Consider the following 72,089-nt stretch of genomic DNA (forward strand, 5'->3'; position numbering starts at 1 on the left):
TTAAATAATAAAGTTATCTATTGACTCACAAAGGGAAAAACCAGAGCATGGAGAAAGGGTAAGATGTCATTGTAGTAATGTATGCAAGGGAGTAGTGATTAAACCTAGGCTAGTGACATTGCAAATAGAGAAAAACACATATAGAAAAAAATGTATTTTGGCACTAGCATCAACAGGACTTGTTAAAGGGTTGTTTTTAGGAAACGAGGAATACAAATAATCATGGATGACCTCCCCAAAACTGTAGGAAGGTTTTGGTTTAAAAAATTAAGATGATGCCATTTACTGAAATGGGAGTAGCTGGTTTGGGCATCGGTGGAAAACAAGGATTTCAGTTCCTGATATGTTAAAGTGTAAAAGAACTGTTTTTCTTTGATGAGGATATGCCAATTACATAGTTTTATATATGAGTGTGTCTCAGTGGAGAAATCAAGGCTGAAGATATGGTTTGCGAGACATCAACATGTAATTGGGTTTTAAATAAATGAAATGAGATGAAGTAATCCATGGAGAGATTGTAGATAAAGAGTTAAGGAGAGCCTGGGATAGAGCTCATGCACTTCAAAGTTTGGAGGTTGACTAGAAGAGCTTGGGACGAGATCAGGGAAAATTGGCCAGAAAGGCAGATGGGAAATGGAGGATGGAGAGTTACAGTAACAAAAAGAGGAATTGTTTCCAGAGGGGTATTAACACTGTGGAATCCTGATGAGAGTTTGAGTAGGGAGTGAAAGATATGTATATAATCAAAGAATAATTTAATCATGTTTTATATTTAAGACAGATATGTTCTAATATCTATGCTTTGAAGATAATATTTCATGAATGATGAATCATAATTAAGCAGAATGTCATTTATATGTCCATATATTTCAGAGAAAAATAAATAAATAAATAAAGTAAGCAGAATATTTTACCAAAGTAATGATTCTAATTCAGCTAACTCTCAGGCACTATACGGCTCTATCCAATAAAAAGAATTGAAAATATTCCCATATTTACTTGCAGTTCTCAAAGAACATTAATGGAGATCTATGCCACAGTTCATAGCCTCATTTCTCTTAAGTGCCTTTCCTTTTCTCCTTTAATTCTCTCAAATTTGTAGAAGAGAGAGGGGAGAGGGGAAGAATGAATGTGTGTGTATACACGTGTGTGTCTGTTTGTCTCTAATATTTTTCCCACATCTCTTGCAGATACCCATCTCTTTTGCTTCTCTTTTATTCCACCTTCCCCCATGTCTTACCACACTGCCATCTCCCCATGGTTGCTGAGATTTTTGGTCCTAGTACCAGCCATTGGAGACCATTCTTGGAGGATTAAAAGACCCAATTATTTCTCTGGACTCCTCCTGGAGGGAAATGCAAGAAGTTCCTTGGAAAGTGTGTATTCTTCTTTCACTCTGATTGATGTTTCCTTGTAGAGAAACCCAGATGAATCAAATTATCTTTCTTCTTAAATCTAATTTTCTAGCCCTGTTGGATGAGAGAGTTTAGGGTTCAGATGACTTCTCTTTTTGGGGGAATATTCATTTTAAATAAATTTTCCTACTCATTAATTCCAAAAGTCAAAATGCCAAATTTTAGAGGACTGAAAACATTCACTGAATTTGTGAAATAGTTTTTCATTCCAGTGATTGAATCTTGCTTTTCTTTTGTTGCTGCTTTGGAGAAGGTTAATGTGCTTCCCATAATGTCATCACCCTGTTGAAATCCATCTGTCCCGTAGCTCGGCAGTGGCGCAGCCCTTTCAATTTCTGCAGGGAAATAAAAATATACAGCTCTTCAACAAGTATATGAAAAACAAAAAGAAAAAACCCATAAAGAAGAGACAGAGCAGATACCCTTGCCCTAAAGGTGTAATGTGAAACTAATGTTCTGTTAAACCTGTTGAGCATTACTCAGATTTCTTCATGAGTACATTCACACCTGGGGGAAAAAAAATGACCACTGTCATACTATGGAAAGAAACAACAGAAATTACTAGAGGAAGAAAAGTAGATAGGCTCCATTTTCTGGTTTCAGTTGGAAATTTAACTTGAATCTTTTTGTTAGAGCTAAAATATGCTTATACTGTACATTTTTAAGAGTTCTCTCAATGGGAGAAACATAGCAATTCCTGAATATAACTCACTGTGCTTGTGCCTTCCAAACATTTTCTTTCATTTTTCAGGGCAGGTTTGAAACAGAAGAAAAAGGAAAGATAGGAGTCGCGGCTCATTCACTCACTTCCTATAATGTTTAAATGCTGAGGTGTCCTAAAACTTCTGATATTCTTTGGAAGCTAAGCTGAAGAATTTTTTTTTATTTATTCTGGTCCAGTGCAAATATTTGTCCATTGAGCAATATACGGCACATTAGAATCATAAATCCACCATCTGCTTAAAATGAGCCAACACCCACCTGTAAGGAGACGGTTACAGGCTGGTATCCTGTTCCTCTAGTGCTTAAGTGAAGGCCACTGACGCTGTGGGGCCCTGCTTTGTTTGAGCTGCCCTGTGCTAAGATTGCCTGATAAAATTCCAAAAGGGTGTGTACGTTTGCTGCAACCCACAAAGATTACTTTCAGGTTCCCTTGGAGAAATCTTTTCACAGTAATGGGGGCAGAAAGAGGCCAAAATGCCATCAGCTTTGGATATGTGGGTTCATTTGTGGATTCTCTGCTCTGATGTTCTAGTGCAAGGAATGAAATGAATGAATAGATCATTTGGCATTCTGCGGTTATGTCAACAGGCATGACTGCTGTCACATTAACTGAGCAAGAAAGGGATCTTCATCACCTTACTCCTAGCAAGTACTGAAAGCAGGGTAGAAAAAAAGACACTCTGCTCATAGTACTTTATCTTTTACTTTTTATTGATTTATTTAATTTATTTTTTGAGATGGACCCTTACTCTGTCTCCCAGGCTGGAGTGCAGTGGCGTGATCTCGGCTCACTGCAACCTCTGCTCGCCCGGTCTCAAGCCATCCTCACGCTAGTTTATCTTTTAAATGACCGTAAGTCCCCATTTTAAACTGACAGACATTCAACTGATACTATACCTTAGAATTCTCCCTGAAATATTTGTTCTTGCCACTCAACAGGAAGCATATAGAATCTGGAAAATGAATTTGTAGTGGGGGCTTGTTCTCTGAAGTAGCTATTATCGCTTTTAAAAGAAGCCCTCCTGGCTGGGCGTGGTGGCTCATGCCTGTAATCCTAGCACTTTGGGAGGCAGAGGCGGGAGGATGACTTGAGCCCAGAAGTTTGAGACCAGCCTGGGCAACATAGCGAGACCCTGTCTGTACAAAAATATAAAAAATTGTATACGCATGGTGCTATGCACCTGTGGTCCCAGCTGCTAGGGAGGCTGAGGTGGGAGGGTGGCTTGAGCCTGAGAGGTTGAGGCTGCAGTGAACTGTGATTGTGCCACTGCACTACAGTCTGGGTGACAGTGAGACCTTGTCTCTAAAAAAAAAAAAAAAAAAAAAAAAAAGCTCTTTAGAGGATAAAAGTTTCAGATTCACCGTAACACATCAAGTGTTCCCCTGAAGGGCTTGCCTCTGAGATTATTCTTTGGGAAAACCCTAATACAAAATGAAGGCAAAAAATCCACTAGTTATTGTATTTTAGATTTTGAAAGTTGGTTGTCTAAGACTCCTGGGTGATTTAGACAAATTTCTACATGTTATTTGCCAAATCTAGGTATGAAAGCAAATCAAGCAAAACCTGTTCGTTTGAGGTATAGTGCTTTACTCTGCAATTTTTTATTATTTTAGATTCAGGGGGTACATGTGCAGATTTGCTACATGGGTACATTGCATGATGCAGAGGTTTGGGCTTTTAATGATCCCATCATTCAAGTAGCAAACATAGTACCCCATAGACAGCTTTTCAATCCTTGCCTCTCTTACCTTTTGGAGTCCTCAGCGTCTATTGTTCCCATCTTTAAATCCATGTGTACCCAATATTTAGCTCCCACTTATAAGTGAGAACACGCAATATTTGGTTTTCTGTTTCTGTATAAATTTGCTCAGGATGACAGACTCTAGTTGCATCTGTGTTGCTACAAAGGACATGATTTGTTCTTTTTTATGGTTGTGTAGTATTCTATGGTGTGTATGTACCACATTTTCTTTACTCAATCCACTGTTAATGAGCACCTGGATTGATTCCATGTCTTTGCTATTGTGAATAGTGCTGTGATGAACATATGAGTGCAGATGTCTTTTTGGTAGTAGATTTATTTTCCTACGAGTATATACCCAGTAATAGGATTTGCTGGGTCACAAGGTAATTCCATTTTTAGTTCTTTAAGAAATCTCCAAACTGCTTTCCACAGTAGCTGAACTCATTTGCGTTCCCACCAACAGTGTATAAACTGTCCCTTTTTTCCAAAGCTTCAGCCACATCTGTCATTTTTTGACTTTTTAAAAATAGCCATTCTGACTGGTGTGAGATGGTAATCTCATTGTGGTTATGACTTGCATCTCTCTTATGATTCGTGATATTGAATATTTTTTCATATTTTTGCTGGCCACTTGTATGTCTTCTTTTGAGGAGTGTTTGTTCTGTTCATTTCCTTTGCCCATTTTGTAATGGAGTTTTTTTTTTTTTCTTTCTGGTGTGATGGTTAATTCTGCAAAAGGCATTTTGTTTAACAGGCAGCATGGACTTCATACACATACGTTATCAGTGCCTTGAAAACCAAAGAATTTTAAAAGTTAGCAGTAGCTTCTAGTTTCTGCATGTACAAAAAAATACATATTTATTTATTTATTTATTTGAGACAGAGTCTTGCTCTGCAGCCTGGGCTGGAATGCAGCGGTGTGATCTCGGCTCACAGCAAACCCTGCCTCCCGGGTTCAACCGATTCTCGTTCCTCAGCCTCCTGAGTAGCTGGGACTACAGGTCACTGTAGGCCCTGAGTCTGGGCTGGCCACATCCTCCACAGGCCAAGAGCTGGTCTGTGAGGAAGGGTGCTTGTTGGTTGAAAAGGGTGGTAGAGTCCTTTGGTTCTGGTGTTAGCAGTGCAGTGTCTCGAAGGTGGCTCATTTTAATTCCATATAGATCTTCATGCCCCGTGAGTAGGCATGAAGCCTCTTCTTTGCCAGAATTGAACCATAACTTTTAACCTCTCTCAGGGCCAGCTATCCTTAGCATTGGTAATGATATGTTGATGTCTTCATTTGCTGTATGTGAATCCATTACTGTTATAGTTTTAGAATAGGCATAATTCTCAATGTCCTTGGTGGAGATTTTGAGGGAAATGCCCTTCGGGTCATCCTTCTCTTTCTCTGGATTGTTGTATCTCTGAAGGAGAGAGAGAGCTATTTGTCCTTCTGTTCTGGAGAACTGAAAGTGGCCACAAAGTTCACTGTGAGTCAGCCCAGAGCCAAGGATTTCATGGAATTGGTGTTGCCTTCTGCCACTTCATCCAGACAGCTTGCTGTCCACATACCAGTTAATCTAATTTTATTTTGTATCTTACAGTTATGTTGTATTTGAGTTTGGCCACACCTAACAGATCATTGAATAGGAAAAGATGCTGCTCCTGTCTGTGCAGGCCTCTTCCGAGTTCTACCTGGCTGTCAATCCGCAGAGTCCTATTGGAGCACACAAATGATGACAGAATTGCACATGTGTGATGCTAGTGGAAGGACTTTCCCTGGTACTAGGCCGTTTTTGCAGGACTTTATCTGGGTTAAAAGCTGTGGCACTTCTCCTTTCTGTTAGTGTTTTCTTCTTCCAGGGCTAAGCGCACAGTCAGGCATTGCTGGCCCTGACGACTTCGGAGCTGATCCTGCTGAAGGGCCGCACTCACCTAGGCCACTGCGGGGGATCCAGGGGCACGCTGAGGGGTCGGGGAACGGGGATCCCTCACCTCCAGCCTGGTGCCCCCACTGAGGGAGGAGTCGGGGTGCTGATGAGGCGGGAGGCAGCTGGAGATGGGAGGGAGGCTGCCGGGTCTGCTCAGAGAGAGAATAAGGCCCTAGATATGGAGAACGAGGAACCGGGGTGGGGGGCTGGGGGGTTTCGGGGGAGGTGGCAGCAGGGCTGGCCCTGAGGGGCGGGAAAGGTCCTCAGATGACCCTTGCGGGCGCGCACCTCCAACGTCAAATCCCGGTGGCTTCAGCCTCGCGCCCTGAGTGGGGTCTGTGGCTGCGGAGGGCACGGGCTCCACTCAAGCGTCCTCACCGGCTTCCGCGGCTCTCCTCACAGAGCCTCCTGCTGGGGCACATCTTAAAGCAAATCCCAGCCCCGAAGGAACCTAGGCGGTCGGGTCTGTGGTGGCGGAAGGCGCGGCTGCCGTGCTCAGGTGGGCACAGCTCCCCGTGTGGGCAGCTGCCTCCTGCGGGGGCCTGTGTGTCGCCGTGCCCTGCATGGCGGGGTGGAAGCGGTTACAGCGGCGACCGCCCTTTGTTTTTTTTCTTGTTGATTTGCTTAAGTTCCTTGTAGATCGTGTATCTCAGTCCTTTGTTGGACACATAGTGCGCAAATATTTTCTCCCATTCTGTAGGTTGTTTTCAACTCTGTTGATAATTTCTTTTGTTTTGCAGAGATCTTTAAGTCTCATTTTTAATTTTATTGTATTTGCTTTTGGGGTCTTTATCATAAATTCTTACTTTTTTTTTTTTTTTTTTTTTTGCTAGCAGAATTCTGTCATTAGGATTAGTAAGATTCTTAAGTGTTCCATACAGGTAATAAAATCAGAAGAGTATGACCTTAATATGGTACAATATCCAGGTTTTGGTAGATAGAAGTGATTTTAGAGCGTACTAGTCCGCTTTCACACTGCTATAAAGAACTACCTGAGACTGGGTAATTTATGAAGAAAAGAAGTTTAATTGACTCACAGTTCCACAGGCTTATCAGGAGGCATGACTGGGAGGCCTCGGGAAACTGACAATCATGCCAGAAGGCAAAGGGGAAGCAGGCACCTTTTTTTCACATGGTGGCACAGTGCGTGAAAGGGGAAGTGGCACACACTTTTAAACCATCAGATCTGGTGAGAGCTCACTATCTGGAGAACAGCATGGGGGAAATCTGAGCCCCCATAATCCAATAACCTCCCACCAGGCTCCTCCTTCAACAAGTGGGGATTACAATTCCACATGAGACTTGGGTGGGACACAGAGCCAAACTGTATCGTAGAGGTACTTGAAAGCCTCACTTACTCCTTTCATCACTTACTGTTGGGGCCTGGAACTTCTCAAGTTTTGATTTCCTCAGCTTTCCACTGTTAAATATGTAAATACAGGTGGAAATACTGTTAATTGCAAATACCTTACAGAAGATATTTGCTACTTTAATCAAGAATGATTTCTAAGGGGAATCTAGACAAAGGGCAGATAAGGTTTTGAAAGATATTGGGGTGGTGGGGGGTGGTGGGCAGGAGGCTTGAGGAAAAGCAAAAGAGACTGAGGAGAGCAAAAGATCCCAAAGTAAGAGTTTACCTAGAGCAAGTGTGGAGGGGAGGGAGTTGAGTAGTGAGTGATGTTAAGAGGGCAATGAATGACTAGGGAAGAGGTCTGAAAGAAAGTTAAGAATGCCGCCAAAGATCACCTGTCTTCTTAAAAATTTTTTTATGGGTCAGATTGCATAGCATTATAGAGTAAGAACACTGGGGCATTTAGATCAGGGATTTTTAAATGAGGGTGCATGTGTACATGATATTAAAACAATACTACCTTGTCCCTCCCCTCCTGGCCCCCAAGTCTCTCAGTTTGAACATCACAGCTACACTGATCCACCAAAAACTGACAGAACCTTGTCCTTTGGTTTGTTGGGCGGCAGAGTGGAAACTCGGGGCTGGGGAAAGAAGGATTGCCTATGATTTTGCTATAAAACATAATTAAAATCGATGTTAACTGCCTTTCTTTAATAAAGGATATACTCTAAGGGTTTTCAGTCATTGTGAGAGATAGGAGTAGCTGGATTTCCTAGGCCGACTAAGAATTCCTAAACCTAGCTGGGGAAGGTGACTGCACCCACCTTTAATCACGGGGCTTGTAACTCAGCTCACACCTGACCAATCAGGTAGTAAAAAGAAAGCTCATTAAAATACCAATTAGGCTAAAAGCAGGAGGTAAAGAAATAATCAAATCATCTATCACCTGAGAGCACAGGGGGAGGGACAGTGATCAGGATATAAACCCAGGCATTCGAGCAGGGAGTGGCAACCCCCTTTGGGTCCCCTCCCGTTGTATGGGAGCTCTGTTTTCAGTCTATTAAATCTTGCAACTGCATACTCTTCTGGTCAGTGTTTGTTCCGGCTCGAGCTGAGCTTTCACTCATAGTCCACCACTGTTGAACGCTGCTGCCGCAGACCTGCCGTTGACTTTCACCCCTCCAGATCCGGCAGGGTGTCTGCTGCGCTTCTGCTCCATCAAGTCACCCATTGCCACTTCTGATCTGGCTAGAGGTTCGCCATTGTTCCTGAGTAGCTAAGTGCCTGGGTTCGTCCTAATTGAGCTGAACACTGGTCACTGGGTTCCATGGTTCACTTCCATGACCCACGGCTTCTAATAGAGCTATAACACTCACTGCACGGCCCAAGGTTCTATTCCTTGGAATCCATGAGGCCAAGAACCCCAGATCAAAGAACAAAAGGCTTGCCGCCATCTTGGGAGCAGCCCACCCCATCTTGGGAGCTCTAAGAACAAAGACCCGTTGGTAACAATTGCACAGTGTCAATTTTGATTGTCTTCTGTTTTTCACAGTATGTAAAATAAAGCAGAATAGTATTAACTCAGGAGCCAGACTTGCTGGGTTTGAGCCCTGGCTCCACTCATTAGCTGTGCAACGTTTTTACCAAGTTATTGAAAATCTTCAGTCCATAGCTAACTCCTTAGTAAAATGAGTATAACAGTATTTCACATTGATAGTAAGATATTAATCAGATAATCCATGAAAAGACCTCAGCACAGTGACTGGAACATAGAAAAGGTTCAATATATGTTGGCTTTAATAAAAACAGAAATACCAAATATAGTAATTAGCTCTTTGTTTTTTGAGATGGAGTTTTGCTCTGTTGCCCAGGCTGGAGTGCAGTATGGTGATCTCAGCACTCTGCAAGCTCTGCCTCTCTCGTTCAAACGATTCTCATGCCTCAGCCTCCCGAGTAGCTGGGACTACAGGTGCATGCCACCACGCCTGGCTAATTTTTTTTTGTATTTTTAGTAGAGATGGGGTTTTGCCATGTTGGCCAGGCTAGTCTCAAACTCCTGACCTCAAGTAATCCACCCACCTCAGCCTCCCAAAGTGGTGGGATTACAGGCGTGGGCCACTGCGGCTGATGGTAATGAGCTCTTTCTCTGAGAATGACTGTTGCTTTTGGATTAAAACTACAGCATTGACTTTAGGTATTTCTAGACTTGATTAACTTAAACAATGACATAAAACTCTTTGGTACAGAAATAATACTTAATAGGGCAGAAGTTTGTTTGGAGGATAGAACAAAAACCTGACAAACTTATTGTGAGAAATGATTCTTCCATTCTAGCATAGCTCCTTTTGAAGTGTGTGATAGGAAGTTTTGGTGTTTCCCCACCCATCATGGAAATCATGTAAATTGGAGAGGCAAGGAAAAAGCATCTGTATTGGTTTGCTAGAGCTGTCATAAAAAGCACCACACATTGAGTGGCTTAAACAATCAATTTATTGTCTCACAGATCTGGAGGGTAGAGATCTGAGATCAAGGTGTTGGCAGGGTTGGTTCCTTCCGAGTGCTGTGAAGGAGAATCTTTTCCGTGCCTGTCATCCAGTGTGTTTGCTGACAACCTTGAGCATTCCTTGGCTTCTGCTGCATGATCACACTCTGCTTCCTGCTCACATGGCATTCCTTCTGTATGCATGTCTCTATATCCAAATTTCTTCTTTATATAAGGAACCCAGTCATATTGGGTTAGGGGCCCATTCTACTCCAGTATGACCTCATCTAATAACATTTTCCTTTAGAAAATGTAATTGACACATAATAATCATACATGTCTATGGGGTACATAATGTTATGACACCTATAATGTATAGTGATTAGATCAGGGTAATTCACATATCGATCATCTCAAACATTTATCATTCCTTGTATTGGGAACATTCAATATCTTCTAGCTATTTGAAACTGTATATTGTTGGTTACTATAGTCATCCTACGGTACTATAGGACACTAAACCTTATTCCCATTTTTAATGACCTTATTTCCAAATAGGAAATACCTCCATTCTGAGGTACTGGGGGATAGGACTTCAACCTATAATTTTTTTTTTGTGGAAGGGACACAATTCAACCTGTTACTGTATCCTATCCTGGAAAGTAACTATGATATACTTCTAGAAGTTTCAGTAATCACTACTTAGCAAAAATCTAGTTGCATTCCAGTGAATTCATTCCAGAAAAGTTGTTCAGAAACTGAATCACTGCTAACACCAGGGGAGCCAAGTGTTTAATGGCCTCCTATTGTGGGTGCTCTCCACAATTCTGTTGCCCTCCTAACACTCACACAACTTATTTTGTCAGATTGTGTGTGGGCGTGGGTGTGTGAAAGAGAAGGGGGCTGGGGACAGGGACTTTCTGCTCCCAAGGACTTTCCATTTAGTGAAAAAGACAGATGTTGCGCAAAAAACAAATTTTAAAAGAAGAAAAGAATGCTTATCTTTCTTTACTCAGTAAGGAGGTTCATGAATATACATATTGCATATAATTGCTTTTTAAGAAGTACTACTTGTAAACTCAAGTAATCTATATGTGTGTATGAAATCAATGGGTTTAAAAAGTACGCTTCCCTGAGGCTTGGCCTACTCTTATTAACTCTAATCTAAAAGTCTGAAAGATCCTACCTAGAAAACTTTGTATACTTATGTATTGTAAGATTATACCAATGAACAATAATTTCTTCATCCCCTATAATATACCTGATTTTCTATTTTATCATGTTGTTTTCCATGATGGTGAAATACATTCTCCTTTCATTCAGGATTCATGGGCACTGCATCTTGTGTAAAGCCTGATGGTTCTACTAGAAGGTTGAGCTGTTTCTCTACTGATTTCACATTATTTTATTAGCTTATTTAGTAAGGAGTTATTTCCCACCAGTGATATATCTTACCACTAGACTGTGAATTTCTTTTATCCTCTATCTTTGGATCCACAATATCAAAGTTAGTATCTGGCAGAGTGAAAATTAATCATTGAATAATTGGGAAAGATTAACTGCTAGAAAATAATTTAGGTTTTATTTTGATCTCAGAAATTGAGAGCTTGATCTGAATAGAAATGTTGCTATTTTAGGAAAACAAATGGGAAGGAGGACAAGGAAGAGGTGAAGGATCTAGTGCAGTAATTCTAAACTAGTATTGACAATATTAGCAAAAATACAGGTCACCCAGTTTACTTTAAAATATCACATAAATAACAAATACAGTTTAGTATGTTTCAAATATTAAACAGGATATGCTTATATTTTGAAAATGTTATTTATCCCTTATTTAAATTTAACTGAATGTCCTGTACTTTATGTGGCAACGCTGGACTTTATCTAATTAATCCCTTTTGAATGTATAACTTTTTTGACTGTTATCTCTTTGAAATGCAAATGAAAACTCTGAAAGCCTGCATTAAAACGCTTTGCACATAGAATTGTGCATACTATTTCCAGTAGTTGATGTTGGTAACTTTTTTAAAATGTTGGCTGTGTTAGGGAAGGAATAATTTCTTAGAGGTTATAAGGGTAAAAACAAATGGAAGTAAAATTATACACATACACACACACCTATATGTATACACACACGCACACACACACATTCACTAAGCATAGTCCTACATTTCCAAAGTAGGGGTAACCTAAGAAGGAATGGAATCCAAACAATTAATTTTATGAGAAGATGTGGGGTAGAAATATCAACTACAATATAGAAAGGGGTTTTTTTTTTTTTTAAACACATTGAGGTCTCACTATGTTGCCCAAGCCAGAGTACAGTGGCTATTCATAGACTTGATCATAGCTCATTGCAGCCTCAAACCCTTGGGCTAAAGTAATCCTCCTGCCTCAGCCTCCCCAGTAGCACATGCCACTGCACCCAGAGAGGATTATAGAGTTTGTTAAAGTGGGTAGAGAAGGAAAACTAAATTGGTTACAAGATTACAATGACTGAAACTGATTATCAAATATTTATATGTAAAATATGTGCATATTAAATGTTGGCATACATATAATTATATGCATAATAAAATTATATTTATAACAAAATAGAAATATATGCATATTAAAATATAAAGGCATATACATTTTCATTACGAAGAACAATTTATCATTTAGTAACATTTTTATGCTAACTGAAGAAAGATAAGTGAATGTTCAATGTTATTTATTAATTCTTAAAAAAACTAAATTGTCAGCTGATCTCTTTTATAGTCCACTGCAAATAACTGCTAACATGTTGTTCCTCTGAACTATTTATGCAACCATGGAATCAGCTATATTTCTTTAGTCTTCATATGTTAAACTATTAAATCAGAGAATGCCAGTGCATTCTGATCTCTTAGCATGCATTAAAATAAAAGCTCTAGACTTTTATCTAAAAAATCAAAATAGGCTGTAATATAAAACTTAAAATAGGATATTTAATATTCTTTTGTAAATAAATAGGATACATGGGTCTCCAGTACTGATAATCATGTAACCTATTTATATCCAAATAGATCAATTTACTACAAGCTTGCTTAAAATTAACAGAATAGTGATCAAATAAGACCCAAAGGAAACCTTTTTTTCTCTGACTCATCAAATGTTGAAATTACAGGTGTCTATATCATAGACATTGCATATCTATCTCATATAAAAGTGTTGTTTTATATCACAAAGCAATTCAAATTTTGCTAAATGCAATAAAATCCTATGAGTTAGGAAAATTTTTGCCCATCTAAAACATTTTCTTTTTTTTTTTTTGAGATGGAGTTTCACTCTTGTTGCCCAGGCTGGAGTGCAATGGAATGATCTTGGCTCACTGAAACCTCCACCTCCCAGGTTCAAGTGATTCTCCTGCCTCAGCCTCCTGAGTAGCTGGGATTACAGGTGCTCACCACCATGCCTGGCTAATTTTTGTATTTTTAATAGAGATGGGGTTTCACCATGTTGACCAGGCTAGTCTCGAACTCCTGACCTCAGGTGATCCTCCCATCTCAGCCTCCCAAAGTGCTGGGATTACAGGTATGAGCCACCGCACCCAGCCTCTAAAATATTTTCTACCTTCTGATAATTACTCCCAGCTGATTTTAGGATTTCTATTAGCAGGATTTTTTCTTCTTGTTGCTGTTATTTAAATCAACAGAAGACATGGTATTAACTCTCTGGAGGCTTCCTGTAAAGAACTGAGTTGATCATTTCAGAATAAATATAATCATTTCCTACTAGTTAATTGGAGAAATTCTTCATTTTTCCTGAAGTAGTTACACTTTTCTTAAAATTATTAAAAGTTTTAAAGTATCTACCCAATAATTAAGAAAAACATGTAGCTGGATGCAGTGGCTCAGGCCTGTAATCCCAACACTTTGGGAGGCTGAGGTGGTAGATCACCTGAGGTCAGGAGTTCGAGACCAGCCTGGCGAACATGGTGAAACCCTGTCTCTATTAAAAATACAAAAATTAGCCAGGTGTGGTGGTACACACCTGTAATCCCAGCTACTTGGGAGGCTGAGGGAGGAGAATCGCTTGAACGGGTAGCAGCGGGGACGTGGAGGTTGCAGCGAGCCAAGAGTGCGCCACTGCACTCCAGCCTGAGCAACAGAGCAAAAATTTGTCTCGAATAAATAAATAAATGTAGTTGAATTTTTAAAATATAATTAGGTTTTAAATGTCTATCTTAGTGTAAAGTAAGAAAAGAAGTAAGTGGTTAGTGCTGGAATACGTAGCTAAAAGTTAAAATCACAAGTGGACAGAGATTTATCCACTTGTTTTGGTAACATGGAGATCATTTATGACCTGGGTTAGCAGGTATGGTACAGGGGAGGAGACAGAATTAAAATTAGGTTAGTTGGTGGTTAGACCAGGAACAGTGGCTCAGGCCTATAATCTCAGCACTCTGGCAGGCCAAGGTTGGAGGATTGCTTGAGCCCAGGAGTTCGAGACCAGCCTGGGCAACATGGTGAGACTGCATCTCAAAAAAAAAAATTAGAAAATTAAAAATAAAATTAGATTAGTTGATGGAGTGAAGGAGAGGTGAAGAAATAGAGACAAACAGTATAGGCACCTCTTATTTAGGTCTTCTTGTCTCCACTATAACTCTTGGCAGGCTTTCTTTGCTACTGATGAGGCAGAAATAAAACTATATTGTCAGTCTCAGATTTAAAAAACATTTATTTTAATAAGACCATTGCAAACACATTAAAAAAACTAAATAGTAATATTACAAAATCTATATACTTGCACATTTAGTATTTGTCAATGTGCCAGAGGTTTTCTTCATGAAATTTGACTTCTTTGAAGTGAAGGCTTTTTTCCATCATCTCTCATAGCTCTGATTGAATAAGTCTTAATGCTTTCTTCATGTTTTCTATCACTGAAATAAGAGTTAATATATATTATGCTATTAATAAATGAAAGTACAAATGCTATGATCTACTAACTCTAGAACCTGAAATTGGCCCATTTAAATTAATAGCTTTGAACATGGGAATTTGTCTGTGACATTAAAGAATATGCTAAAAGTGTACATGTAAATTTAGGGATTAGACCATTGAGAGCTGGTTGGTCAACTTTATGTTGAACAATTTCATCAGAGGGGTTTTGAGGAGTCCCTCTTTTTTTTAAATGGATCACTTTGTATTAGTATTGCTAGATCTTACAGGCACAGTTGTCTTATTAAATATAGTTGATAATGAATGTTGTAAAAAATAGAGTTGGCCAGGCATGGTAGGTCATGCTTGTAATCCCAGCATTTTGGGAGGCTGAGGTGGGAGGATCACTTGAGGCCAGGAGTTTGAGACCAGCCTGGGCCACATACCAAGACCCTGTCTCTACAAAAGAAAAAAAAAAGGATTAAAGTCCTAGGTAAGACTGTACCTCCTTGCTTATAGGCATTAAAGAAAGACGAAATGATTTTACTATCATTTGATGAAATCACATGAGATCTTTGATACTAGGAGAATGGACTGTCTCAAGTTTGTGTCATTTTAATGTGTACTATATTCTTTTTAGTGAGCTCAGAATTTAGTAATCCTAAAATCCCTTAGACATCCCTGTTAAAATAGATTCTGAGGTACCCCCAAAATTCTGATTTTGGTGGGAGCTAGAAGTTGGCATTTAAACACCACCACTAGCCTCAGTGACTGGTGTGTAGAAGCACTGATGTAGGGCATCACTAGCCCTTAACAAATAGTCAGGGGTCAGCTATGACCACTGTTTGAGATCATTTGTGAATACTTACATAGGGGTACATCCCGAGGCTCATATGTGTACAGTCTGTTAGAGTATCTTCCAGCTATATCAGCTCTAACTGTTAAAGAAGGGTCTGTCAAGAAAAAAACCAAGTCACGAAAGTATAATTTAGCATGTTCTTTTCTTTACTCTTGTAAAAATTTTATTATTGTTTGATATTTGGGGGTTATGTGTACAAGTTTGTTACACAGATATATTGTGTGATGCTGAAGTTTGGGCTTCAGCTGAACCCAACACCCTAATAGTGAACATAGTACACAACAGTTACTTTTTCATCCTTTGGCTCCCTCGCTCCTTCCCCCGTTTTGGAGTTCCTATTGTCTATTTTTCCTCTCTTTATGTCCATGTGTAACCAGTGTTTAGCTCATATTCATATGTGTGAACATTCACTATTTGGTTTTCTGTTTCTGTGTTAATTTGCTTAGGATAATGGCCTCTGGCTACATCCATAAAATGTTCTTAAAATCATTTTTGTTTCTTAATCTAAAACAAATGTCAAGCCAATTTATAAGCAAAATTAGTTTTCATACATGTGAGTTCATGAATTAACCTGAATTCTCCTTTTAGTGTGTCATAGGTCTCTGTCAATCTAGTCTGGGCCACTGTGTTGAAAGTACATTGGGATATAGATTTAATAGCATACATGCTTTGAAAAAATATTTAAAATTTTCAAATTACAGATACAGTGGATTTTGATTGTAGAACTAACAAGAGCTGATATTATTGGATTAGAAATGACTTCTCTTTCAAAAGAATAGTACTTGAACTAGCATTTAAAAATAAAAGCAAGAATGCTGATTTCTACTAATTTTGTAGATCTGATGAAATGAGATCACATACATACCTACAAACATGATTCTAGGCACATATTGCCCATCAGGTGATAAATTCTTATCAGTGGTTTCATGCTAGCAGGAGAAGAAAAAAAAAAGAATGTTATTGGATTCATTTGTTTTTGATAGTTTCAAGATGATTTTGTGTGACTGTCAGTAAATTCTCTTTTGGCCTTTTATAATTCCATATAACTTTCTGTATTAACCAACATTTAGCTCTTTGTGCTTTAAAAATAGAAAAAAAGGAGGCTGGGCATGGTGGCTCATGCCTGTAATCCCAGCACTTTGGGAGGCTGAGGCGGGTGGATCACCTGAGGTCAGGAGTTTGAGACCAGCCTAACCAACAAGGTGAAACCCCGTCTCTACTAAAAATACAAAAATTAGCTGGGCATGGTGGCAGGTGCCTGTAGTCCCAGCTACTTGGGAGGCTGAGACAGGAGAATTGCTTGAACCAGGGAGGCTGAGGTTGCTGTGAGCCCAGATTACGCCACTGCACTCCAGCCTGGGTGACAGAGTGAGACTCCGTCTAAAAAAAAAAAATAGGAAAAAAGGGATTCAAATTTTCCATGAAATTATAGTATTAAGAAAACATCATAAAGTTTATGTACCATAAGGTTTAGCATGATGAACTTATTCTGAGCCATTTCTTGTATTTCTTCATTTTGGGCAAATACTTTCTTTAGTGCTATAGGGGAAAACAAAATTGCCAGTTAGTTTTAAGGATCAAGAGACCTTTAATGTAACATAGCAAAATAAAGCTAATATTTAGCATTTGTTTGCATATACAACTCAGGTGTAAATATTAATAGTTCATTGGCCTATTGCCACTTTGTGCCTCATTGGAAAGCAATGAGGGACAGTCTGTTCAAGGAGACATCAAAGGATAATCACAGTGAAGGCACTAGTTTTAGAATTTTATGTAACTCATTGACTCATTGGTTAAGACAACAACTTTTTTTCAGTGTTTCTACACCTTCTCAGCTCACCCCTTTCTTTTCATGGGAAGAAGAGGAATATCTAATTCCCAAGGGAATATAATAGAAATATTCATTAGATTGGTAACAATCATTGTGGTCTTTAAGCACCTTAGTAAAATGATGATACTCTGTCAGTTGTCTATTTTTTTTAATGGGATTTGCTGAGCACCTTCTTAGCTATTATTACCAGGTCACTTTTCCTATTTTATATTGGAAATATTATATATTATAATAAGATATCAGGGGCTAAAATTACCTTGGGAGTATTGACAATCCTCCAGGTGATGAATAACCATTAATGGCTTCTTACTAAACAAAGAAAGTATGGAATTAAGTCAAATGATTAACTTTGGGTCAAAACATACAGTAGAGTTAGATTTAAAATTTTATTAGCTTCAATAAGGCTTACAGTAGTAATCTCAGATTTACAAATCATAGCACTATAGTCAATAGCAGTGTTACTCTATTTGTGGCCTCAGAACTGATAGTATCAGTATCACTAGGTAGCTTATTAGGAATTTAAATTCATAGGCTCCGTTCCCAAATTAGGAAAGCCTCCATTCCAAAATTAGCTGGGCACAGTGGTGTGAGCCTGTAGTCCCCGCTGCTCTGGAGGCTGAGACATGAGAATCGCTTGAACCCAGGAGGCGAGGTTGCAGTGAACCGCGATGGCGCCACTGCACTCCAGCCTGGGTGACAGAGCGAGACTCTGTCTCAAACAGACAAACAAACAAAAAACCAAAGGCTTCATCCCAGACCCACTCAATCAGAATCTCTGGGGTTAGGGGTGGTTTCAGGAATCTGTAGCTTAACAAGCTTATTAGGTAATTCTTATGTACTCTATAGTGCAGTTAGAGAAAATCAATTCTGTATCCAGAGATAAAGGGTTATTATGAACAATGTATTCGTTTCCAGTGAACACTTAGTATAAGATTTCAGGAAAGTCAAAGACTTTTAAATTTAGTTTTTAAAAAAGTTTTTACAAAAAAGCTGTTAATATTTGGCTATTTTCACATCCTTTCGTTCTTGCACGTTGCAGAATATACAAACAACCTGAGTGGGAGTTCCCTATTTAATACATTTTTGGGGGGTCATTTTGATTTTAACCATAAAAAGTTAAAAAGATAAAAATTCTTCCTCCTACTGCTAACTTCTCTAACTATGCTGTATTACTTTTTCTTATATTTTCTCCCAGAGGTTTTCAGGTCATGTAACTGAAAATCTATATGAGTATGTTTATATATTGTATATACTCAGATGCATGTTCACATTTATGTGTATGTATTTCTTTTTAGAAAACAAAAATACTAGCACACAAGTATCTACATTTTGCTTTTAAAATATAAATCTTAGATATGCCACTGTTCTTTTATATTATATTCTATTATATGAATATATTTATCTTATTAGTCTCTCCAAAGATGGATATTTAAATTGTTTCTAATCTCTTGTGTTTAGATTGTTCCTAAACATTTACATTTGTACACTTATTTGCTAAATATGCTGTTTTTTTAAGGCACACAGTTTCTTTACACCCATAATTGCATCCTAAACTCTTGTATAGTTCATATTTACAGCCCCCCATAAAGTTTTTGCATTCTGAATTAGTCCTTCACATTTTGATATTTGGCATAATGTTCAAACACACTTTATACACACTGACCTCTCCTTAAACCACTCATAGATTTAATAAATCCTACAGAAAAACATTCAGAGATTATTTGAAAGCTTGATCTTCTATTTACTTCAAGGTGACAGAAGAGTTAGTTTCTCGTGGTGAAAGACTACAGGAACGGAGAATTAACAAACTGTTGTGTAATTCATCAGAGAAGTATATTAACTCTGCTGAAGTACCACTGAATGAAACAAAAATGAATCTGTGAAGTAGCAATCTGATTAGCAGGCTGGCTTCTATGTCCCATCACTCTCATAGTCTTCTATTATTATGTTTTCTTCCACGTCTCCTTGGGCTGAAAAGAGCTGAGGCTGGCTGGCAGGCAGTTCACCGGCACTATTCTGACTCAGAGGAAGAGACCAGGTTTCCAGCTCTGTGTCCTGTGCAGGTTCACCCAGAGATTCCTCTGCAGAATGTCCTCCGTTAAGCTGGGCTTCATCTCCACTGTCAGGGTCGATCATTCCATGTTCCCTGTCAGTCAGGGCTTCCATTTTCAGTCTTCCAAAGTGTTGCTTCAGAGGGAGCCTTCCAATATCTTGGATAAGAGAAATCTGAGCTTGATTTCTCATTGGAATGGTTAGTAGAGCAAGGTATGGCAGTAGCTGAGTTTGGAGGCATAAAGCTGGTAGGCAGAAGTCAGGAAAAAGTGCTTTTGCTGCCAGGAAATTTTCCCCATACTTTTTATTTATTAGAAACCACTGCGGTGTGTGCAAGGGTCAAAAACTTGATCCTTCTCCTTGGCAATGAGCATATCCTCCGGCTTTGTTGGAATGTATCACACCTCTCGTAGCTATAGATGTCCTATATTTCCTGAGTAAACAGCGTGTATTCCAGTCACCACTGAGGATATCTGCAAAACTTAGAAATTCACTGGCTCTCACAATATCATCAATTTCCATGAAGAAATCTATGTAGTTTTGGTGAAGATATAAATTAAATTAGTCTCCTGGCATGTGTGACGTTTCTACTACCTCCTCAGGTTCAACAAGTATGTATCCTGTTCATATTCTGATAAATGAGAGGGCAACTGAGTCTAATTCTGTTAAAGATGCTCTTTTACTGTATAAAATTTTCCCCAAAGCTCGGGAGAGAAACAGAGAAACGTCTTTGCCACTAATAGCTTGGACCTCTTGACTTTCAAAAACCCTATCAGTTTTTTTCTTCGTTTTGATTTTGACAGCATAGCATTTGATTTTAAAGACATTCTTTTTTTCCTTGGTCATAAGTTGTCTTCTCCTTTTGAGGAAGAAATCTGGAGGCTGTTTATTGCACTTCTCATATCACCAGAACATCCTTGACAGAGCACCTCTGGAGAAGTTTTGTCAGGGACAGTGATTTTTCCTCCATTCTTGTTAGCCTCTATAGTCACTATGTGATTAAGAAATTTCATCGTATACATGTGTGCATATGTAACTAACCTGCACAATGTGCACATGTACCCTAAAAAAGTATAATAAAAAAGAAATTTCATCGTAATCGTTGGTGCCACAGGGTTGAAACTAATATTTGAGGTAGAATGCTCTTCCCGAATTTCTTTGGCGAACAAGAAACTTTGATTATTTTCACTGAGACTGTCAGAGATTATAAATATAAAAGGATATCGACCAATCTTCACATACTTCCTTAGAACTTCATGTAAAGTATGAGAATCCCGATAAACTGGTTAGGTAAATCTTCAACCAGAATTATCTTCTTATCAGTTCTCAGATGATCTCCAAGCATTTGTAACTTGTTATACTTTGTTGCTGTTAGTAGAAACTCTTTGCAAACTGCTATCTGAGACTGATAGGGAAACATATGGAAGCTTGATTCAGTATGAAACATTCCCTTGAAATCATCTTTTTGGAAATCTGGTAAAACTGGATTAATCCACTCTTGTACTTGAATACCATTCTCCTTTGATAGCATTTTTTTGGTCATTCTCTTTCCACATCCAGGAGGACCTGTTATTAATAAAATAGATCCATCCTGTTTTGGTTGCCTTTCTAAGACTTGAGCTTTTTACCAGGTTTCAACTTCTTCAATTTTCTTTTCATGCACAGCCAAGTTCATGCTAACTTTCTGGTTTATATTTATCTACCCATGGTTCATTTTCAGACAGATAGTCTTTTGAATTTTCTAAACCATAAATCTGTTCTAAGGAAGACAGATTTCCTATTTTTCTAGCTGGAAATATCTTACTTTCTAATGTAGAAGGCTCATTTTTTTCTCTATGACTTGAGTTATTCAAACCTAATGATGTGGCAGTAATAGTAGAGATGTCTCTATACTCTAGAAAATCATTGAATGATGGGTCAATCCAGTCTGTTACCTTTGTGGAAGATACCTTTGGTCTAAGAAAAGTTTTTGACATTATAAGCTGTAATAGTTCCCATCCATAGTATAGGACCTGTAGTACATTAAACTATAATTCACCTCCTTTAAAAAGCAGGTAACTGTCCCTGAAGATGCCAGGTTCCTGAAATGAGAGACCATGCTGTTGTTTTAAAAAATGATTTTGCACATAGGTGGGTATGTTTGTGAATACATTTCCAGAAGTAGAATTTCTGAGTCAGAGTGTGTGCATTTATAATTCTGATATATACTCTCTATAGAAGCTGTACCAATTCATATTCTCTCTGGTAGTGTGAGCAGTAATTGTTTTTGCTATTCTCACTAAAGCTGGTTATTAGTTTAAATTTTTTTTATCCAACAGGTGAAAAGAGGGAAATGAATGTGGTTTGTCTTTCTTATAAAAAATAGTCAATCTTATATGTTTGAGTTACTTATTTTTCTATTCTGTGAACTTTCATATTCTTTGCTTATTTTTTTCTGTTGACTTGTTGACCTTTTTCTTGTTAATATATAGGAATACGTTGTATATTAGAGAAAGTCACCCTTCTAATATGTGCTGCAGTTTTCCATTTAAAAGAATATTTTTCCTTTGTAAGTTTTTGGTTATCCAGAAAATTCCATGTAATTGAAAATATTAGTAATTTCTTTTTAGACTTCTTCTTTTATCTTCTCCTTTTCTTTGTTTGGCTATGCTCAAGCCTAGCAGATAGCACTAGCATGAGGCCAGGGGAGCATCTAAAGGACTAAAATTAGAGGCTTTATTTTTGTACCCCAGGTATCTTTCTTGCCTCACTATAATCTTGGCTCTCCCCTATTCCAAGCATTTAAAGAAATAAAATTTTGCAGTGGTATCTTCTAGCACCTTAATGATTTAATTTTCATAATTATATCTTTCTAATTTACTTTTGCATAAATGTGAGATGTGGATAGAAATTTATTTGTTTTTCCCAGATGGCTATCAACTTCTGACGCTAATTATTACATAATCTGTCTCCCCTATTCCTGATTTAAAATACCACTTCCTGTATTAAAAAATTCCTGTAGTATCTATCTATCTATCTATGGAGTTTGTCAACTACCTATCAATAATCTATTTATTTATTTGACAAGTAAAAGTTGTATATATTTATGGTGTACAGTATGCTGTTTTGATATATGTATATGTTATGCAGTGGCTAAATCAAGCTATTTAACATATTCATCATCTCACATACTTATTTTTTGTGGTGAGAATATTTAAAATTTACTGTCAGCAATTTTCACGTATAAAATATATTGTTATTAACTATTATTCCCACAATGTACAACAGATCTCTTCAATTTATTTCACTTAACTGAAATGTGTGTCCTTTGAGCAAGAACTCCCCATCCTCACCCCCAGACTCTAGTAACCACCATTTTCCTTTGTTTCTGTGAGTTTGACTTTTTTAGATTACACATGTGAGATTACGTGACATTTGTCTTTCTGTATCTGGCTTGTTTCACTCACCATAATGTTCTCCAGGTTCTTCTATGTTGTTGCAAATGACCGTGAACATGGGAGTGCAGATATCTCTTAGACATACCGATTTTATCTTTTTGATACATGCCCAGCAGGGAATTGCTGGATCGTATGGTAGTTCTATTTTTAATTTTTTTGAGTAATCTCCATACATTATGCTTTCCATAATGGCTGTACTAATTTACGTTCCCACCAACAGTGTAAAAGGGTTCTCTTTTCTCCACATTCTTGCCAACACTTGCTATTATTCATCTTTTTGATAATAGCCTTTCTAAAAGGAGTGAGGTGGTATTTCATTGTGGTATTAATTTGCATTTCCCTGATGATTAGTGATGTTAAGTATTGTTTTCATCTACCTGTTGGCCCTTTGTATGTCTTCTTTTTTTGAGATGGAGTTTCGCTCTTGTTGCCCAGGCTGGAGTGCAATGGTGCGATCTCGGCTCACCACAACCTCCGCCTCCCAGGTTCAAGTGATTCTCCTGCCTCAGACTCCCGAGTAGCTGGGATTAAAGGCATGCACCACTACGCCTGGCTAATTTTGTATTTTTAGTAGAGATGGGGTTTCTCCATGTTGGTCAGGCTAGTCTCGAACTCCCGATCTCAGGCGATCTGCCCACCTTGGCCTCCCAAAGTGCTGGGATTACAGGTATGAGCCACGGCGCCCGGCCTGTATGTCTTCTTTTAAGAAATGTCTATTTAGGTCTTTTGTCCATTTTTAAAACACAAATTCCATTTTTGTTTTGTTATTGAGTTTCTTGGATATTTGCCTCTTTTCAGATGTACGGCTTTCATATATTGTCTTCTATTCTGTTGGTTATTTCTTCACTCTGTTATTGTCTCCTTTGCTGTACAGAAGCTTTTAGTTTGATGTAATCTCACTTGTCTATTTTTGCTTTTGTTTCTCATGTTTTTGAGGTCATATGAAAAAAAATCATTGCCCAGACTAATGTCTGGCTATATAGAATGATTTTTAAATACCGCTTTAATTTTAAGTGGATTGTGAGCATCAAAGGAGATAGGCTCTCTGGATAGCTATTCAGGATTTCCTTCATTTCAATGGCTGAATAGTGTTTTATTGTGTACATATACCATATTTTATCATCTGTTGATGGTCAGAAAAGATACTTGATATAATTTCAGTCTTCTTAAATTTGTTAGACTTGTTTCGTGTATCATGTGATCTGTTCTAAAAAATAATTCCTACGCTGTGAGAACGTATCTTCTCTTGCTGTTTGATTAAATGCTCTGTATATGTTTGTTAGGTCCATTTGGTCTAAAGTGTAGTTCAAGTCCAATGTTTCCTTATTGACTTTTTGGATGATCCGTTCGTTGTTGAAAGTGGGGTATTGAAGTCCCTTACTATTATTGTGTTGTAATCTATTCCTCTTTTCAGATCTATTAATATCTGCTTTATGTATTTAGGTACTGTGATGTTGGATGAACATATATTTATAATTGTTATACCTTCTTGGTAAATTAATCTCTGTGTTATTATATAATGACCTTCTTTGTTTCTGTTTACATTTTTTGATTTAAAGTCTGTTTTATCTGATATAAGTGTAGCTACTTTTTTTTGTTTTGTTTTGTTTCCATTTATATAGGATATATTTTTTGATCCTTTCAATTGCAGTTAATAAACATCCTTCAAGGTAAAGTGAGGCCTGGCATGGTGGCTCATGCCTGTAATCCCAGCACTTTGGGAGGCCAAGGTAGGAGGATTGCTTGAGCTTAGGAGTTTGAGACTAGCCTGGGCAACATGATGAAACCCTGTCTCTACGAAAAGTACAAAAATTGGCCCATGTGGTGGCACACATTTGTAGTCCTAGCCACTTGAAAGGCTGAGGCAGGAGGATCGCTTGAGCCTATAGTTGGGTCTTGTGAGTTTTTTTTTTTTGTTTGTTTTTGTTTTTGTTTTTTTGCAGGGGCAGGGGGAACCTGTTTTTTAATCCATTGAGTCACTCTATGTCTTTTGATTGGAGGTCCAAATCCATTTACATTCAAAGTTTTATTTCTATACTTTTATTTATTTACAAGTAATGTACTGTTTATTATTGCTTTGTAAAATGTTTAATAATGATTAAGGCCTAATCCCTATTGCTCTCTTTTCAGAATGTTCCTAACTATCCTAACTACTCATGTCTATTATTTTTTCATTTCAATTTTAGAATTGGCTTTTTAAAAAATCTTATCACAATTTATTGTGATCATCTTAAAAAGTTTTTTAAGTATAGAGAGAAATGGCATTTTTATGATGTTAAGTCTTTCTATCCAAGAATATAATATGCACTGCCATTGGTTTGGAAATTTCTTTTTTCTTTTCAGTGTTTTTAGGTTCATATAGATTTTGCATATCTTCTGTCAAGTTTATTCTGGGGCATTTTCTTTTTTGTCATTGTAAATGAGGTATTTAGCAAGTTTTTTTGGATGTGTTTTTCTATATATAAATGCAGTCAATTTTTAAATATCAATTTATTCTCATCTAATTCAACAGAATTTTTGTTATTCTGAATATTTAAATTTTTTTAGTTTTTCACGTATATAAATTATCATTTGCAAATAAAGATACTTTTAACTTTTCCTTTCTACATTTTCTACTTTTTCCTTCTATAATTGCTTTAGTTAGTACTTCAGAAAAATGGTAGTAATTGTTGTGATTGTAGATATACTTGTCTTATCCACACTTTAATGGGACACTTCTATTTGTTTTCCCAGTAAGCATAATGTTGGTTTTTTGTTGTTGTTGCTACTGTTGGAATGCTATTGTTGGGATTAATTTAAAGAAATTAATATTGTCAAATACAAAGTCTTAAAAATTCAAATATAGATGTTTTATTCTATAATGCATTTTCAGAATTGATGGAGATGAGACATACTTGTATGAATTGTCTCCTTATAAATATTAAATTATTTTAATTAGTACATTTCTTAATCCTAAACCACTCTGGCATTCCCAGACTAAATCTCAATTTATCAGGGTATATTTTTAAATGTTCTGCTGGTGCTCCTTACTAATATGTTGTTTGTTTGTTACACCGATATTTGGAAGTGAGATTCTTCTGTAGACTTCTTTCTTTTCTAATACTTGTCCAATATTGAAACAATAGTTAATTTGGAATCTTAATTTATCTTTAAAGAGTATTGCAATAGAATGTTCTTTAGATATTTCATTCATTCTTGGGGAGCTTTTAATAATGTTTCTCAGCTTCATTCCCAAAGACTTAGTAGGTCTTTAAGAATAAAAATGGTATCATACTTGGTTATTGAGCCTAGAACAGTGTCTGGCACATAGCAGTGGACATTCAAGGAATACTTGACTGATTAATTACAAATTTGGATTTTTAAAAAAGCTACTCAAATTGCTCTGATATTCAAACAGGCAGGCCTTAGAACTGCTGCCCTAAACCAGTTTTCTGTCTAAGCTTGTATAATGCCTAATAAGTAATACTGCTTTGTTTATACAACATACTCAAAAGGTTGATTGAGTAATGAAGACATTAATACAGAGGTATTTAGAGCTTTTGTTTATAAAATGCATTCTAATAGCAACTATTAGCCCCTTTGGCATACAATAGCAGAGCAAATACTTGTGGCATCCTTTTGAAAACTAAAATGCTTTTTTTTTGATTCATCAATGAGGTATCTATATGATCTGTTAAAATTAACGGAGAGTGGAGGATACAAAATCAACAGCAAACCCGGTAGCATTTCTATACAACAATAACAAACTAGCTGAAAAAAAGAAACAAGAAAGCAACGCTATTTACAATAACCACAAAAAGGCCAGGCGTGGTGGCTAACGCCTATAATCCCAGCATTTTGGGAGGTTGAGGTGGGCAGATCACCTGAGATCAAGAGTTCGAGACCAGCCTGGCCAACATGGTGAAACCGTGTTTCTACTAATAATAAAAAATTAGCTGGGCATGGTGGCGTGTGCCTGTAATCCCAGCTACTCAGGAGGCTGAGGCAGGTGAATCACTGGAACCTAGGAGGCGGAGGTTGCAGCGAGCTGAGATTGCGCAACTGTACTCCAGCCTGGCGACAGAGCGAGACTCCATCTCAAGAAAACAACAAACAAAAAAAACCACACACACACACACACACACACACACACACACAAACCTAGGAATATATTAACCAAGGAGGTGAAAGATCCCTACAATAAAAACTATAAAACATTGATGAAAGAAATTGAAGAGAACACCAAAAAATGGAAAGACATCCCATGCCATGGATTGGAAGAATGATTTTGCTAAAATGACCATACCACCAAAAACAATCTACAGATTCAATGCAATCTCTATCAAAATACCAATGATATTTTTCACAGAAACAGAAAGAAAAAAATCTTAAAATTTGTATAGAACCACAACAGACTCCAAATAGTTCAAAGCAATACTGAGTGAAAAGAACAAAACTGCAGGCATCATACTACTTGACTTCAAAATATACTGCAAAGCTATAGTAAACAAAGCAGCACGGTATTTGTATAAAAACAGACACTTAGACCTATGGAATAGAATAGAGAACCCAGAAATAAATCCACGTATTTAAAGTCAGCTGATTTTTGACAAAGGTGGCAAGAACATGCATTGGGGAAAGGACACCCTCTTCAATAAATGGTGCTGGAAAACCTGGATATCCATATGTAGAAGAATGAAACTAGACTCCTAACTCTCACCATATGCAAAAATCAATTCAAAATGGACTAAAGACTTGAATGTAAGACCCCAAACTATAACACTCCTAGAAGAAAATATAAGGAAGCCCTTCAGGACATTGTTCCCTGCAAAAAAATGTATGGGTAAGATTTCAAAAGCTCAGGCAACAAAAACAAAAATAGACAAATGGGACTATGTCACCTGAGAAGCATCTGAACAGCAAAGGAAACAAAAGCATAAGGGGACAACCTGTAGAATAGGAGAAATTATTTGCAAACTATTCATTCGACATGGGCCTATATCTAGAATATACAAGGAACTCAAACAACTCAACAACAAAAAACCCCAAATGATTTGATTTTAAAATGGGCAAAAGATCTGAATAGACATTTCTCAAAAGAAGACACACAAATGGCCAAGGATATGAAGAAATTCTCAACATCTCTAATCATCGGGGAAAGGCAGATCAAAACCACAATGAGATATTATCCCACCACAGTTAGAACTGATATTATCAAAAAGACAAAAAATAACAAATGCTGGTGAGGATGCAGAGAAGAGGGAATTCTTATACACTGTTGGTAGGAATGTAAATTAGTACAGCCATTATGCAAACATATAGAGGATTCTCAAAAAACTAAAAATATAACTACCATATGATCCAGCTTTCCTACTACTGAGTATTTATTTAAAAAATCAGTATATCAAAGAGATATTTGCATCTCCATATTTATGGAATCACTATTCACAATAGCCAAGATGTAGAATCAACCTAAATGTCCATCAATGGATGGATGGATAAAGAAAAAGTGTTATATATTCACAGTGGACTATTACCCAGCCATAAAAATAATGAAATGCTCTCATTCACAGCAGCATGAATGAGCCTGGAGGATGTGTTAAGTGAAATAAGTCAGATATAGAAAGATAAATACCACAAATTCTGACTCATATAGAGTAGCTTAAAAAAAAGTTGTACTAATAGAAGTAGAGAGTAGAACTCTGGTTATTAGAAGCTGGGAAGGGTTCAGAGATGGAAGGATAAGGAGAGGTTGATTAATAGATGCAAAAATATAGCTAGATAGGAGGAATAAGTTCGAGTAGTATTCTACAGCACTATAGGGTACATACAGTTAACAATAGTTTATTGTATATATTTAAAAAGCTAGTAGAGAGGATTTTGAGTGTTCCCACCAGAAAGAAATGATATGTTTGAGGTGACGCATATGCTAATTACACTGATTTGATCACTACACATTGTGTACATGTATCAGCATATCACTCTGTATTCCATAAATATGTATAATTATTATGAGTCTACTACAAATAAAAGGAAAAAAATGAGCTGAGAGGCATGTTACCTTTTTTGAGCATAAAAGAGACCTTCTTCATAAGTTTGTACCCAAGTGATGTCATCTCCCCATCCTGAAACAGAAGAGAGAAATCAATGCAGTAACCCAGAACTAGAGAAGAGCTCTGAAATGGGTATCTAATAATCGGATATCTACCTACAGATATTTAACTAAGCCATCAAGCTGTTGGCTGACGTATGGTGCAGAGGACACACAATTTTCACAAGATATGGAGGTGATTTCCCTTTAGATTGCAGTACTGAGGTTTTGCTACTGCATTGCAAACCTCAAGGCCCATGGCCTTGAACCCAGTAAGTGCTTAATACATGTTGTTGTGATTAGAGCTGATTGAAAGGACATCTTTGGATAATGTAAAAGCTGTGGCTTTAGGAACGCTTGGAAAGTAACAGTTCATCTTTGCATACTTTGTAATATTATTAGGAATCCTCTGGGCTGTACTCTACAATGCCCTCCTATTTTGGGTCCCAAGAGATGTTGACCTCTTCTAAGTCAGTATACGTTGTGAAATAAGGGAATTCCAAGTTTTGCTTTGAATTCTGACATGGAAAAAATTCTTGTGTGGGAATTACATGGCCAAGAGACATAATAAAACACATGTGTTTTGGAAACAACTAAAAGAATGGAGAGAAAAAACAGAAAGCAATGAATATAGAGAGAACCCATTAGCCTTAAAGAAATGGTATGAGTAGTTGGGAATGTGTATTAGCAATTAAAGAATAAGATCATCAAGGAGAAGAATGTGCAGAACCTCCAAAAACATTACTGAGTATTTTCAGGAAGTGTCTCAGTCTACGAATGAGAGAGATTGAATTAATGTGAAAATTAACAATATTTGGAAGTCAGTTTAGGCCCAGATTTTCTTGTACGTTTCAAATGTTGTCAGACCACAGTTTCTGGCTTTAATATCATGGTAAATGTGATAATAATTTGATAAATATTATTCCATGATTTTTGCTTGTTTTTCGTGTTTGTTTTCTGGCGACAGCTTTATTGAAATAAAATTCATACGCCAATACAACTCACCTATTGAAAACGTATACTTTTGGCCAGGCGTGGTGGCTCATGACTGTAATCCTAGCACTTTGCGAGACCAAGGCGGGTGGATCATTTGAGGTCGGGAGTTCAAGACTAGCCTGGTCAGTACGGTGTAACCCCGTGTCTACTAAAAATACAAAAATTAGCTGGGTGTGGTGGCATGTGCCTGTAGTCCCAGCTACTCGGGAGGCTGAGGCAGGAGAATCGCTTGAACCTGGGGGTGGATGTTGCAGTGAGCCAAGATTGTGCCACTGCACTCCAGCCTGGGTAACAGAGCGAGACTCCATCTCAAAAAAAAAAAAAAAAAAAAAGAAAAAGAAAAAAAGAAAATGTGTGCTTTTTTCAGTATATCCACAAAGTTGTGCAACCATCATCACATCAATTTTAGAATATTTTCATCTCCTCAAAAAGAAACCCTATACTGTTTAGCTATCACCTGCTCCCCATTTTCTTCAAATGCCACAGCCCTAAGAAACCCCTAATCTACTTTCTGTCTCTATAGATTTGCTTATGCTGGACATTTCATATAAATGGAATCATACAATATGTAGGCTTTTGTGACTAGATTTTTTCACTCAGTATAACCTTTTTAAGGTTCATCCTTATAGTGACATGTATTATTATTTAATTCATTTTTTATGGTCATATATTATTCCATTGTATGAATATACCATATTTTATTTATCTGTTCATCAGTTAATGATATTTGGGTTGTTTCCACTTTTTGTCTTTTATGAATACTGCCGCTATGAACATACATATACAAGTTTTTCAGTGGTATATATTTTCATCTATCTTGGGTATATACCTAGGAGCGGAACTGCTGATCAAATGGTCACTCTATATTTAGCTTTTTGAGGAGCTGCCGGGTTATTTTCTGAAGTAGATGCATCATTTTATATACTCACCAGCAACATTTTTTTTTTTTTTTGCCTGATTTAAAATCTTAACGTTGAAAAACATCTCTTGTTAGTTTAATGCCACATCTTAACAGGAACTCTTGCTCTCTGTAATAATCCTGAAAGATTCTCTTTCCAACTTTGGTTGAACACATGCAATATCTATACACCACATTTTGCATTAAGTAAAAGTTATTCTAAAACAGCAAGTGAGATGAGGCCTCTGCTTAATTTTCCCTCTTCTGTTGCAAATATCATTCAATGATGGAGCATTAGCAGTGGGGAAAATTTCTATTCTCTGCTCCTGCTCAATTTAGTTCCACAAACAGTAAAGGAACATCTGCTGCATAACTTACTCCACAAAGCAGTGGGAATACAAACATAGAGCAATGTAATCCCTATTCTCAACAAATTGTCCATAGCTCTGTAGGAAAGCCATATTGCATTATAATGATTTTTTATTTACTCTGTTATAATCACAATAGGTCAAAGCTGTTACACAGTTTAAATGCACTTCATGGCTTCTGCTCATTACTCTAATTCTAGCCCTATCTCTATCTCTGGCTATATTTTCTTGTCTTTTGAGATTTTATTCATTTATCTAACATATATTTATTAAATATTTACTATCCGCCGATCATTAGACTAGGTACTCAGCAATTCTGATTCAAAGGAAATTGGATTTTTTTGGATCACTCTATGTGTGTGTATTTTTTTCTGCCTGAACCTTCTTCTACCTTTTTCTAATTAATCTTCCTTTTCTCCTTACTACCTTCTCTACTTAACTAGTGCTGCCCTGTGCTCTAAGGGGCTCCATATGCTACTCTTTATACTGTATCTAGACTCCTTCCACTCACCCCTACCTTTAATCTTCATTCATTCTGAGCCTCATTCTCTCCATTATCTCCCATGTAGCAATAGATGGTAAAAGACTTTGCCAAATATAAACCAATTGTCAATAATGGTGTTCTCAGCTAATATCAGTCATCTTCTGTGTTAAACTAGTTTCTTATCAATTGAAATAATAGAACCTTTAAGTTGTTTAAAATAGGGCATACAAATGTAATATATTTTTCAAAGCATTCAACAAGAGTTTTAAATAAATATTTAGAAGTGAGCACACAGAATGTTGATGCCTTGATGTATAGTTATCACAGTGCTGCTTAATGCAGACATGGAAAATCTTTAAGGGCAATAACTAGTTTAGTCTTTGTCACTTTAAGGCTACTGAGCTCATTGTTTTACAACAATTATGCTTATACAGAGAGACAGAGTTATGTTTAGGAAAATATTTCAACTTTTTCATTCCTTTCTTTTGCAAAAATATGTTGACTTTCTGTATATATAGTTTGTGTGTTTGTTAAACTGAAGTAGAGTTAATTAGCTTAGGTAAACATTGATGAGCACTTGGCTGGCACTCAATACATCTGTTAAGAAATGAATGTACTTGGGAAGCAAGTCAATGTTTTAGAATTTGAAATTATATAATATATATTTATAATTATAGCATATATTTATATATAATTTATTGTAATATAACACAAATGTATACTATGATATATATTATATATAATATATAGTATATATAATATATAATTTATATGCCATAATTATATATATTATATATATATATCAGAGGTAGGAACAGAATTATTTGTTCCCACGTGGTTATTCAAAACTAGCAGTATTACTACAAGGCACTTGACTACTATTTGCAGTGGTAATGTGAATGGAGCAAACAAATGGTCAAGTACTTTGTGGTAATACTGCTGATTTTGAATAGCTATATGGGGACAAATAATTCTGTTCCTACTTCTGTTACTTAGAGATATAGAAACTAACTTTGAGAATATTTTCTTGGCCGGGTGCGGTGGCTCACGCCTGTAATCCCAGCACTTTGGGAGGCCGAGGTGGGCGGATCACAAGGTCAGGAGATCGAGACCATCCTGGCTAACACGGTGAAACCCCGTCTCTACTAAAACTACAAAAAATTAGCCGGGCGTGGTGGCATGCACCTGTGGTCCCAGCTACTTGGGAGGCTGAGGCAGGAGAATGGCGTGAACCCGGGAGGCAGAGCTTGCAGTGAGCCAAGATCGTGCCACTGCACTCCAGCCTGGGTGACAGAGCAAGACTCTGTCTCAAAAAAAAAAAAAAGAGAATTTTTTTAAATAAAATGTTTCTTTACAGATGAATATATATTTGTTTCTTGGGCCAAAGTAAAACAGTAAGTACAAAAAGAAATGTTTCTAAACATGTAGCCAATGGCAATCCTTGATTATGTCTAAAACCACTGTCTTCCAGAGTCAACATAGCAAAGACTTAGTTACCCCGAATTCTCAGGGTTTGGGATATAGTATAATTTTCTGGGAAGGCTTATATAAAATCATTCCAATTTTTTTTTTTTTGGAGGACTGGGAAATAGAGGACTGGGAATTTGAGCAAATTTTGAGGAATCTTAAATTGCTATTAGGACACCAATGTGACGCAGCAATCAATCATTATTTTCTAGGACTCTGGTTACCAAAGTTATAGACAGCGAGCCAATTCTCCATTATTTTGGCAAAAGATAATGCAAATTTATGTTATTGTTTGCTAGTTGATTTGATTCACTGCCTAAAATAAACTGATTCCTTCTGTTTTTAAAAATCCATTTTGAAGTCACACACAACAAAAATCATTTAGTTAGTTGAATTTGCTTTATAATTAGACTATGAGTGAAGACACCAGATATTTTAAAAAACAATCCAAATGACTGAGTTTAGAAAATAAAATGAGATTACAGCACCTCTTGAGAGTGTCTGAGGAGGCCTCTTTTCCTTTTTTATTGCAATGGCAAGGTTGGAAGAAACTGTGACGAGTAAGAGGCAGAGACCCAAAGCTGAGTGTAGCATCATGTCTTCTAGAGAATCTCTCAGAAGAAGCTAGATGACAGAAAGGAATTCTCAGAATCCAGTGAGTTACTTCAAGCTATTATTAGAAGATATTTGCTAAGAGTTGGACCAATACTGTGATGACAGACTGTTCAGCTTTTTTGGTTTGACTTGGTATAACCAACCACATAGAACTTTCATTCACATTTTATTTTTAAAATACTTAATCAACTCAATACATGCTCAGTTGGTGAGAAGTCATGTTCTGAGCCTCCTGGGCATAGTGCTGTATAATTAAAAGAGAGCTGGATCAGGGCACACAAAGCCTGCTTCTGAAGCCCTGTAGTGTTCACACCAACAAGATGAAACTCAAATAAGATCATGTTTTTTAATGTCTTGTAAACTATGAAGTGACTTTTAGCATGCAGAAATATTCTTTGCCTTTTGATTCTCCTTCATCTAATAGGTCAAAATATTTTAACTCTATACTAAGATAAGATTACACATGAATAAATATTGCTTAAAATAGAAATCAGAGGAAAAATAGAATATGGAGGATTCTTGTCCTTCAGTTCCTTTATAGTTTCTTACCTTTCTCATCCTTCCAACAATTACTCAGACTTTTGCCCTTCAGTTTATCATACAGCTCTTTATAAAAATCAAGTACTGTCATATTACTGTAAATTAGACATATGTATAGAGAAGAATAGATGTGTCATGATTACATTCTTTCCTGGTTAGCTAGAATTCAAACTGATTCTTAACTCAATGTGCGTCTTTTATACTTTGCACGTTAAGATAAAAACTAAAGTCCAAAGTTGGGCCTGATCTGGTCATAAACCACTTGATAAATATATTACAGGAAGTCTTTAATACTTGTGAGATGTTTAGTTACAGCATTAGCGTATAAAACTCATTTGAAAATGGTTGGCACATGCAGTTTTGAAACTTTACCTCAAAATATAAAATAAATATACAGACATCCTTCACATTGATTTAAAGTTCCTTTAAGATGTCTTTCCTATTGGCTTACATTATTTAGTATTGAATTAATCACCAAAATAGTAAAATTTCCTTAGCCAAAATGGCTAGTGACTGATTCTGTTCAAACAAAGATGTTGCTACATTTTATTTTAGCAGGCATTGTGGAAAATGAAAAGATATATAAGACACAATGTTTTGGCATTGGTAAAACATTTGGCAATTTTAATCACCTAGTTATTGTAAAATAGCAACCGCAGTCGTAGAGGAGAACAATAATTTGGTGGTAAAGAAGTTTACAGATTCTAGATTTCTCCTGACATTTCCTCGTTCCTCCCATTATACTATTTTCCCCTTCCCAGTGGTATATCTATTACAGCCCCTCTATGGACTGAAAATAGTTACCACTCCAGGTTAACCTTACTTTATTTCCCTCCCTAACCCCCAGTTGTCCCTCCCTCCTTCCCTTCCCCTTCCTTCCTTCCCCTTCCTTCTTTCTCCTTCCTTCCTTCCTTCTTTCCTTCCTTCCTTCCTCTTTCTCTCTCTCTTTCTTTCTTTTCTTTCTCTCTCCTTTCTTTCTTTCTTTTTTTTTTTTTTGACAGAGTTTTGCTCTTGTCACCTAGGCTGGAGTGCAGTGGGGCCATCTCCACTCACTGCAACCTCCGCCTCCCAGGTTCAAGCGATTCTCCTGCCTCAGCTTCCCAAGTACCTGGGACTACAGGTGCCCACCATCATGCCCGGCTAATTTTTGTATTTTTAGTAGAGATGGGGTTTCACCATGTTGGCCAGGCTGATCTCAAACTCCTGACCTCAAATGATCCACCTGCTTCGGCCTCCCAAAGTGCTGGGATTACAAGGGTGAGCTACATCGCCCGGACTCCTTTCCTCTCCCCTCCTTTCCCCTCCTTTCCCCTCCTTTCCCCTCCTCTTTCCCCTCCTTTCCCCTCCCCTCCCCTCCCCTCCCTTCCCCTCCTCTCCCCTCCTTTCCTGTCCTTTCTTTCCAGGCATATAAAAACCCTGTTAAACAATTATCACGGTGCCTGATAAGAATTTCAGTTTAAGTTCTCATAACTTATTAAACCATAAAACATTTCAGAATGTCATCTTGTACCTTAAGGCCTCGGTCATCTTGTACTTTAAAGACTGAAACAAAGAAAGGGTGGATTTTAGTACAGGCCAGGGACAGTTGACTCTGGAACACGAAGCCCAACCCAGGGAAGGCAGCCTTAGTTAGACAGGTTGGGAGTTGCAGTGGAGGAACTGAAGCAACCACCTAGGACAGGATCTTAACCTGGATCCAGCAGGCTTCTAGAAGGCCTGTGGCTGAGCTACAGAAGGCTCAAAACCCCTGGAAATTGTGTGCAAAATTTTATCTGCCTCTGTTCCTTTTCCATGGGAATAGGGTCCAAAACGTCATTAAAATTCTTCCAGGGATCTTGGATATAAAGAAGAGTTAAGAAAAGTCAATCTGGAGGAATCTTTAGAAAGATTTTTCTATGTTAGGTACAGCGACAAGCAGGTGGAATCTGCATTTTAAAAAAGAAAAAGCATAACCTCATCATTTTTGCTATTTTAAAGCTGTGAAGCTTAGAGTTAATTGGGAACCATTTTTTTCTTTAAAATTTCAAGTCTTTATGTATTATTGTCAAATACTTTCTAATTAAAAAATAAAAATCTTGGTTTTCTGGTTTTACATTGATAAATTATAAAATAGATATTAAATATATTCTGTGACAAAGCAGTACAACTTGTACACTGTAGATTTTGAATAAATAATGCTTTCCTTGGTAAAATATAGTGTAAACTGCTGAGGGTCCTTTAGTATCAGTTGCAAGGTTAAGCTACTCGGGGGAACACAGACAAATATGGCATGGTTACAGGCCTACAGCAGCTTAAAATGCATTTGGGAGGCACATAACCGTATGTTAGCAATTAGATTGTATAAACATTGGTCAATTAGCATTTTCTGACATTAGTATTTTATTTTTCAAAAGTAACTTAACATAAGTAACTGATATTATAAGTTCCTATATTTTAAAATAAAACAAGACTTAAAAGAATACGAAGAAGAGCTATTATTACTTGTAGAATACTTTTTAAAGAGTCGTTTTTGTGGTTGACGTCAATTTATTCTAATACCATTAATATAAATAGAGATAAAACTATGAAACCAGCAAAGGAAATCCAGTTCAGTAAAAGAAGAAAAATAAAAATTCATTTCACTTTCCTACCCTTTACTGAAAGCTTCACTTTTAAATAGCAAAAGGTGATTATTTAAATATAGCAAAGCTTGACCATTGATTAAGTAATCTGGAAACTTTGCTTGCTTACCTGACTTGGCCAGTGCTCTTGTTGGAAATGTATTCTGGATGTTTCTGGTTAAAAATGGGTGTGGATTTATAGACACACACACACACCTGACCTACAACCTCACCTGCATAGAAACAAGAGCATAGTTACCGGAAAACAAACTTAGAGAAATAGGCTGGTCTGAAAAACTCTGTGCTTCTTTCCAGTTCTCATGCTTCTCACACTAAAAAAGCTCTATTCTTTTTCTCTAAATTAAGATTGAATGTCCTCATAAAATAAGGTCAAATACCATCTTTGTGCTTCTTTCTCTTTTACCTTTTATTTCCCAAGGTAATTTAATGTTTGGCTGAAGTTCAGCACAAAAAAAAAAAAAAAAAAGAAAAGGAAGAAAGAAAATGGAATGAATTTAAGAACTGTGTGCATGCCATTGTTCAAATAGAAATTCCTAAGGGTTACTCTGTTTACAGGAATATGATTAACAGCTAAAGAGATTGGGTCCTTTTTTTTTGAGAGAGAAGGAAATAAAAATTCTGTTTTAAAATTGAACATTTTCATAATTTGATTATTCTTTACAATTTTTCTATAAAACCTTTACTGCACAAAAAATTAGAAAAACAGGCCATTAGATAAGTTTAAATTTATCTAATAGTTAGATACTGTTTAATTAATTGAGAGTAATTATTTAATTACTGTTAAAATAACGTAGGGCAGTGTGTCATCAAATTTGGCATACCTGTTTTTTGTACAGCCCAGGAAACAGGAACGGTTTTGACATTTTTAAACGGTTGGGGAAAAAAAACCAAAAGAATCATATTTTGTGACATGTGAAAGTTATATGAAATTCAATTTCAGTGTCCTTAAGTAGAGAGAGATGTGGCGGATGGCATGCAGCCATGTGCATTTGCTTACTAGTGTCTATGGCTACTTTTGCACTGCAACAGCAAAGTCCGGTACAGTCCAGGACAGTGGATACCAAAGTCTGTGCACACTCAAAGTCCCATATCTGGCCCCGCGTAACCCACAGATATGAAAAGTTGGTCCTCCACATATGCAGGTTTGGCATCCCGTGAACACAGTATTTTTGATCCACTTTTGGTTGTGGATACAGAACTTGCCCATATGAAGGAATATATTTATTAAAAAAAAATCCTTCTCTAAGTGAACCCACACAATTCAAATCTATGTTGTTTAAGGGTCAACTGTGCTTGTGACAGGGACTGTATGATCTGCAAAACCTAAAATATTTACTATCTTTAGTAAATGTTTACAGAAAATGTTTGTTGAACCTTAATCCAGGGCATTGTTTATAAATTCCTTCCTTCCTTCCTTCCTTCCTTCCTTCCTTCCTTCCTTCCTTCCTTCCTTCCTTCCTCCCTCCCTCCCTCCCTCCCTCCCTTCCTCTCTTCCTCCCTCCATCCCTCCATCCCTCCCTTCTCTCACTCTTTTTTTGTTTCTTTTTTTTGTGGGGAAGGGTCTAATTGCTCGGAATATATTAACAAATATACTGTGCAAGAATGGGAGTGATGATTGTCTTGCTCGTGATGTTAAAGGGGGTGTGCTTCTAGTATTTTAACTTTAGATGCAGTGCTGGATTTGGCTGAGTTGACCATGTTAAGAAGGTAACCATTATTCTTTTTTTTATTATACTTTAAGTTTTAGGGTACATGTGCACAATGTGCAGGTTAGTTACATATGTATACATGTGCCATGCTGGTGTGCTGCACCCATTAACTCGTCATTTAGCATTAGGTATATCGCCTAATGCTATCCCTCCCTCCTCCCCCCACCCCACTACAGTCCCCAGGAAGGTAACCATTATTCTTAAACTACATCTCTTAAAAGCAGGACTGTTGGATTTTGTTCTATAAAGATGGGCATATGGATTTTCTCATTTGATATAGAAAATTTTACTGTTTTCCTAATTAAACTTACCATTGTCCTGAAAGAAACTTCATGTAGCTAGGTTGTATATTCTTTAACTGTACTGCTGATTTGTGTACTTGTCTAACTGTGCTTTCTTCCTTACATAGGATTCTCAAAGGGACCCTTCCCTGGAACATGCTATTCAAATGGAATCCTTCTTGCTGAAGGTTATGAAACTTGACATATAATTTTAATTTTAAATCCAGCCAGCCTTTGCAAAGCAAAGAAATGGCTGGGCAATAATCCTTACATTTCTCTGTTAGTGAAAAGTCTGGGAAAGCGTTCAACTTCTTGTTGACTGAGAGTGGTTATGGAAAAATCTCAAAATATTCTGCATCCCTGTTAAACTTCTCACATAATATTCATTTAAATAAATTATAAGATAAGAGTGAGACAGAGGAAGTCGAGTACCTGTGGGGTAGTGAAACTAGACCCTGTAATGTCTGAGCTGATCAGTGTCTTCGGGTCTCTCCCACTAGGGTGATAATGCAATGTGTCCTCTAACCCAGGACAATTTTGAAAGTAAAAGGAGGTAATAAAGTCATTGGAATTATAGCATCCTAAAATAATATTTTGAAATATATATTTGTCATCCAAAATTTGTTTTATTGTGTAATAGATCACAAATAGTTCTATGAAAGATTATTCTTAGAAGTAAAATTATTTGAAGTATATTCATGTACATGATGGCAAATTATACAAATTATTCTTTGTATATAATTATGTTAATCATTTTCTTAACTGTACCTATCTGATACCAGGTGGCTGGTATTTTTCTGGCATTAACTGTCTTTATTTTTTCAATGTGACCTCATATTTATTTTTTCATAAAATTGCCTGCAATAATCTTCAAAATCAATCTTACAGTTAATGGATTTGGAATTGTCAACAGCTTCAATTGACTCTTCCTGTAGGTCATATTACATCCTATTTTTAATTAAGAAAATATTTTTTCTATAGCCGATGGGTTACCCAGTAATTTGAGAAAGTTCAGTTCACTGGAGGACAGTTTTAATTCTAATTTTAATCTTACTGAGATATTATCTCAAATATTGTCTTTTAGCCTCTGCTTAGAGTAACTTCTTCAACAGAAAATTTTACAAGATGAAACAAGTAACATAAGTCATCTTGCCTTATCATTATTTTAAATGTTTCATTAAATTTCCAAGCTACAAAATTGTAGGGCCTCTCTATTTCATTCTATTCAGGAACAGAATATAAGTGTGTCTAATTATATACTCTTTTAATAATAGATCAAGCTATTTTGCTCTTGGAGTTGATTCTTTTGAGGGCATTGTTCTATATTTTTACAAGTTTAATTGGTCACATAAATCATTGGTTAAATATAGGATTAGGATTACCTATTCACTTTGTGTGTGTGTGTGTGTGTGTGTGTCCATCTGTTTGTCTGTATTTCAGTTTATCAGTCTCTTACTAAGAAAATATATATACATTTTAAAAGGCTGACAGTGGAAAGTAGGTATTCCTCTTGCCCAGTCTATGGCTCTTCTTGAGGCAATAACGGTTTATACATCTACCTATTTATGTTTGTATATTAACACAAATGGTGCCATTCAATGAATACTTCTGAACCTCTTTTTTATGTAATAATATTGAAGATTGTACCATATTAGGACAGGTATTTGTGAAACTATTCAGTAAATGAAAAAGAATAATGTCTTGCAGAGAGCATTTATGTATCACTGTTTTCTAAATCCTGTAGAGGCAAATAGTTATTTTTTAAAATATTGGGTTTGGAGAAAAAAGACTCTTTGGGTTAAAGGAATAGATACCTCCGGAATTCATTATTGAGCTGTGCAATTTTATACCAAACATTTAAATGCATAGTGTTTTTATAAGCCTCTCATAATCCATGTCTGTAACCTAGAGGTTCTTGCTCTGTCAAAATTAGTTACACTTCCCATTGCAAAACAATAATGTTTTATTTCCATTAAGCATAAAGTCTCTGAACTTGCAGGGTAGTACATCTAAACACTTGATAAGCCTGTGGTATTTTTACAATATAAATATAAATGAGATTTATTCCTTGGTATTTGCCCTGTGAGCTAAGTAAGATTAAGTAGAATTGTGCATGTAGCTTTTGGATTAGAGATTCAAGTCCTTCAGTCAGGCTCTTACCTGTAGCTTGTCGTGATAACTTTGTACTTTTTCCCATAAAAATGCTTTTATATCTTAAACAGGCATATCATTTTTTCCTCCCATGGTGGAGATCAGGGACTTAGCCTGGCCAGTTTCCTCAGCCCAGGTCAGGGAGGGCCTGTTTTGGAAGACATGAATAAAATTAAAATGGATTGTGCAGAGCTGGGAGGCAGCCACGGTAAATCTGAAGTGAGATCCCCAAATAGTTCTCAAGTAGATGAAGAATAGATACAGAAAATGGGAAGAAGAAAGCAGAGCCAGAGAGTAACAGAAGCAGGGAAAGGAGGGAGACAATAATGGGTTTGGGGAGGAAAGAGTGGTAGGGCTCTTGAGTGATGTGTGGGGCATTTGGCTCCATTCAACAGGCTGGAGAATATGGATGTGGTCTTACCATGAGATTAGAGGATAAAGAACCTTTTTAAGATGGCAAATAAGGTGTTATAATGTGATCCGAGTTTTAAAAGTCATGTTTTAACATGAAAAAATAAATACATTCATAAGTTGCAGACATAAAAGCACCAAGCCATAGAATAATGTGTGTTTCTAGGGAAATTATGAATCTTTCCATAGGGAATCATTTTATTTTGATAGCTTCAAAAATTCTAACAGAAGATTATCTCCTGAAAGAGAATATAGCACCTCTAGTTGATCATCTTCTTAAGGGCTAAATATTGTATATACAAATCCACAATGAAAATTAGTTTTCAAAGATGTATTTCTAAAAGTCAACTAAATTGTATATTCTTGTAAGTACAAATTGACATTTTCTGTGCTTGATGATTAAACCATACACTAACAGTCCTCAGTCCTGCTAAAACTCTTCATTCATTTCCCTCTTGATTTTATTTATTTATTTATTTATTTATTTATTTTTTGAGACAGGGCCTCAGTCTGTTTCCCAGCTTGGAGTGCAGTGGCATGATCACAGTTCACTGCAGCCTCTACCTTCTAGGCTCAAGCGATCCTCCCACCACAGCCTCCAGAATAGCTGGGACCACAAGCACGTGCCACCCATACCCAGCTAATTTTTGTGTTTTTTGCAGAGACAGGGTCTCACTAAGTTGCCCAGCCTCCCAAAGTGCTGAGATTACAGGTGTGAGCCACTACACCCGACCCCTCTTAGTTGATTAATACAGAATTTTAAGTTCATATTTTTACCATTGCTATATATTGTTTTTAAAGAATTACTGTAGAAAATATTATTGGTTGTTTACTTAAGACTATTTTTCTTTCATATAGCTCTCTTTTCTGAAACACTGATTTGGTTCAGCTTTTCCCTTTCTACTGTGCTGTTTTATATTTAAGGTGGGCCCCATAGCCAGACTCAGGGGCTAGATTGATTAGTGTATTCCAGTGGTTCTTAACCAGGGGACATTTGGCAAAGTCTGGAGACATTTTTGATTGTTGCAATTGGGGAGGGTGCTATAGGTATCTAATGGGTAGAGAGCAAGGAGGATTCTAAACAATGTACAGAATAGCTCCCTCCAACAAAGAATTATCCATCCCAAAATGTCATTAGTGATGAGGCTGAACCCCTGGTCTATTTTTACCCAATCATGATGGTCATCTTTCTAAATCACTGTTGGTTTAGGCATAAACATGTGATATAATTCTTGCTGATGAAATAGGGGAAATATAAGGAAAGTTTCTTCTCATTAATACAAATCAATACATGTGAAGAAAATGGCTCCCTTTTCCACTGATATAGTCATATCTGGATGCAATGTATTGAACTCTGACAGCCACCTTAGTTTCATGAGGATGATTAGGAAGAACAATGTTGATGAACCTTAAAGAGACTGAGAGAAAGATGGAGAGAATCTGTGTCAGGCTGAAGGCTGGTTAAAATATCAGAATCACCATTTTAACCAGCCTCCAGCCTGAAACTGTCGTATCTTAGGGCTTTTTCTAAGAAAACAATTTTCTTCGTATTGTTTAAGCCAGCTGAGTTTTTGTTGCTTTTAGCTATCAGGCAGCATCTTAATTGATAACATTATTTAGCATTTGCTTATTTTATAATTAAATATTTAACCTTTTTTGACATTTAGTTTCATTTTTGATTGAAATTTCTTTTATGTCATATCTTTATCATTATTTATTTTACTTTACTAATAGGCTGGATAAAATTTTTGTGTGTATATAATTTTAGAAGAAGGGTACATTGGCGATATTAATTAATCTTTGTAAGTCTAAAATGCCTTTTTGTTTATCTCATGGGAATGAGAGCTTGCTTGAATGTTGTGTTATTCATAGTTCAGTACATTTTAGATATAGCTGTTGAGGGTTCTGACTGTTTAGTGTACACCATCTTCTATTTGGTATGGAAGAAAAGTTTGAGGACCATCTGTCGTTATTGTGTGACCTATCTTTTTTTCTTGTCTAGAAGCTTGTAGAATTATTTGCTTGTTATTAAAATTAAAAATGTTAATCAAGGCCGGGCGTGGTGGGCTCATGCCTGTAACCCCAGCACTTTGGGAGGCTGAGGCGGGCGAATCATCTGAGGTCAGGAGTTCGAGACTAGCCTGGCCAACATGGCAAAACCCAGTCTCTATTAAAAATACAAAAATTAGCTGGGCATGGTGTTGCACACCTGTAATCCCAGCTACTCAGGAGGCTGAGGCAGGAGAATCGTTAGAACCTGGGAGACGGAGGTTGCAGTGAGCCAAGATGGCACCACTGCACTCCAACCTGGGCAAAAGAGCAAGACTCTGTCTCAAAAAAAAAAAAATGTTAATCAAGGCCATTTCCATCACAGTTATGGCTGCTAACACTAGTACCAGCTCCTTACAGCTGCTACTGCTAGAGCTTGTAGACAAATCTAAGAATCAAAAATTCTCATTGTGATGAAAAGTGATAAGGAAATTGTTGATACTCTTCTAGGATTTGATAACTTTGTCAATATGGTACTGCAAGATATCACTGAGTTTGAAATCCCACCAGAACAAAGAATACTAAATTAGATCAGATTTGACTAAATGGAAATAATAATGTTGGTTCATGGAGGAGGAGGACCTGAGGTATGAGTGTGTTTCCTTGACTTATGCTGGATTCTGTTTTGTCTTGTAATGAAAAGAAAATAGATTTTTTTTTTTTGCCTTTTAGTGTTTAGATCCTGTAAGGCTAAGTTTCCTATTAAGGGAAATGTTTTGAAGATGTATACCCATTTTTGTAAGTTAATCATGATTATCTTGGAAAAGAAGAAAAGAGTTTCTTTGAAGACTAAAATAGAAGTGTTTTGGTTAAAAAATTTCATCAAGATATTATAAAATATAAATTGCTACTTCTTAATTTTGCCTAAGACTCAATAAATGTGTCTAATTATAAACACCCAAGGCTGTGTTCAGTTTCTAGAAGTGTTTCTTCTTATCATCTAGCTGGTTATTGATTTTCATTATGATCAACTCTTTATTTCTGTAAAACTTGTTTTCCAGATTTGAGATGTTCCTTGACTTATGGTGGTGTTACATCTTGATAAACACATTATAAGTTGAAGATATTGCAAGTTGAAAATGCATTTAATATACCTAAACTACTGAACATTGTAGCTTAGCCTAGCCTACCTTAAATGTGTTCAGAACGCTTACGTTAGCCTTCAACTGGGTAAAATCATTTGGCAACACACTGCACTGTAGAATATTGATTTACCCTCCAGATCTCATGGCTGACTGGGAGCTGGGGCTCGCTGCCTCTGCCCAGCATAAGAGAGTCTGCTACTGCATATTACTAGCCTGGAAAAAGATCAAAATTCAAAATTTAAAGTATGATTTCCACTAAATGCATACGGCTTTTGCACCATTATAAAGTTAAAATTGTAAGTCAAACCATAGTAAGACCATCTGTATTGGAAATCTGACATTATTATCTATGTGTCCTTTATAATTTGCATCTCTTTAGCCTGCCTCCACAGAGGCCTGAATTTCTCTTTTTTTTTTTTTAACTGATTTGATCCTTGTAGTAGTCAGTTTATTCTTTATTGTTCCCATTACAGTAAAAAAGTTAGCAATCACACTTTTCAGTTTGAAACCTCTTTTCTAGCTTCAAATTGTTTTGTTTATGACTACAGATCTTGTTTTTATATCTGTATGATAAGATGCTTCTGTAAGGGGTTTAGCCAGCTATTAAACCTCCAGAGTGACCTCATTTCCTAAGCCAGCACCTTTGTCAGGTTTACACTGTGGTTGCCTTTGTAGCTCCCCACTGCATGAAGACTCCAGGTTTTATTGTACTTCCTGGAGAAGCCAGCAGAATGAACAATTTCTCCCACAAATCATTGCATGACTTAGCTTTATTTTCAGGCCCCACTGAAAACCTGTTGGAGGCAGGTGCTGTCCCTTCCCTTAAGCCCTGCAGGCTGTCTTTTGTATGTATTAGATTATGGGCATGTCAGTCCTCACATCTTGTCTGTGCTGTCTTAGAGAGATTCTTGAATTTTCAGTTTGACTAAGTACATCTATCTGTCATTTCCAAGTGGGTATAATTGTCTCCTTACTATATTCAAAATAGAAGAATGTGGGCTGAGTTTGGCATCTTGTATAGAATGCTACCATTTACTCCACTTTAAATTGAACCTAACATAGGTTGAGTGAGTTGTCCAAACTCACAGTAAGTAGCAGAGCCTGGTCTTAAACTTAGATCATTTGAACCCAAATTTTGTGTTCTTTCCACTATGGAAGGCAGTATGCATAGTAGTTAAGAGTGGGAATCCTAGAGAAGGAGAGTAGACAGGTTCTGGCATCTGGAGGAGTGGGCCCATAGGGGGATCATGACAAGGAATTGATTCTCTAGTCAAGCATGAACACGAAAAGAGAATTTTCTTTTCACACCTTACTTCACAGTGTGACCACTGATTTCAATCCCTCCTTTTGTGATGCTTCCTCTAACATTGTTGTCATTGCCTTAACAATTGTCATGACTTGTTAGTTATGTGAGGAGAAGTGATCATGGGGCCATTTGCCCTGAGCATCCAGCCTCCAGTGGTCCTTCTATTCTGGGGCTAGGATGTCTAGGTTCCAATCCTGCTCAGTAGCCACCATGACCACAGACAAATTACTAATGCAAATAGAAATGTTGATAATGTTTATCACACAGAAGTGTTGTAATGATGAAATGTGAGAGAACGTGAAAAGTGACAGAAAGCAGGCAGTACCTTCCCAAACATGTGGGCCTACCCTAGAGCAGGCTCTTTGGTAGTTAATGAAGATAAGACAGCAAATACAAAGGTCAAGTTCCTCCCTTTTTTGGAAGAGAAAATAAATGAGTATTTAAAAAATGATAGTTGATGAGTTCCCAATAAATATTAGCTTCTCTTATTTATTATATAACTATTATTCAAGTGAGCCCACTAAGCCCAGGAACTAGTGAGAAAACTCTCTTAGCAATAAGATGGACTGATGTATTAGGTATTTTCCCAAAACATGATTTTTTAGAGGGTAGACTTCTTTCAAGAGGAGAAGGAGCCAGTTTTGAAAATTCATGATTCAAGTACTAATTCCATTTCAATTTAAACAAGTTTAATTCAGTTTTGTTCATGTTTTTCTTGGCCCAACAAATTATCCTAGTGAGCTGTCTGTCTGCCGAGGAGGTGGGTTTACAACCTGAAGAGTCCATTTGGAAACTCAACAGGAGCTGAGCTGAGCTACTCTCTGACTCTGACATTAGATGTCACTACAATCAAAGGAAAGCAGAGCGGGCAACCTAGCAGTGAACATGGTAGAGGAAAGAGACATGTTTAGATTGTGGTGCAAAGTTCCTGGATAAGAACTTGTGATATGATTTGCCTGTCCACCTTGCCATGGGGAAAAAGGAGCATTTTAATATATGTATGACAGCTGCATTCATTTTCCTAAGACATTGACTAGGAACAACTCCTAACCACTTTGCACATCTTGGTATTTCTTCCCCTAATAGATAATAGAACTGATAGAGGCCCCCAAGGATTTTCAGTGCAGAATATTCCTAATAGGTTCTAAACGAGAATTTTACTGGGCCAGATCACTAAGTCTAGTTCTTCTAATGAGCTTAATGCTTAAAGCTTAAGTTGTCTTTCAAATATTCTTCAATTATAAACTTTATCAGGTGTTTCCAAAGTTTCTTTGCTTAAAGATGTGAAGAACCCCAGGTTACTGGTATTTGTGTGTTAAGAGTAGAATTACCAGGTACAGTCACATTTGTTTACTTAAGCAAAATATCTACAAACAGTTGGAGGGCAGGGGACCCAACTAATGTTTCCATTTATTGCTAGGCAACTGGGTGAACTGAAAAGTCCATCCTCCCAAAGGATATTATATTAAATATATCTTTTTATGTGTGTGAACTGGCACACACTATTGGAATAGATTCAGAATATCTAACAATTGATGCAGCATAGGTACCAATGAATTAAATCTAGCGATGGCTAGGGCTTTCAGGGGAAAATAAGGGTGCTCCATATGGGTGTAGGGAGGACCTGATGGGGAACAACTGCTGCAGTACCTATTTATCAACTCCTGAGGGAAGTACTTTGACATATTAATAACTGGGATGACTGTACCAGTATCTATTGGTTGAATATCAGCCTGTGTATATATAACTTGGCTTATCGAGAGCCCACAAGATCTCTGGTTTAGGTTCCAAGTACAAGTATCAAAGTTCATTCTCATTACCCTCTTGATAATGGTCTGGGCTGCTAATTTTTACATTGCTTTAGTGATGGGAAGGTCCCACATGGAGGGAAATTTTATGAAATATGCAGAGAGAAGCTTGGTCTTTACATGTCTGCATCTTCTTTTTTCAAGCTGTGATGAAGGCCTTGATTCTGATGGGCATCAAGAGGCTGATACAGCTCAGAAGATTCAGGAAGGCAGATTCGTGTCTAACATAACTACATTACCTTGGTGATCCCAGGAAGTAGACTGATACTGGAGATAGGAGTGGGGTTCTCAGTATTGGTGATAAAGTTTGTTTTAAAGTGTCCTGATTTTTTTCCTTTGCTCTACATGAGAATTAATGTACCAGTTTGCAATATATGTTAACTGTTTCATGTAGATTGGTTGAAGAAGAAAGACTGGATTGCAAGGGCCTAAAAGCAGGCAGTTTTCACGTTCAAGGTGTTTTCGCATCGTATGCAGTGCTTAGATTACTGAGCCCATAGTAGTTACCTAATTCTTATTTGATACCTGATTGATATTTTTGTTTTCTGTTGATTATTCTCATTGAGAAGAAATGGACCTATGACTGATTTCAGACCAGTGATTTTGGTAATGTTTTGAATTTGCTATAATTATTTAAGCTGTTCTTCTGAATACTTGTATTGTTTTCTTGGTGATTCAGAACGAAACTTACAGCTAAATTATCTGGGTTATATTAATCTTTGCATGCATTAAAACTGCTAAGTTTTTATAATGGAAAGAAAGAGGACTACTACCTATATAGATCTCAATGTGCCTGTGCCACGCTGTTTTAATTATGCCAAGTGTTCACTGACAAAAGTGTGAATGGAGCATACAATTTAAAAATATGAACATGTTATTAATATTTGGAACTATAACTGTAACAATCACTGATTATCATCATGATTGGGGACCTTGTCTCACCAATACCAGAGACATATTGATGTCACAATGAACTGTATTTTTCTACTATTATGTGAAATTACTTTCTTTTAATTCCACTATTTCTCATTGTTTGGCCACTTTTACTTAGGGGTTTTCTCTCTATTTCATTGTTACATGTATTTTTTTTTGTTCAAATGTCTTAAAAATTCCAATTCTTAAGGTTGATTCCATTGTACATCTTTGAATTTCACAGTATATAGTTAGATTGTAGTCTTGTCAAGATGAGAAATTACCATGATGCCATGATAGCTTCTAACAATGCTACTGTTCCAGAAGTCAGGATCTAAGGTCTCATAGACCAAATTAAGACCTCAAACTATGTGGCTTATTGAGTCAGAACACAGTGAGAAGCAAAGGACAAAGAGTAACGTAACTTGGATAGGATGCAAATGAGAAGGAGGGACTACAATACTTAAATCTAGAGCTGCATAATATCCATATATCCTGCCCCTTTCCACTTCATTAGTATTCCCTGTTAATGGTAGGCAAATGATGACTGAGTGCATGTGGGAAAGGAGGCTCGGCAGAAAGAAGGTGCTCAAAGTCACCTTGGTATATCTGAGAGACCACAGGGCAAAATGACCAGTAGCTATTTTTATATAGCAATGACTTTTGTCTGTATGGGGCAGAAAACATGAGGAGCCAGAATGAGTGTCAACAATGGGTGACTGACTTAACTATGATGTTACTGAAGGTGGCATGATTTGAATCTAGAAAAATATACAAATATATATATATATACACACACTTACAAGTATATACTTTTACATCTTTAATGATATGTAATTTGAATAAAATGCATTCATTTAAAATTACATTTCTAAGACTTTTGAAGAAAGTCTCATGTAACTTCTAGCACAATTAAGATACAGAATATTTTCATCAGTTTCCAAAATTTCCTTGTGCCACTTTGTAGTCAATGGCCCACCCTAAACCCTAGACAACCACTATTCTTTCTGTCTGTATAGATTAATTTTGTCTTTTCTAAATAAAATTATATAGAATGCGGTCTTTTGTGTTTAGCTTCTTATGCTAACCACATTTTTGAGATTCATCGATGTTATTTCTTGTATCGGTAGTTCATTCTTTGTTATTGCCGAGTGTTATTCCACTATATAAACAGATCTCAATTTGTTTAGCCCCTCACCTATTTTTTTTATGATTTTTTTCTTTTCTATTTTTTTAACTTTTATTTTAAGTGCAGGGTTATGTGTGGAGGTTTGTTACGTAGGTAAACTCGTGTCATGGGGGTTTGTTGTACTGATTATTTCATCACCCAGGTATTAAGCCTAGTACGACTTAGTTATTTTTCCCTCCCCTTCTCCCATCCTCCACCCTCCAATAGGCCCCAGTTTATGCTGTTCCCCTCTGTGTGTCCATGTGTTCTCATCATTTAGTTCCCACTTAGAAGTGAGAACATGTAGTGTTTGGTTTTCTGTTCCTGTGTTAGTTTGCTAAAGATAAAGGCCTCCAGCTCCATCTATGGCCCTGCAAAGGACATAGTCTCATTCTTTTTAGTGGCTGCATAGTATTTCATGGTATATATGTACCACATTTTCTTTATCCAGTCTATTATTGATGGGCATTTAGGTTGATTCCATGTCTTTGCTATTGTGAATAGTCCTGCAATGAACATACGTGTGCATGTGTCTTTATAATAGAATGATTTATATTCCTTTGGGTATATAACCAGTAATGGTACTGCTGAATCAAATGGTATTTCTGTCTTTAGGTCTTGAGGAATTGCCACACTGTCTTCCACAATGGTCGAACTGATTTACACTCACACCAACAGTGTTTAACTATTCCTTTTTCTCCACAAACTCACCAGCATCTGTTACTTTTTGACTTTTTCAAAATAGCCATTCTGACTGGTATGAGATGGTATCTCACTGTGGTTTTGATTTGCATTTCTCTAATAATCAGTGTCACTGATTTTTTTTTCCAAAGGATTGTTGGCTGCATGTATGTCTTCTTTTGAAATGTGTCTGTTCATGTTCTTTGCTCACTTTTTAGTGTTTTTTTCTTTTCTTGTAAACTTGTTTAAGTTCCTTATAGATGCTGGATACTAGACCTTTGTCAAATGGATAAACTGCAAAAATTTTCTCCCATTCTGTAGGTTGTCTGTTCACTCTGATGATAGTTTCTTTTGCTATGCAGGAGTGCTTTAGTTTAATTACATCCCATTTGTCAATTTTAGCTTTCATTGCAATTGTTTTTGGTGTTTTCATCATGAAATCTTTGCCCATGGTTGTCCTGAGTGGTACTGCCTAGATTTTCTTCTAGGGTTTTTATAGTTTTAAGTTTTATATCTAAGTCTTTAATCCATCTTGACTTAATTTTTATATATGGTGTAAGGAAGGGGTCCAATTTCAATTTTTTGCATATGGCTAACCAGTTCTCTCGCACCGTTTATTAAATAGGGAATCCTTTCCCCATTGCTTGTTTTTGGCAGGTTTGTAGAAGATCAGATGGTTTTAGGTGTGTGGTCTCATTTCTGATTTCTCTATTCTGTTCCATTGGTCTATGTGTCTGTTCTTATACCAGTACCAGTGTTTTGGGTACTATAGCCTTATAGTATAGTTTGAAGTTGGATAGCATGATGCCCCCAGCTTTGTTCTTCTTGCTTAGGATTGTCTTAGCTATTTGGGCTCTTTTTTGATTCCATATGAATTTTAAAACCGTATTTTCTAATTCTGTGAAGAATGTCAGTGGCAATTTAATGGGAATAGCATTAAATCTATAAGTTACTTTGGGCAATATGGCCATTTTAATGCTATTGATTCTTCATTTCCATAAGCATGGAATGTTTTCCCATTTGTTTGTTTCCTCTGATTTCTTTGAGCAGTGGTTTGTAGTTCTCCTTGAAGAGGTCCTTCACTTCCTTTGTTAGCTGTATTCCTAGGTATTTTATTCTTTTTGTAGCAATTGTGCATGGGAGTTCATTCATGATTTTGCTCTCTGCTTGCTTGTTGTTGGTGTATAGAAATGCTAGTAATTTTTGCACATAGATTTTATACCCTGAGACTTCACTTAAGTTACTTATCAGCTTAAGAAGCTTTTGGGGTTTTCTAGATATAGGGTCATGTCATCTGCAAACAAAGATAATTTGACTTCCTTACTTCCTATTTGAACACATTTTATCTTTTCTCTTTATCTTTTCTCTTCCCTGGCCAGAACTTTCAATACTATGTTGAATAGAAGTGATGAGAGAGGGCATCCTTGTCTTATGTCGATTTTCAAGGGGAATGCTTCCAGCTATTGCCCATTCAGTATGATATTGGCTATGAGCTTGTCAATAATGGATCTTATTATTTTGATGTATGTTCCTTCAATACCTAGTTTATTGAGAGTTTTAAACATAAAGGGATGCTCAATTTTATTGATGGCCTTTTCTGCATCTATTGAAATAATCATATTGTTTTTATCTTTAGCTCTATTTAGGTGATGAGTTACATTTATTGATTTGTATATGTCGAACTAACCTTGCATCCCAGGGATGAGGTCAACTTGATCATGATGTATAAGCTTTTTGATATGCTGTGGATTCAATTTGCCAGTATGTTATTGACAATTTTTGCATCAATGTTCATCAAGGTTATTGAGCTGAAGTTTTCTTTTTTTGTTGTACCTCTGCCAGGTTTTGGCATTGGGATGATGCTGGCCTCATAGAATAAGTTAGAGGGCAGTCCCTCCTTTTTGATTTTTTGGAATAGTTTCAGTAGAAATGGTACCAGCTCTTCTTTGTACCTCTGGTAGAATTCCACTGTGAGTCTGTCTGGTCCTGGGCTTTTTTTTGGTTAGTAGGCTATTTACTACTGCCTCAATTTCAGAACATGTTATTGGTCTCTTCAGGGATTCAATTTCTTCCTGGTTCAGTCTTTAGAGGGTGTGAGTGTCCAGGAATTTATCCATTTCTTCTAGATTTTCTAGTTTATGTGCATAGAGGTGTTTATAGTATTCTCTGATGATTGTTTGTATTTCTGTGGGGTCAGTGGTGATATTCCCCTTATTTCTGATGGTGCTTATTTGATTCTTTTCTCTTTTCTCATTTATTAGTCTGGCTAGTGGTCTATTTTATTATTATTATTTTTTTCCATAAAACCAGCTCCTGGATTCACTGATTTTTTGAAGGGTTTTTTGTGTTTCTATCTCCTTCAGTTTGGCTCTGATCTTGGTTACTTCTTGTCTTCTGCTAGCTTTAGGGTTTGTTTGGTCTTGATTCTCTAGTTCTTTCAGTTGAACTGTTAGGTTGTCAACTTGACATCTTTCTAGCTTTTTAATGTGGACATTTATTGCTATAAATTTTCCTCTTAACACTGATTTAGCTGCTTTTCAGAGATTCTGGTACCTCGTCTCTTTGTTCTCATTAGTTTCAAAGAACTTCTTGATGTCTGCCTTAATTTTATTATTTAGCCAAGAATCATTCAGGAGTAGGTTGTTCAACTTCCATGTAGATGTGTGATTTTGAGTGGATTTCTTAATCTTGAGTTCTAATTTGATTATGCTATGGTCTGAGAGAATATTTGTTATTATTTCAGTTCTTTTGCATTTGCTGAGGCATGTTTTACTTTGGCTTATATGATCAATTTTAGAGTAAATGCCATGCAGCAATGAGAAGAATGCATATTCTGTTGTTTTTGGGTGGAGGGTTCTGTAGATATCCATCAGATCCACTTGATCCAGAGCTGAATTTAGGTACTTTGTTAATTTTGTCTTGGTGATCTGTCTAATATTGTCAGTGGGGTGTTAAAGTCTCCCGCTATTACTATGTGGAAGTCTAGGTCTCTTTGTAGGTCTCTAAGAACTTGCTTTATGAATCCGGGTGCTCCTCTTTTGGGTTCATGTATATTTAGGATAGTTCCCTCTTGTTGAATTGAACACTTTACCATTATGTAATGCCCTTGTTTGTCTTTTTTTTTTTTTTAACCTTTGTTGGTTTAAAGTCTGTTTTTTCAGAAACTAGGACTGCAACCCCTGCTTTTTTCTGTTTTCCATTTGTTTTGTAAATTTTCCTCCATTCCTTTATTTTGAGCCCGTGTGTGTCTTTGCAGATGAGATGGGTCTCTTGAAGACAGCATACTGATGAGTCTTAGCTCTTTATCCAGCTTGCTATTCTATGTCTTTTAATTGGGGGCATTTAGCCCATTTATATTTAAGATTAGTATTGTTATGTATGACTTTGATCCTGCCATTATGATGCTAGCTGATTATTATGCAGACTTGTTTGTGTGGCTGCTTCATAGTGTCACTGGTCTCTGTATTTCAGTGTGTTTTTGAAGTGGCTGGTAACAGTCTTTCCTTTCCATATTTAGTGCTTCCTTCAGGAGCTCTTGAAAGACAGGCCTGATGGTAATGAATTCCCTCAGCATTTGCTTGTCTGAAAAGGATCTTATTTATCTTTTGCTTATGAAGCTTAGTTTGGCTGGATTAAAATTCTGGGTTGGAAACTATTTTCTTTAAGAACGTTGAATATTGGCTCCCTAATTCCTCTGGCTTATAGGGTTTCCACTGAGAGGTCCACTGTTAGTCTGATGGGTTTCCCTTTGTAGGTGACCTGGCCTCTATCTCTGACTGCCCTTTATGTTTTTTCGTCTATTTCAATTTGGAGAATCTGATAATTATTTGTCTTGGGGTTGATCTTCTCATGGAGTATCTTTCTGGGGTTCCCTGCAATTCCCGAGTTTGAATGTTGGCCTGTTGCGCTAGGTTGGCGAAGTTCTCCTGAATGATATCCTGAGGTATGTGTTCCAACTCGGTTCCATTTTCCTTGTTCATTTCAGGTACCCTAATCTGTCATGGGTTCAGTCTCTTTACATAACCCATAATTCCCAGAGGTTTTGTTCATTCCTTTTCATTGTTTTTTCTCCATTCTTATCTGCCTGTCTTATTTCAGAAAGATAGTCTTCAAGCTCTGAAGTTCTTTCCTCCACTTGGTCTATTCTGCTATTGATAGTTGTGACTGCATTGTGAAGTTCTCGTGTTGTGTTTTTCAGCTTCATCAACTCAGTTATGTTCCTTTCTAAACTGGCTTTTCTGACTATAAGGTCCTGTATTGTTTTATCATGATTCTTAGCTTCTTTGCATTGGGTTACAACGTGCTCGTTTAGCTCAGTGAAGTTTGTTATTACTCATCTTCTGAAGCCTCTTTCTGTCAATACAACCATCTCAGCCTCAGCCCAGTTCTGTGCCTTTGGTGGAAAAGTGTTGTGGTCATTTGGAGGAGAAAAGGCATTCTGGCTCTTTGAGTTTTCAGCTTTTTTTTTCATTGATTATCTCTCATCTTTATGGGCTTATCTACCTTCAATCTTTCAGGTTGCTGACCTTTGAATGGGGTTTTTGTGTTTTTTTTTTTTTTTTTTTTTTTTGTTGTCGTTGTTGTTGGTGTTTTCTGTTTGATGGATTTTCCACCTTGGCAGGGATGTGGGGGTCAGAGTATGTAAAACTTCTAGGTCTCTGCATGCCTGAGTGGCTGCTCTGCCAAGACTCCATACAGCTCTGTGTATTGGACCCAAGGCCCTGGTGGCCTGGGCTCACAAGGGGATCTCCTGATTCACAGATTGCAAAGATCCATAGGGGAAGTGTGGCTTCCTGGGCAGGGTTGCACAATCACTTACCACCTCCCCTGGCTGAGGGTGGGAGTTCCCTTGGTTCCGTGCCACTCCTGGGTAGGCCGCTGCCTCTCCCTGCTTCTCTTTGTTCTCCATGGGTCCAGCTGCTTGCCTATTTATGCAAGAACCTGGACACCTCAGTTGAAGGTACTGAATTCACTCATCCCTTTTCTTTCCTCTCTGTGAGTGCCGTGGACCCTAGCTTTCTAATCAGTCATCTTGCCTCCACCTATTTTCTCGTCCAAACATGCCCCCATTTCTTTATTTTAAACATGTAGTAGAATTCACCACAAAGACAATTGGAACTAGAGTTTTATTTGTGGAAAGTTTAAAATAAAAAAAAAAGGCTTTTATTTTGAAATAATCATATATTCACAAGGAATTGCAAAGATAGTCCAGAGAGGTGCTGCATAGTCTTCAGCAGTTTTCCTTATTGATTATATGTTACCTAACTACAATACAATAACAACGTCAGGAAACTGGTATTGCCACAAAATGTGTATATAGTTCTGTGCAGTTTTTATGCTGTTAATATATAGGGCTATTCCATCATCACAAAAATCTCCCTCATACTGTCCTTTTATAGTCACCCCATCCTCTTCCCTCTTTCAACTCTAAGCCATGCCAACCGCTAATCTCCATTTATGGTCTTTAACCTTCCTCTTCTTATAATACAATTATCTTAAAAATTTACTCTATATAAATTAAGAGCTACTTCAGTGTTCTAATGTTTGCTTCAACCTTGAAACGTAATTTAGAAAACTCAAGAAGTTAAGTCTGTTGTATTTACTTATATTCTTACTCGTTCTATTGTTCTTCCTTCCTGATGTTCTCAGATTCTACCATTTATTATTTCCATTATATTTCAACAACTTCCTTTAGCCATTCTTTCAGGGTAGGTCTGCTGGCAACAATTTCTGTTTATCTGATTTTGATTGCCCATCTGATTTTTAAAGGATATTTTCACTGGATGGAATTTTGTATTGATAACTTTTCTTTCTGCTCTTGAAAAATGTTGTTCACTATAGTGTCTGATGATAAATCTGCTGTCATTTGAATTGTTGTTACAAATTAATTGATAATGTATTTTTTCCCTTTAGGTAATGTATAATTTTTCTCTCTAGATTTTTTTCTTTGTATTTAGTTATTTAGAATTTTTTATTATGATATGTCTCTAGGAGGAGTTCTCTGGGTTTTTTTCCGTTTGAGATTCACTCAGAATCTTAAATCTGTGAATTTCTGTCATTTACATTTTTGGAAATTTGTTAGCCATTATTTATTTTAATATTCTTCTAGCCTTACCTTCTTTCTCTTCCAAAATTCCAATGACATGGATGTTAGATCTTTTGTTATGGTCTCACAGGTCCCTGAGGCTCTGTTTATTTTTTGCCAGTCAATTTTCTTTTTGTTGTTTGGAGTGGGTCATTTATTTTGTTCTATCTTCAAGTTCACTGATTCTTTCTTCTGTTTTCTCCATTCTGCTGTTGAGCCCATTTGGTTAGTTTTAATTTTTGTTACTGTATTTTTCAGCTCTAAAATTTCCTTTTGATTTTTTAATAGCTTCTATTTATCTATTGAGACTTTCTCTTTCTTTTCTATCTTTTTTAAAAAGTTTGTTTTTATCACGTTTGTAATTGCTTATTAAAGGATTTTTATTATCACTGTTTAAAAATCCTTGTCAGAGAATTTTAATATTTCTGTCATCTATCGATTGTCTGTTTTCATGCAGGTTGATACTTTTCTGGGTCTTAGTATGATGCATGATTATTCACTGAAACCTGGACATTTTTGGTGTTATGAGACTATCTTAATAAATTTTCTGTTTTAGCTGTCCTCCTCTGATTCCACTCTTGTAAGGGTAGGGAATTAGGAAATAATGCCCACTTATTTTTAGGGGAAGATGAAATTCCAGTTTCCCCAAATGGCCTCAGTTGGCACCTAGGGCGGGAGTACTGACTCCCCACTATGCCTTGCTAATACCACTCTGCCTGAGAAGAATAGGAGGACTTTGCCACTTTTCCCCATTCAGCCTCCATGAGGCCACAGGGGAGATGACCTCATTGACACTGAGTGTCGGGGAATGTCCCAACTTTCTACTAGGTTTCTGACGCTAACCCAGAGGTGAATGAAAAGAGTACTTTGTTATCACCTAGTGGGTGTGGAAGTCTAGGCTCCCTGTGTGGTCTTCACAGACACTGTGAGAGTAGACCTCACTGTGACCTCACGAATATAAAAATCCAGGTTTCTCCTTGGCCTTCTTTGACATCACTCTGACAGGTAAGTTGAGGTGATTCCTTCCAGCCTGGCAATGATAGGAATCTAGATTGTTTATTTGACCTGTGTTAGTGAGCGTGAATTTGTAGGGGTTTTTCTTCTATGGTACTTAGGTGGAGTAGAGTAGATATTGTCTAAAAATGTTCTGTATTTCTAGGTTGTCCCTTTCCTGCTCTTTGGTTACATGAATTGACTTTTGTTGAAATTTCTTGTTGATCAGCTCCTGCTGGTGTTTTTGACTTGCTGCCTCCTTCAACACTAAGTTTGGGATATAAGAGGATAAAAAAAATTCCCAAAACTCACGAGCATAATCTTTTACAAGACCAGAGGTCTCTAACTTGTGGGCTTTCTTCTCTCCATCTTTCAGAGTCATCGTATGCTAATTTTATATATAAATGTCCTGACTGTTTAGTTGCACTTATTGGGAATAGTAGAAAAAAGTACTACTTCTACTCCATATGTGCAGAAGTGGAATGGAAAACTTCTGATTATGGAATTCAGTTTTGTTAAGTTGACATTCTATGCAGCTTTTCTCTTTCTCCTTGGGTCAGTTATTGTAATATGAATATTTTAAGGAATCTGACTATGTCATGTATATATTCAAATTTGTTGGAATATAGTTTTTCATAAAGTTATTTTCTTATGCTTAAAATCTCTGCCATAATGTCGCTTTTTCTCTAATATTGGCAGTTTGTTTCTCTCTTTTTTTCTAGATAAGTCTATGTTGTAGTTTATAAATTTTATTAATCTTTTTATTGAACCAACTTTGGTTTCATTGATTTTTCTCTATTTTCAGTTATATATTTTACTGGTTTACACTTGATTATTTCCTTATTTCTGATTCCTTTCTATTTAATTTGCTCTTCATTTTCTGAGTTATTAAGGTAGGGGTTTAGGCCACTGATTTCACATCTTCTTTTCTAATAAAAAGATTTAATTCACAGATTTCCCTTTACACACTATTTTAGCTGCATCCCCCCAAATTTCGACCTTTTCAAAGAATTTTGATTCAATTCAAAATATTTTCTAAACTTCTCATCTTTATTTCCTTTTTTACACATTAGTTGGTAAAATGTCTTAATTTCTAAATATTGAGAATTTTTTGGGTATATTTTGATTATTGATTTTTAATTTCATTTTGATGTGTTGAATTATTTCTGACAAAAAATCTATGATAATACTTAGATTTATTCTTTTATGGGTGTGTATATATATAAATATATAAACATATAGATACATATATATCACAGATATATAACAAAAAGATATATGTTTTGTCGCTCTTGGGTAAGGTGGTCTATAAATATTAATTAGATTAGAGTGGTTGGTAGTGTTCAGATTTTCTATGTCCTTATTTGTATTTTGCCTACTTGATCTATCAGTGGTTGGAACATATGTGTTGAATTATATTTCTACATGTTTAAACCCCATAATGCATTGAATTATTTTTGATTTATACTGTCAATTACTATTTAGAGAAATTAAAACAGATTTAAAAAATGTTTTCCTACATACTTACTATTTTAAGCTTTATTCACTCCTTTGAGTAGAACCAAGTTTTCATTGTGATCATTTTCCTTTTGCCAAAAGAATGCCCTTAACTACTTGCTTGAGTGCATGTTTGTGGCTGATAAATTCTTTTCACTCCCACTTTTGAAAAATGTCTTTATTTTGCCTTTTGTTTTTTAAAGACTGTTTCTTTAAAAGTGGATTTAGAATTCTAGATAGACATTCTTTTCTTTCAGCACAGTAGGATATCATTACATTGTTTTTTGTGTTAAATCGTTTCTGACACAAAATTTATGACAATACTTAGATTTATTCTTTTTAAAATATTGATTCCTTTAGTTCTGTCTGGTTTTTATAATTTTTTATCACTATTTTTCAGAAATTTGAGTTGCTGTGATTGACTTTGAGTTCTTCCTGCTTGGGATAAATTGAGTTTACGTGAATTTAAAATTTTACCAAATTTGGAAACATTTTCAGCCATTATATCTTCAACTTTTTTTTTCACTTTCTTTCCTGTCTCTCTTCTATCACTTTGTGAATGTTTATATAATATATAAATATATATGTATTTGGCATTTCTTAGAATTATCTGTACTCCAGTATGCATAATTTCTGTTGTTATATATTGTCGTTGCTCATTTTTCCTGAAGTGTCTAATGTGCTGTTAATCATACCCCATGAAATTCTTATTTCAGATATTGTATTTTTTATCTCCAACAGTTTCCTTTGATTATTTTTATATATTCTATTTCCCTGTTTACTACACTTATGTTTTTCTTTATATTCTTAAAAATATCCTATTTATATTTATAAAAGCTTGTTTAGAATTATTCTTCGTAAATTCTTTCATCACTGTCTTTCTTGGATCTGTTTATATTGATTGATTTTTTCCTGTATAGTGGTTAAATTTTCTGCTTCCTTACATGTTCGGTAATTTTTGATTGGATGACAAATATTTAAATTTTTATGTTTTTGAGGGATTTAAAAAAAATTTATTTAAAATGTGTAGGATCTTTTCATGATAGTCTTGATTATTACAGGCCATGTTTTTAAGCTTTTTGAAGGTGGTCCTGGTATAGCTTTTATTCTAGGGCAGTTTAGTCTCACTATTAAGGTGTGACCCAAGGGATTTCTTGGGAATGTTCGTATGTTCAATGAGGTCTCTTCACTCTGGCTGGTGGAAACTCAAACAATTCCCAGCCCTGTGTGAACTCAGTGAATTGTTTAGTTTACAGATTCTTGGTATTTGTTCTTTCCCAGCAGTAGTTCTTCTCTGGCCTCCTGGAATGTCACTTTATGTGTTTGTAAATTGGCATTCAGCCAAAGACTTAAGGAAAACCCTATGCATATTTCCGTAGTTCTTTCAGTATATAACCCTTTCTATGCCTAACCCATCCTCTGGTCCACAATTTCTAACCCTCGTGGTCTCCCTGAACTTGAATCTTTTTCCCCTCAGCTCTGTTAATATTATCCTTCCTTGTGCTATGGTCCAGAAATTACCTCCAGGCAAGAAGCTCGGGTGATCGTAGAACTCACTTCATTGTTTATCCTCTCAGGAATTACCTCCTATATTGCCTATTGTGTAATTCATGAAAAACAGTTGTTTCAGTATTTGTCTACTTGTCTTGTTGTCCAATCTTGTAACAGTTGCTCTTTTATGAAAAGAAGTGAAGGTTTGTGCCTTATGCATAGTTAATGTTTACCTTATCCTTCTCTTCCTCTTTATTCCTAAATAATGCTCTTGGGTTTTTTTCCCCTTATCCTTTTAAATCTATGTAAAAATATCATATGTGCTACTTGCTTATTTCATTTATTCTATGCTAACATGTTTCACAGGTTACTTACTTACTTACTACCTATACTGGACACATCTTACACATATTTCCCACCACATTTTTTTGTTCTTTATAGTAATTCTTTATATGTTTGAGGTTTAAAATTTTTCAAGTACTTAATAAGAATTGTCCAGACAGCTAGTTTATGGTAGATTTGTCCATAAATATACACATGCGGTTGTTTTCTTAGATATAAGGAAAGAATATCTTTAAAATTTTTTAGTCAAAAAGGTCCCTGGTACATGATGAGACTTGTTCATTTTTCATTTTTGGTCAAGCATTATTGGCATGATCTCTTCCTACAGTGGTTCTTCAGGTCAAAGTTACTTTGTAATATTGTTCTGAGTCTTTTTTTGTGTGTATAAATGATTTTCTCAAGCTGATTGAAATTTTGGAAAAAATGCTATCTTTCCTAGGTATTTTATTATGTATTTACTAAATCTCTTTGGCCTGGCTGGATGCAATTGTGAGAATAAAGCTAAGCTTGAGTTACCCTTTTGCTATTATACTCTACCTTCCTTTACAGTGTTCTGCTGGCCTCCCTGAATTCTGATCCCTTTTTTTGAGATGTTTAAAACTCTCTTTGCTTATTTTATTCCTTGCAAAGTAAAATTCTGACCTGGGTTAAGGGTGAAGTTTTCACTGGGCTATTGTACTAAAGGAGTGAATGTTTTGGTGAAGCTCAAAGAGGTTAAAAGCTTCTGTTTCCTCATGGTATGTTCTGTTTGGCTACTCCTCTCAAAGGGTTTACATGAAGCAGACATGATAAAACAGCCCAAGGTGCTTTCTTCTTGGGAGAGCCTTATCAAGGAGATTGTGGTAGCTGGCTTAGCTCTGTTTTCTCTTATTGAACTTTTCCTTGAGTTTATATATCTTTGATTCTTCTTGATAGAGTGGAAAAATGCAAAGGGTCAAGATATGGGTGCAAATTTAAAGGCCAAAGACACCATTAGTTACAAATGGCCAACAAATATGTGAAAAAATGCTCAACTTCACTAATGATCAGGGAAATGCAAATCAAAACCACAATGCGATACCACCTTACTCCTGGAAGAATGGCCATAATCAAAAAACCAAAAAAAACAGTAGATGTTGGCATGGATGTGGTGATCAGGGAACACTTCTACGCTGCTGGTGGGAATGTAAACTAGTACAGCCACTTTGGAAAACAGTGTGGAGATTCCTTAAAGAACTAAAAGTAGAACTGCCATTTGATTCAGCAACCCCACTATTGGGTATCTACCCAGAGGAAAATAAGTCATTATATGAAAAGATACTTGCATGAGCATGTTTATAGCAGCACGATTCACAATTGCAAAATTGTGGAAACAACCCAAATGCCCATCAATCAGTGAGTGAATAAAGAAACTGTAGTATATATACAGGATGAGATACTTCTCAGCCATAAAAAGGAACGAATTTATGCATTTGCAGCAACCTGGATGAAATTAGAGACTGTTATTCTAAGTGAAGTAACTCAGGAATGGAAACCAAACATCATTTGTTCTCACTGATATGTGGGAGCTAAGTTATAAGGATGCAAAGGCATAAGAATGACGGACTTTGGGGACTTGGGGGAAAGGGTGGGAGGGGACAAGGGATAAAAGACTACAAATAGGGTGCAGGGTATACTGCTCGGGTGATGGTTGCATGAAAATCTCACAAATCACCAGTAAAGAACTTACTTATATAACCGAATACCACCTGTATCCCAATAACCTATGGGAAAATAAAAAAGTAAAAAGGTAGAAAAACCAGTGAATTAAAAAAAATTTTTGGTAATAAATATCAAGGAACTAAAAAAAAAAAAAAGGCTTAGAAAAGTCTTTACCAAAGCAGTTCAGTGTCTCACCAGAGCTGGCTGTTTTACATAAGATTTTGACTTCAATGCCTTATAGTACTGAAAACATACATTGTCTTGAGTGTTCACTTTCTGAATCTTCATAAACTAGTGCTGGTGGTAGCAGGTTGCCTGAAGATTTAGCATTCCTTAACTTTGTTTATCTTAACTTTTTTTTTACTATGAAGACGTGGGCAAATTTTAGCATGGTTTGACAGATTGTAGTTAGAATGTTCGAGATCCACATATTTAAGAAATGAAGTTCCTCATAAAGTTTAAAACTGACATCAGGAGCAGCTTCTGCTGTTAATGCTACAACTTGCAAGTATTGTAAGTGCTAGGTGTAGTTAGTAAAATCTGGACTGATGAAAATAGTGATTCTGAAACTTTAGGTCAAAATTCCACGTGGAAAAACAAGTTTGACAATAGAGAATATCTTTATCTCTGCCTCTTGCTAGTAGAAAACAGGTACTAGCTAATTATTTTGGGGGACAAAAAAATCTCATCTCAAAACAGGCAGCACTTTAATGTGTTACACTTTGGATTTTGGATTGATGGTGCCATGAGTGGTGGATTGTACAGAAATTGATCACCAGGATTATTTTCTTTCAGTTTCAGCTTCAATTTTCCTTATGTGACTACAGTTGATATCCACCTGTCAACATCTAGGACCAAAGAGGCAATCAAACAAGGAATAAATTCCTAATTTCTCTCATTCCTCAACAGGCTATTAATTTAACTCTGATTTATTTCTTAGATATTCTCTAATTTCTGTAATTGTGTGTATGATTATATCCAAAGAGAGGAAAAACATGACCAAGTGGTGCCGATTTGAGGGATTGACATGAGACACCCAAGGCTTTTATTTTTGGTCAGGGATCGTCAGTAGATAGTCATGAAGTCTTACTCCCAGTTGTCATTTCAGGAATTTAGAATAGAGGTCAGCCACTGCTGGAAACAAACGGAATTAGAGATTAGTGGTGTCACTAATTCTTTAAATTCTTTAAAAAAGAATTTGTGTGTGCATAGTAGGTGCATGTACTTATGGGGTACATGAGATATTTTGATACAGGCATACATTGTGTAATAATCATCTGGGCAAATGGGGTATCCATCATCTCAAGCATTTATCCTTTGTTTATTGTTACAAACAATCCAGTTATACTTTTATTTTTACATGTACAATAAATTATTGTTGACTGTAATCACTCTGTTGTGCTGCAAATTCTGACTTTAAAAGAAAAATAGTTTATTTCAGATGCCAATTTCTCACCTCTAAATAAAATTGCTCTCTCAGATAAGGTGAATGCAAGAACAGAGTGGTAGCATTTACCTCTTTTTAAGAAAAAATTCAACTATTTATTTATTTATTTGTTTTTTAAATTTTTGTGGGTAATTATAGGTGTATATATTTATGGGGTACATGAGATGTTTTGACACAGGTGTGCAACGTGAAATAAGCACATCATGGATAATGGAGTATCCATCTCCTCAAACATTTAGCCATTGAGTTGCAAGCAATCTAATTACACTCTTTAAGTTATTGAAAAATGTACAGTTATTATTGACTATAGTTACCCTGTTGTGCTATCAAATAGTAGGTTTTATTCATCTGTCAAACTATGCTAAATTTACCCGTGTCTTCATGGTAGAAAAAGTTAAGATAAACAGCTCTTTATGTTCATGAGTTCAGTTGTGATTTTTAGATCCCATATATAAATATGGGATAACATACATTGTTTGTCTTTCACAACTGGTTGCTCATAGTAACCACCAATGATCCTTTGAATTTCCTCAATATCAGTTGTAATGTCTCCTTTTTCATTTCTGATTTTATCTATTTAGATCTCTCTTTTTTTCTTATTTAGTCTGACTAAATGTTTGTCAATTTTGTTTAACTTTTCAGAAAACCAACTTTTCGTTTCATTGATCTTTTGTGTGTTTTTTTTCAATTTCATTTATTTCTGCTTTGATCTTTATTATTACTTTTGTTCTACTAATTTTGAGTTTGGTTTGCTCTTGCTTTTCTAGTTCTTTAAGATGTATTGTTAGGTTGTTTATTTGAAGCTTTTCCTCTTTTTTTGATGTAGGCACTTACTGCTATGAACTTCCCTCTTAATACTATTTTTTGCTGTATCCCACAGGTTTTGGTATGTTTGGTTCCCATTGTCATTTGTTTTAAGAAATTTTTCAATTTCTTTCTTAATTTTTTTATTGACCCACTGGTCATTCAGGAGCATATTGTTTAATTTCCACGTACTTGTATAGTTTCTAAAATTCCTCTTGTTATTAATTTCTAGTTTTATTCCATTGTGGTCAGAGAATGTACTTGATAGTATTTCAATTTTTCAAATGTTTTAAGACCTATTTGTGATCTAACATGTGGTCTATCCTTGAGAATGATCCATGTGTGGAGAAAAAGAATGTATTCTGCAGCTCTTGGATGAAATGCTCTATAAATATCTGAGATCCATTTGGTCTGTAGTGTAGATTAAGACTGATGTTTCTTTGTTGATTTTTTGTCTGGAAGTTCTGTTCAATGCTGAAAGTGTGGTGTTGAAGTCTCTAGGTATTATTGTATTGAGGCCTATCTCTCTCTTTAGCTGTAATAATATTTCCTTTATATATCTGGGTGCTCCAGTGGTGGGTACATATGTATTTAAAATCGTTATATCCTCTTGCTGAATTGACCCATTTATCATTATATAGTGATCCTTTCTTCTTATAGTTTTTGTTTTGAAATCTGTTTTCTCTGATATAAATATAGCAACTCCTGCTCTTTTTTGCTTTCCTTTAGCATGAAATATCTTTTTCTACCCCTTTCTTTTCAGTCGGTATGTGTCTTTATAGGTAAAGTGTGTTTCTTGTAGGCAACAGAGCAATGGGTCTTGTTTTTTCATCCATTCAGCCAGTCTATGTCTTTTGATTACAGAGTTTAGCCATTTGCGTTCAATGTTATCATTGATAAGTGAGGACTTACTACTGTTATTTTGTTATGTGTTTTCTGGTTGTTTTGTGGTCTTCTCTTCCTTCTTTCTTTCCTATCTTCCTCTAGTGAAAATGATTTTCTTCGGTGGTATGATTTAGTTTCTTGTTTTTTATTTTTTTGTGTATCCATTGTATGTTTTTTGCTTTGAGGTTACCATGAGGCTTGCAAATAATAACCCATTATTTTAACCTGATAACAGCTTAATACTGCTTGCATAAACAAACAAGCAACAGGAAAACTATAAAAACTCACTTTAACTATATCCCCCCAGTTTTTTAACATTTGCTGTTTCTATTTATATCTTATTGTACTGTGTCTTGAAAAGTTGCTGTAGTTACTATTTTTGATTGGTTTATTGTTCAGTCTTTCTACTTAGGAGTGTTGGAGTAGTTTTCACAACACAGTTACAATGTTATAGTATTCTGTGTTTTTCTGTGCACTTATTATTACCAGTAAGTTTTGTACCTTCTGGTTATTATTGCCAATTAATGTCCTTTTCTTACTGATTGAAGTACTCCCTTTAGCATTTCTTTTAGGATGGGTTTGGTTTTGATGAAACCCCTTAGCTTTTGTTACTCTGGGAAAGTATTTCTCCTTTATGTTTGAAGGACATTTTTGCTGGATAACTATTCTAGGGTAACAAATTTTTTTCCTTCAGCACTTCAAATATGTCGTACTACTCTCTCCTGAGAGTCTTTAGTAAGTAAGTTTTCCATTGAAAAATCTGCTGCCAGATGTATTGGAGGTCTGTTGTATGTTATTTGTTTGTTTTCTCTTGCTGCTTTTAGGATCCTTTATTTATCCTTGTCCTTTGGGAGTTTGATTATTAAATGCATTGAGGTAGTCTTCCTTGGGTTAAATCTGCTTGGTGTTCTATAACCTTGTACTTGGATATTGATATCTTTTTCTAGGCTTGAGAAGTTCTCTGTTCTTATTCCTTTGAATAAATTTTCTACCCCTGTCTTTTTCTCTACCTTCTCTTTAAGGCCAATAACTCTTAGATTTGCTCTTTTGAGGGTATTTTCTAAATCCTGTAGGCATGTTTTATTATTTTTTTTCATTTTTCTCTTGTCTCCTCTGACTGGGTATTTTCAAATTGTTTGTCTTCAAGGTCATTAATTCTTTCTTCTGCTTGATCCGTTCTGCTATTAAGGGACTCTGATGCCTTCTTCAGGGTGTCAGTAGCATTTTTCAGCTCCAGAATTTCTGCTTGATTCTTTTTAATTATTTCAATCTCTTTGTTAAGTTTATATGATAGAATTCTGAATTTCTTCTCTCTGTTATCTTGAATTTCTTTGAATTCCTCAACACAGTTACTTTGAATTCTCTGTCTGAAAGTTCACATATCTCTGTTTCTCCAAGGTTAGTTCCTGGTATCTTATTTAGTTCATTTGGTGAGGTCATGTTTTCCTGAATAGTGTTGATGCCAGTAGATGTTCTTCAGTGTCTGGGCATTGAAGAATTAGGTATTTATTTTAGTCTTCACTGTCTGGCTGGGCTTATTTGTAGCCATCCTTCCTGAGAAGGCTTTCAGATATTTGAAAGAACCCGGTAACACTGTGGTTCTTGCAGACTTGTAGTGGTGCCACCTTAATGGTGTCAGATAAGAATTAGGAGAAGTCTCTGGATTACCAGGCAGGAACTCTCATTCTCTTCCCGTACTTTCTCCTAAATATACAGAGTTTCTCTCTCTATTGTGAGCCATCTAAAGCTAGGGGTGGAGTGACACAAGCACCACTGTGGCCACAACCACTATGACTGTGCTGGGTCAGACCTGAAGTCAGCACAGTGCTGGGTCTTACCCAAGGCCTGCTCTAACCACTCCCTGTCTACTGTCCAGGTTTGTTCAAGGCCCTGGGGCTCTACAATCAGCAAGTGGCAAAGTCAGGCAGGACTGTGTCCTTCCCTCCAGGGTGGCGAGGTCCCTCAGGCCCTGGTGGGTCCAGAAGTGCCGAGAGTCGGGGACTAGAGTCGAAAGCCTTAGAAGTCTACCTGGTCGTTTATTGTATTGTGGGTGAGCTGGCACTTAAACCACAAGATGGGGTCCTTCCCTCTCTTCCCTTCCCTTTCCAAAGGCAAAGGAGTCTCAGCCCATAGCACCACCACCCTAGGCCATGAGGAGTACTGCCAGACTACCACCACTGTTCCCTTAAGGCCCAAGGGCTCTTAAGTCAGCTTGTGGTGAATGCTGCATGGCCTTGGCCTCACCCTTCAGGGCAATGGGCTCCCCTCTGACCCAGGGCAGGTTCAAAAATGCCATCCAAGAGTCAAGTCCTGGAATTGGGGACCCCAAGATCCCACTTGGTGCTCTGCTCCCTTGTGGTGGTATTGATACCTAAAATGCAAGACAAAATCCCCTTTACTTTTCCCTCTGCTTTTCTCAAGGCGGGGGGAGTTTTGCCCCATAACTCCACAGCTGGTAATGTGCTGAGTCTCACATGAAGCCAGCAAGTCCCAGAGGCTCACCCGTGGCAGTTGATGTACTATCTGGGTATCGCTGTTGGTTATTCAGGGTCCAAGGGCTCTTCAGTTAGCAGGTGATGAATGCTGGTAGCACTGAGTCCTTTCCTCCAAGGCAGTGGGTTCCTTTCTGTCCTAGGGTATGAGATCCCTGGAAAGGGGACGTCACGACTCTGACCGATATCCTATCCTGTTGTGGCTAAGCTGGTATCTAAGATGCAAGGCAAAGTCATCTCCAGTCTTCCTTCTCCTTTCCTCAAGTGGAAGGAAGGGGTCTCTTTTGGAGCTGTGAGCTGTGCAGTCTAGGGTTGGGGGGGCTATGATGCCAGCACTTCCTTGGCTGACCCAGCTGGTGTCTCAGTATGTCGCGTGCTCCCACAGTCTATAGTCTCTGGGCCTAGTTCAGCCTAGGACTCTCCTAAGGGTTTCAGTCCTTATGGCCTAGACTGCGTTTCAAGTTTACTTAGACACCAAGCACACCTTGATCCTCAGTGGTGAGGTTTGCCAGCACTCAAGTTTGGACCCCTGGGGTGAACAATTCCCCTCTGGCTAGGACTGGTTTAAATGCTCCCTCTGTGGGTGTCAGCTGAGTTTGGTCTGTTTTTTCTTTGTGCTCTGACAGGACAGCACTGAGTTCAGTGCCTCACAATTGCTGTGTTCTCTTCCCCCAGCACCCAGAGAGCTCTCCACACCACACTGCTGCTGCTGCTACTGAGGGAGAGGAAGGGGTCACGTCTGAGATTCAGGATTGTTTTATCTGCTTCTTCAGTGCCTGTTTCAGTGATATGAAGTTAAAACCAGGTACTGTGAGTGCTCACCGGATTTTTGGTTCTTAGAATGTGTTTCCCTGTGTCGATAGTTGTATTCAGCCATCTTGCTCTGCTTCCTCCTCTTTTATTTATTTTTTAAAAGATTTATTTATTTTAAAAAAATTTTAAATAATTTTTATGGATACAGAAGAGGTGTATGTATTTATGGGGGTTATATGTGTTATTTTGATACAAGCATACAATGTGTAATGATCAATCAGAGTAATTGGGATACCCATCAGCTCAAACATTAATCATTTTGTTGTTTTAGGAACATGCCAATTTCACTCTTCTAGTTATTTTGAAATATACAATGTTATTGTTAGCTACCCTACTATGCTACAGAACACTAGATCTTATTCATTCTCTTTAACTGTATTTCTGTACCTATTACCAGCCCCTCTTTATCCTCTGCCTCCCCAGTTTCTGGTAACCATCCCACATTCTGGTAACCGTCATTTTACTCTCTGCTTCTATGAAATCAGCTCTTTCAGCTCTCTCATATGAATGAGAACATATGATATTTGCTTACCTTTCTGTGCCTGGCTCATTTCGCTTAATACAGTGTCCTTCAGTTCCATCCATGTTTCTACAAATAACAGGATTTTATTTATTGCTTGATAGTAGATTTCTCCAAGTCCAAGCTCCTTTAAGTTTATAGATGAAAGACTGTGAAAAACTAAGGTTTCTTGTAAAAATGGCGACAGCAAAAATACAGTCTTTCTTTTAATCTTCAATTTCCTCTTCCTAATATTTTAGGATGACAGATTCCCTGCTATTGTGTATATGTGGCTCAATACCCTGCATCTAGATCCGTGATGGTAAATATGCTACATGAACGCAATCACTCCTCTGTTTCATAACCGTGTGGACCTTGCTCCCTGATCACAGCCTCTTTTGGTGTCAGATGTCAGGGAGGAGCCCTCTGGCTCTGAGCACTGTGTGGCTCATCAAGAGACCTGGTGTGCTTAGGCTCACTTGGCGATTTTCAAGTGTTCATTGGCTTGCACTATTTATGTTAGCATTTTAAGCATTCTATGATCACCAGAAGATATTTTTGAGGTACAACAATTCTCAAGTCCCTGTTTTAAGATTCTGATTGTTAGGGGGTTAAATTATTGAGGAAGAAGATCTGTGAGAAGTATTATAAAGTATTTAGCCTATGTAGACTTTAGTGACTATTATTTGACCTGAAATTAAGATGCTCCTTCTATTATTCCCAAGATGCTGGTATGCGTTATGAAGTAAAGAAAAATCATAAGGGCCTGCAAACCGCAGTGGCTTCAGTCTTCAATATGTTACTTCAGCAATTTCCAGGAAGCCATAACTACTTACTATGGGGAATTATAGAACTGGTTAAAGCATTGTCACAAAATGTGTGATGTAACATACACCCTACCCTGCAGGTACAAAATGGTCCAGAACCTGTTCTGCAACACTAGAACCCTAGTATCTTCATGAATAGAAAGTATTTAGATGGGCTTTCAGTGCTGATTGTGAAGCCAGGAGAGTTGCTTACTCCAGGGCTTATTGCAAGTGATGAGGAATGCATGGTTGTTTCTTGTGGTCTAGATGTGGAATGTACTGGCAGATGCAAAGGTTTTCTACTATTTGCATGAGGACAGTGAGATACAGAACTTTCACAACAAGTCAGGCAAAGCAAATTTGTTATTCACTGATAGACAGCAAAAACACATAGTCTAGGATCCATGGTGAGCTGGTCCCCCAGGGCTCAGGAAAGCTCTCCAGTGTGGATAGAGTCTTGTCTGTGTGTGTCCCATATTGTACTGCAGCTGAGGGACCCCCCAAAGCACATCATCTTGTATTTTGCGCCTTGGGTATCATTTGCTCCCTAAGCTCAAGTTTTGCAGAATATCCTGTTCTAGAAGGAACATAGCTCTGGCTATTCTAGCCTGTTTCTTTTTTTCTTATGGTAATGCATTCTGCACAAATTCTACAGTAATTCTGAGAACTACAAGTTGGAGAAGGGAGAGATGGGTCGAAAAAGGCCACTTGAGGACCTGCCCTCCTACAGCAGGGACATTTGTATCCAAAGAGTGCTGCCTATAGGGGAGCAGCAACTTGTAAGAAAAGGCCTAATACTTAAGGGTCAAGGAAGGAGTTGCAAGTGATCACCCAGCCTGGAGAAGCATCTGCCCAAGTCAAGGAAACTTTACAAGAGAAATCCCCAGTGGGCACCCCTATGAAGAGCCCACGATGGTATGTCTACAAGAGTGAGTCATCCTTACTTCTGCCAGACCCAGATAGTTGCAAGCTGTCTTTGCTACCATTTCGGGTAAGATATTTCTCATCTAATTTCAATGCTTTGCTCTTTCTCATCCTGTACCCAGCCCTTCACTCCATTCAGGAGGAAGAACAAACCAGCTGGGAAACAGGGAAGGAGACAGGAGGGAGAAAAGTACAAGCAGGAGAAATACAAAATAATCCATCTGTGCCTCTTTCTCCTATTGTAGGTTTAGCCTGAAGCCAGCCTGAGCCAAGAAAAGGGAGAAGGTTTTGCTGTTTAATCAAAGTAGTTTTGATTTATATTTTGTACTGAAAGTTTTATTTTTTGAAATTAGTCTGTTGGCAACTTCCAATGTATGTAGAAATGTATGTACCTAAGAATGAGCAGAAAAAGCATGGGACATGCTGTTTATCCAGGGGCAAAGAAAGATTACTCCCACTGGATATATTTTAAAAGGTGACAGGAAGCAGAAAATAAAGTTGTGTTTTGCATACAACATGAGTTGTGCTTAGTCAACACACCATAAATAGTATTAAAGGGAGGAAAACTGATGGGCCGTGGTGCTAGGAGTTGGGCGGGGGGCAGCGCAGTGTGAAGAATGAATAAATTGGAAGCGATGCTTTTGTGTGTTGGGGCCTCTTGGGGTTTTGCTTTTGTCCTTATGCTCCCTCCCATGTGACCTGTGGGATCTGCCATGCTTAGGAGCTTAGGAAGGCCTCTCTGTCCTGGGGATGCCTGAGAGAGCTTTCTCTCATCTTACGTCTGTCCTGATTTGCTGTGGAAAAGGTAAAATGACAAGGGCTAATGTTCAGATGTGGCTTCCAGTAAAGGGACTCTGGTTTTTGTATTATGCCAGAGAAACAACATAGTCTAGTCCAGTCCATGATGGTTGATCCTAAGTGCCTGGGAGTAAAATCTTATTGAATTTATTAAAACCATCATCATGTGCTTGAAGTGTTCCTTCTCCTCCTGAGGGTGATGGTATC

The 72,089-nt window shown here is 36.9% G+C and overlaps 1 protein-coding gene and 2 pseudogenes across 1 annotated transcript; 1 reads left to right on the top strand and 2 right to left on the bottom strand.

Moving 5' to 3' along the window:
* Positions 1-14,309: 14,309 nt before the first annotated feature.
* Positions 14,310-36,914, bottom strand: AGR3 (anterior gradient 3, protein disulphide isomerase family member). Its single transcript, XM_004045135.3, has 8 exons — positions 36,875-36,914; positions 33,478-33,613; positions 28,747-28,810; positions 17,474-17,526; positions 16,849-16,925; positions 16,252-16,315; positions 15,397-15,480; positions 14,310-14,529 (listed from the first exon to the last, which is right to left on the bottom strand). Exons 2-8 carry the CDS (start codon positions 33,584-33,586, stop codon positions 14,480-14,482), a joined length of 501 nt encoding a protein of 166 aa, XP_004045183.1. The 5' UTR covers positions 33,587-33,613; positions 36,875-36,914; the 3' UTR covers positions 14,310-14,479.
* Positions 19,129-21,245, bottom strand: LOC101137468 (cell cycle checkpoint protein RAD17-like; annotated as a pseudogene).
* A 6,779-nt stretch (positions 36,915-43,693) lies between the features above and the next one.
* Positions 43,694-43,959, top strand: LOC101137851 (U6 snRNA-associated Sm-like protein LSm5; annotated as a pseudogene).
* Positions 43,960-72,089: the final 28,130 nt, after the last annotated feature.

This window comes from Gorilla gorilla, chromosome 6, assembly GCF_029281585.2.
Source record: "Gorilla gorilla gorilla isolate KB3781 chromosome 6, NHGRI_mGorGor1-v2.1_pri, whole genome shotgun sequence".
Taxonomy (NCBI): Eukaryota; Metazoa; Chordata; class Mammalia; order Primates; family Hominidae; genus Gorilla; species Gorilla gorilla.

Coding starts and splice junctions, on each gene's coding strand:
- AGR3 (XM_004045135.3), bottom strand. CDS start 33,586: ATGATGCTACACTCAGCTTTGGGTCTCTGCCTCTTACTCGTCACAGTT. Junction 28,811..33,477: donor TCCTCAGACACTCTCAAGAG/GTGCTGTAATCT, acceptor CTTCTGTTTCAG/GATGGGGAGATGACATCACT. Junction 15,481..16,251: donor GCCTAGAATCATGTTTGTAG/GTATGTATGTGA, acceptor TTTTCTTGACAG/ACCCTTCTTTAACAGTTAGA.